The sequence below is a fragment of the Salvia miltiorrhiza genome, chromosome 2 (genome assembly GCF_028751815.1).
Source record: "Salvia miltiorrhiza cultivar Shanhuang (shh) chromosome 2, IMPLAD_Smil_shh, whole genome shotgun sequence".
Lineage (NCBI taxonomy): Eukaryota > Viridiplantae > Streptophyta > Magnoliopsida > Lamiales > Lamiaceae > Salvia > Salvia miltiorrhiza.
The window spans coordinates 17,388,998-17,460,821 of NC_080388.1; the positions used below are offsets into that span (position 1 = coordinate 17,388,998).

The window sequence follows — 71,824 nt, forward strand, 5'->3', positions numbered from 1 at the left end:
TAGGCTCCCAATGTCATCGTCCCCCTTTGCATATCTAGCTTTGCTCCACATGTGGCAAGGAAAGGTCTTCCTAACAGCAAAGGCATCTTTGGATCCTCCGGAATATCCAACACTACAAAGTCGACTGGGAAGAAAAAATCACTCACTTTCACAAGCACATCTTCCGCTACTCCTAGAGGTTTAGAGCAAGACTTATCAATAAGCTGAATTGTCTTGTTAGTTGGCTTCAAATCCCCCAGTTGCAACTTCCTATACACTTTGAGAGGCATGACATTTATGCTTGCTCCGGTGTCACACATCACTTTCTCAAACAATGACTTTCCAATCTTCACAGGAATATTGAAGCTGCCCGGATCTTCTCTCTTTGGAGCCAACTGATACTCCTTCACTGCGAGCACCTCCTCAAATTCATTGAATGCTCTCTTCTTTTCCATCACAGCCTTCACAATTTGCACCTCATTTGGCTTGTTTCTCAAGATCTCCACTGAAGGAATATTCACAGCCAACTTCTTAAATGTCTCCAAAAACTTCTCATCCATCTTCGGCTTTGCCAGGCTATTCGGGAAGGGTGCTACAGGCTTGTACTCTGGCCTGGGAAACGTAGGAGTAGGAATAGGCCCTTTAACAGAAGAAGAGCTCGAATCCTTCTTAGGGGGAGGCGTCTGTTTCGCTGCAAGCTCCTCCAAATCATCATCGTCTTCCTCCACTACTTTGCATTTTCCTTTGTCATTCTGCAGCTCTGGATGATCCCGCTGCTTTGGATGATTCCGCTGCTCTTCATCCTCAACTGAATTATCAACCACCCGGATGGAATGACATTGCTGATTTTGCTGAGGTTGTTGATATTGGCTCTTCGGATTGAACTGAGTGTTGCTAGGAAATTGGCCTGGCTTGTTCTGCGGAGCTGCTTGGTTGGCCATCTGACCGACTTGAGTCTCCAACATCTGCACTTGCTTGGAGAATGCTGAAAAATTATTTCCAATATGACCCACTTGAGACTCCAAATTGGTCATCCTTGAACTAACAGTTGTCTCCATCCCAGTCATCTTCATTAACATCTGCTACATCATATCCTCCATTGATACCTTCTTCGGCTCATTTATAACTCCTCCGCTAGACACAGAAAATCCAGGTGGAGGCTGCAAAGTATTGTTTGGATTACCGTAAGAAAGGTTAGGATGTGGTCGTGCTCCTGGCTGAAACTGCTGCTGACCCTGCTGAAATTGTTGACCTCTGCCATACATTCCTGGTTGTCCTCGTTAGAAATTCTCATAATTTCTGCCATTCACATTATTGACATCTTCCATTCCTGACGGATCTATCACAGCTTGCTCATGACGTCCAACATTCAACTCACCAATTTTTGTAGTCAGCTCTGCCAGCTGTGTAGCCATCGCTGCCTGTTGAGTAACCATTGCTGCCATAGGATCAGAACTTGACGCAGCTGCAACCTTCTTCAATTGTACTCGCTCAGATGGCCATTGGTAGCTTGTAGAAGCCATGTTATCAATAATGCTCCATGCTTCAGAACTGCTTTTCTGCAATAGAGAGCCACCTGCAGCTGTATCCATGTGCATCCTTGTACGCTCCCCGCAGGCATTGTAGAACATGATCACGAGCGTGCCTTCATCAAATCCATGGCTTGGGCACTTTCTGAGCTTCTCCTGATACCGCTCCCAAGTCTCCGCTAGCTTTTCTCCATCGTGCTGTTGAAACTGCACGATGTCCATCTTCAACTTCAACGTAAGGCCAGGCGGATGAAACTTGCGTAGGAATGCATGAGCCAAATCCTCCCACACGATATTCTCTCCCAGCTGCAGCGTATGATACCACGACTTCGCCTTATCCCGCAGTGAGAAGGGAAAAAGACGAAGACGGATAATGTCATCAGGGACACCATTCATCTTCACCGTGCTACACAGCTCCAGGAAATGCGCCAGATGCGCATTAGGGTCTTCAATCGCTTGTCCACCATATTGGCTCTGTTGGACCATCGTGATCAAACCCGTTTTCAGCTCAAAGTTGTTAACGTTCACTCGTGGGGGCTCCTGGTACACATACTGTGGTATGAACGCTTCATTGATGGCTGGTTGTTTCTGAGCCTCTCTCGTCTCCTGTGCATCAAGCAGCTTCTTCAACTGCTCTTGCAGAGCTCGAATTTGGATTTGCTCTGGAGTAGCCATCGTTTCTGTCTCAACTTGATCGTTGTACGCTTCTTTAGTTTGCGCAAGGTCTTATTGATTTCAGGGTCAAACTCAAAGAGAGGATTTCCGTGAGATCGTGTGTTCATATGCAACCTACAGAAACACAACTTTTAAAAGTTAAAAAAGAAAAATAAAAACAAATAAAACCTACACTACTATAAAGTCCTATCGAAAATATTAAAGCGAATTCTTAACAGTCCCCGGCAACGGCGCCAAAACGTTGATCACTATTTTTATAGCAACAAAAACTGCAACTAAACAGTGTAATTGTAGCACAGAAATAGCAAGCAGAGTATCGTATCCACAGAGACTATTATAACGAAATCACTCTATCTATTCCCTAAACAGACTCTCACAGTATGCAGGTAAACGATTATGAAGAAGATTTAATTAACTAAAACTAAAACGCAATAAATCTAAACACGTAAGAAATATCAAATAATAAAGACAACTGATCCTAGGGTAGTAAATTCATTAACTAAATCCACATAATAAATCTATTAATCCTATGTACCAGTTTAATCCAGTTATGATGAGAGATCACTTAATTAATCAATTACTCTCGCTAGAGCAGCAACGATCGTAGATTAGTAAATTATCTATCTCCGTTAGGTCTCAAGAAAATCTACTAACTCCCAATAGCTCCTAAAAATAGCTCCCTATGATCCACATATCTCCGCTAGGTCTCAAGGTTAAAATCATATCATACATTCCTGAATCCGCTAAACAGTTATCTCCGCTAGGTCTCAAACCGAATAGCTACACATGCAAACTATTGATCAGATAATTCACAAGAAAATAAGCACCAGGAATTATGAATCATAAACTGGAAGGCACAAAGGTATTAACAAATAAATCACATAAATTCAATCAACTATTTACAAACCCTAGAATCAGCTAAAGGGAACTAGCCAGACATAATAAAAGAAAGCATAAACATAATTAAAAAGAAAGCAATTGGAAAAACTGAATTATATAAAAACTGAATAAGAACGAATGTAGCAGCTTGAATCTTCAATCTTGTAGAAATCCAATCCAAACAGTAAAAACTGGAAAGCAATAAATTCTAAAGCTATGAAATTGAAAAATAAAAGTTTGGAACTGAAAAGGGAACCCAAAATAGGTCAAAAGAAGACCTATTTATAGTACCAGGGTAAAATACAGAGTTTGAGCTCGAAAAGGACTTGAAAAACGCATAAAAAACGCAAAAATACGGAGGCGCGGCGATCGGACGGCGCTCACCGCGCGGGCGCCGCTGGCGCCGAAAAGTCGGCGGGCTGCCCGGCGGTCGCCGCCCGGTCGCCGGATCCTTCCCAAAAATCCTTCTTGGGGCGGCGGTCGCAGCCCGGTCGCCGCGGGGTCGCCGCTGTTTCGCTGCTGCGTGCGACTTTCTTGTTTTGGTCATAAATTTCTCGTCCGAACTCCGATATATGATCCGTTTGTGCTCACGAACGCGTATCGAGACGATCTACAACTTCTATTTCATATAGGTTTTCCAAATTCGAACTCAATAAATCTGAAATTCCCTTCAAAGTTCGAGTAAGAATCATGTTTCAAAAGATAAAGCAAATTAAGCATAAAACAATCATCCAACACTCAGTTTCCTATAAAATTGACATCATATGAAAACTAAAACCATGGAAACATGAGTGTTATCAAGCTTCCATCAGCCCCTGTGAGAAAGTATGAAGTTAAATTACACACAATCAATGAATCACCAATATGATACTGTAAAGAATGCATCATACCTTCTGCATGTCAGACATGATTGTCACCTCATCTCCCTCACCTAATTCCAGCCCCTGCTTCAACCAATTCATGAACCATCTCCAATTATTTTTGTTTTCCTTGTTCACCACTGCCCATGCAATGGAACAATTCCCTTATTGCCTGAGAAATCACTCGCTGCTGCTTCCAACTTCGTCGTCTTCAATATCTTTCTGCCGCTCTTGAGTTTTGAATGTGGGAGACTCTTCGTTTCCATCGGTTATTAGATAAACCCGCGTAAACATTCTTGGTGGCCCCCGCATTTAATAAAAAAATATATATTTTTTGGACGGCGTCTAACGTCCGTCTGTGGGCTGGGGTTAGTTGTATACTTTCCGTCGAGTTTGGGGGGCAATTTGTACCAAATTGGAGAATGAGGGGTATACGTTCTAGGGGAGTGTATCTGTACCTTAACCCTTAATTATAAAAGAAAAGTCCGAGATGTTATTATGCTGTCTTTTATTTTGACCATAACTCCATAAAAAATTATGGTCGTTACCGTCTATTGACAACAATCTCCTAAAAAAATAGCACCACAAATTGACTTAGTGATCATTTTAGCCCAGAGTTTCATAAATTGACTTCTTCATTATTTCGACCCAAACTTCAAATACCATTAAGCCACTATTTGTTAGGTAAGATAATGTCTATATAGGATATACATTTGCTCTACTCCCAAGGCGAACTGAAGGAACACGGCGGTGTGTTCACCACCTACATGCAGCCGCCCAAGCTGGAGGACTTTTTCGCTGACAGGGGCTCCACAGAGACTCAAGACTCGTCCCTCACTCACATCTACGACCACCACCACACCACCACCTACTTAGCCAGCGCCGACCACCAAGATCTCAATGCTATTTCCGACTTTCAAACCTTCTTAGCCAACTCGGGCTCGAAGGTCGACGACCCGGCCTTGACTCAGTCCCCAGTTGAGTCGGCCAGCGAGTTGGTAGCCTATTCTTACTTTCTTAGCCCTCCATTACTACTACCAATGCCCTATATCTCTCCGAGTTAATGATAACAAGAACTCGGTTATTGACCGCGCTGACCTAGATACCTGCAAGAAAATCGCTGATACCTTCCATTTACAGAGGAGTCACAAGTTACAATTTTATTATTACTTTTATTAGTATTATTTTTTAGGAAAAGTGAATGTACTGTTGTTGAATATGCAGACATAGATAGACGAGTAGATAAGAAGCGCATTTATGGGATAACAGCTGCAGAAGAGAAGGGCAAGCGAGAAAAGGGCGTCAAGGTACACCTCCCATTTTATTCCATTCAGTCGAAGTAGTCGACGAAAATGTGGAGGGAAAAGATGTTCTTGATGGTGGGGACGAAGTATTGCTTGGCGAGGAGGTCGTTCATGGCGCCGTTGTCGACGCCGCAGACGATGATGGTGTAGCAGTGATTGATCTCGCCTGCGACGTGGGTTACCGTAATTTAGTGGTTGAAGGTGAAGGGTTCAATTACACCGAATTTGGTTGAAGTGGAGGGTTAATTTTCAATTTTTCTTCTCTTTATAACTACATCTTCCTCGTTCCTCTTCCTCACTTTCACTCCACAATTCTCCTTCTTCTTTCAATTTCTTTCATTCTTGTTTCTTCTTCAAGCACTTTCATCTTCTTTCTTCCGACAATGGCGGAATCCGACCACGATTCTTCGTCTGATTCATCTGACGGTGTAGCTCATGCGATCATGGAGGAGATAGAGTTGCAGAAACAACTGCTTGCTCACATCTATGGCCAGCCGGCGCCGGAGGCGGGACGTGTGAAACGTCACCGATCTTACGTCCACCGTGATAGAGAGGAAGCCCACCTACGTCTTATGCAAGACTACTTCAACGACAATCCGACGTACGGACCTACATTTTTCCGGCGGCGTTTTCGAATGCAGAAGGAGCTTTTCTTGCGCATCGTGGAGGCTGTTCAAGGTGTAGATACTTTCTTCCAGATGACCACTGATGCAATAGGTCGGAACTCTCTTTCCCCGTTGCAGAAATGCACGTCGGCTATCCGCCAGTTAGCCACCGGCCTCTGTGCGGATACTTTTGACGAGTATCTCAGAGTCGCCGACTCCACCGGGCGTGTATGCCTCAAGAAGTTCTGCAAGGCGGTCATCCGGGCTTTTGGAGCCCATTATCTGCGCCGTCCAACGCCGGAGGACATCACACGCCTTACCCAGATGCACGAGGTGCGACACGGATTTCCCGGGATGCTCGGGAGTCTTGATTGTATGCATTGGGGGTGGAAGAATTGCCCAAAGGCGTGGCACGGCGCCTACACACGCGGGGATCAGGGAGAGCCCACCTTGATATTGGAGGTCGTTGCATCCCACGATCTGTGGATTTGGCATGCCTTTTTTGGTGTCGCTGGTTCGAACAACGACATCAACGTTCTCAACCAGTCGCCTCTCTTCGCCGACGTGTTGGATGGAACTGCCCCGCCTGTGCTCGTTCAGGCGAACCATCGCTACTACCAGATGGGCTACTACTTGTGCGACGGCATATATCCAGAGTGGTGTTGCTTCGTCAAGAGTCCACCGATGGCGACAAATCAGAAGGAGGCAAGGTTCAAGAAGATGCAAGAATCGGCACGAAAAGCTGTCGAACATGCCTTTGGAGTCCTTCAAGCTCGGTGGGGAATAATTCGCAGTCCCGCGCGGAATTGGTACTTGGAGCACCTCCGGGACATCATACTGTGTTGCATCATTCTCCACAACATGATTGTGGAGCATGGAGGTGAAGGAGCAACCAATTGGAGAGATGACGACGCGGGACATGGGGCGTCTAGCAGTGACTCGACGGAGAGTGGTCGAGCAACCCCCGTTTCATTCGAGGAATATGTCCAAAGAGATGCCCTTCTCCGAGATAGACAGTTGCATGCCGCGCTCCAATATGATTTGATGGAGCATGTTTGGGCACGTTTCGGACCTCTAGGGCCGGAATAGTTATTTGTAGTATTTGTTTTTATTTTATTAAATTTTATGTAATTTTTAGGATTTCAAAATTAATGCAATTTAAATTTGAAGTAAATTGTGTAATTTAAATTTATGAAATTAAACTTAAATGAAAAATGAAAAAATCAAAACTAATTCTATCATGTAAGCTATCATGTAACCCCACTGCAGCATCTTTACACCATGTGGTCCCCCCATCATAAAGTAGGCTATCATGTAAGTTATCATGTAACCCCATTGCGGATGCTCTAAGCACAACAAATCAGTGAGATCTTCACACACTAACAGCAAAACCAACAATGAGACTACCGGAGCTATCGTCTATCTCAAGAGTAACAGACAATTACTCGATGTCTAGCTTCCCAACTAGTAGACCTTTTATTTTCCCCGTATCAATGAAGACCCTTTCAATTGGTTGATCAATTGCTTTGTTTTCTACTTTTTGCTCAATATTTTTTATTTTTTTATTTAATTTTGGATAATATTTGTCCTTTTCAAATTATCATAAAGTTATAATTGTAAATTTAATTTAAACATTAACCTAGGATACCAAACAACTAATTTATGATATCTACATTTCATATCTTAACTATCAAATACAAAGATACAATATCAATTACTTCCTCCGTCCCATTAATAATGACTCATTTTATCTAAGCACGAGAATTAAAGAAGTATTTAGAATGTACAATAAGTAAGAACCATTTGTAAAGATGAAGTGTAAAGTAATTTAATAATGTACTTCATCCGTCCTTATAAAAAATAAGCATTTGTAAATGGCATGGGCTTTAATAAAGTAGTTAAATCTGCTGTGAGTGGAATAAGAGTCTCACTTTATTGTGAGTGAAAAACTTACCAAAAATGAATTGGATATATTTTATGAAGATGGACGAAAATAGCAAATTAGATACTTTTTATGAGGACGGAAAAAGTATCTTTGTGTTTGATATCTACAAAAATGAAAGTGAATTATTATCAATGAAACTGGGGAAGTATCTCTTATCGACGATACATATCTTAACTTAAGATATCTTGTCATATCTAACATACCAACCAAACCCTAAGCCCAAGTTGATTTAGTTACAATTTTACCCCAAAAATAATTTTCTGTGCGCAAAATTGTGACTGGCAGCCAGAATTTACACCATTCCCTTCAATGTTCTCAACACTGCATTGTTGTGCTGAACATACAGGACTAAGCATACTGATTCAAGGATGCTACATTGCGCTCAATGAACAGCTGAACTCCACTTATCGTGATAATGCACAATGAAGCGCTCACAAATCGTTCAATTCGTACAAAGCTTAAAAACATCAGCAGTTAACTTGCAGCATAATATTTGTCACCAAGAACTTCATGTACATGTATTTCTATATCTTTGTGTTCATATATTATATGACTGCATCATACATAAGCAATCTTTACACGACCAAACACTGATTTATGTGTTGAATGACTAAACTCAGCTTTCACTAGTAAAACGCATGAAATCAACAATTTACTGACTACGAACCTGCCTTCTTTGTCTGGGCCGAAGAAGACATTACACGTAACCGACTAGCTATTTCAGTAAAGGAAGGTCTCAGGGATGGATTTGGGGCCCAACACTGCTCCATTAATCTTCTCCATTCTGAATCGCAGTGGCTTGGAATGGTAGGCCTCAGTGTGTTGTTCACAATGCCTCCTGCAAGCACCAAAAATGTTGTTAAATTTGAGAATATACAACCAATAAGCTACATCTCCTAAACACGAAGAAATCTTTTCCTAGATTATGCTTAAAATAGCTGAAGTCAGGATGTCAATTCCTATCATCCACAACTAAAACTTCACTAAGCTAATTAGATTGATGCATAAACTATCTGATTTCTTTATTCAGTATATTATTATCAGAAAAGAAATTCTAGGTTCCCGTACGGCCGTACTACAGGCAAGCTCATTTTACAAAGGACTGTCAGTTCTCAGATCTGCAGAAACATGCATGTACAAAATACAATTAAATTACAAGGGTTCAACCATCAAAGGTTACAGGTGATAATTCTTGTGAATTATGTCACCTGAATAAGTAAAATTACAAACCTATGATTGCACCATAATGCATGTTGGCATAAGGCTCTTCCCCAGTCAGTATCTCCCACAAGACAATACCAAAAGAAAAAACATCAACCTGTCAGAAGGTTAAATCAGTACTTTAATATCATAACTATAAAGAACAAAGATTATTAAACTGTTCTGGAAAATAAGAACATTGATGATTGCTGGCTTGGCTGTTAATATGTTGTTTCCATGGTTCTGAAAGCAAGTTTCACAGACCAAGGTTACTTTTGCAATCCATAGGAAAAAATCATAGAATCCAAAACATCTCCAAGCTCAAGTAATATTATCAATTCTCCATTCAGCATCAGTTTCTTTCTACTTATAAACTTGTAGTGAGGTCTGACCTTCTCAGATACTTTATTACTACTTCCATTAAGGAGCTCTGGAGCCATCCATGGAAGAGTTCCCCGCACTCCCCCAGACACCAAGGTGTTTCTCTTTATTTTGGATAAGCCAAAATCTCCCACCTGATAAATTGCATTGTAAAAAAAGAATTTGATCAGTGAAAGCATTAACCTCGCAATAAAGATTATTATGCTGTCACAAGTCATAATACTAGTAGGATGGCGTTGAAATCTTATATCTAAAAATTGATCATTTATCACATCTACATAGAAAGATAAGTTCCCAAGACAACCTTGCATATAGGTCTTGAAGGATCTTTCAAGTTAACAAGCAAATTATCACATTTCAGATCAAAGTGCACTATATTCTTTGAATGCAAATATTCCATTCCAAAAGCTGCATCCATGGCGATTATGAGCCTCTTGCGGCGATCAAGATGCCTGCAAATTTGTTATAACAAAAATAGAGGTAATTATGAAGGAAAAGAGTCCCAATACATAATAATTAATAAATAATGACAGGAAGCACTCTATGGTTTATACATAATACATCTATCTGTTTTCAATATAAATTCAATATTCTAGTCAAAGCCAAAGTGGAAAGCACATCAAAGCTACTTTCTCAGTTCCTTCTCATTAACAGGAAACACAAAGTTTGCCAACCACATGTATGAACTGTACCTATCCTTCCGAAGTAAAACATGTCTTAAAGAACCATCAACCATGTACTCTGTCACAGTAGCCAATGTCCCCCCTGGTCCATCTTGTACCACACCGTAAAAAGCAACCACATTTGGGTGGTGAAGCTTTGAGAGAATTTCAGCTTCCCTCCAAAACTCAAATGTCTGGAGTATAGAAAGTTGGAATAACGTTAATGGCCATTCAGAAAGAATCAAGGTGTGCATGTCAACAACATCAAGAAATAATAGAAGTTGAGCAAAATTCATTCAATTTCCTTGAATTTGCTTATCATGAAGTTCAAGGAGTATCGAGATTTCAAAGCATAAACAAGTTATTATACATAGCATATGACAGGAAGGTCCTAACAAAGAGAAATCATAGTATTCGTGTGGTAATTAATAACTACTTACTAGTCTCTCCTGCTCTGACTGGCGACCTGTGAAGCAACTTTTCTTTATCCGCTTGATTGCCACATCTGAGCCTCTCCATTTTCCATGATACACAGTCCCAAATGTCCCAGATCCAAGCTCCCTCAGCTCCTCAAGATCTTCATTTTTAATGATCTGCAAAGCAACCAAATAGTAGCAAGAGGATAGTTGGTGATTATATTTTATTTTATCATTCAAATCAATGTCAACTTAAACACCTGAGGTAGGTTAGAAAACAGTAGCAAAATGAAATTCCAACATAAATTCTGATAAACCTAAACTATATTTGAAAGTGGAAGAATTTGTATGGACCTGTAATGAGGTGATATCGAAATCAACCAAAGAATGATCTAGAGGAGGTAAGCCAATATTTCCAAATCCATCCTAGAATAAGAGTACGAGGTAAGGATTAAGTCTCATTTTGGGGAAAGCAATTGCGTGTGTGTGTGTGTGTTTGGGGGGGGGGGGGGGTGGTATTACCTCATATTCTGAGTCTCGAATTTTCATGTTATCTGTCAAATCATCATACAGCACATTTTCACTAACTTTCGCTTGAGAAACAGCTCCATTTCCCCCTGGAAGGCCATTCTGACCATCTTTGCCATGATTGTCCTGCATTTCCATGTGACTTGGAAGAACTCCATCTCTCTTCATTGGTACAAAGTCGTAAGCTAAAGGAGTCTCCTCGACAAGTTTTGCAAGTCCAGAGGAGAATGCTATATGATCTTGATCAATAAGGGAAACATCCCTTCTTGTAAACTCATCCCCTGCCAGCCTCTGGAAGAAGGACCACCGTTTAGGATCATGGTTCTCTATGTTCACACTCAAACCAGCACCATCTTTCTGTAGAGGACCAAAATCAGATGAAATATCTGAAAGAACAGCTTTCGAAAATATATCAGAAAGAATATCACAAGGGAATCGGTCACTGATATCAATGAGAATATCCCCTTGCTTGGTCCTTGGAACACTGCCAGGTTCTTCCACATCCCCTGGCAATGCCAAAGGCTGTGGATGCCCATGGACGTCATTGGCAACAGTCTGACTGCCAGTTCCATCAACCAAACCAACCATAGAATCTTCAGAATGCTCAACAGAATCTTCAGGGCCCACAACAGGAAGCTTTGACCTCTGTTCTGTTTCTGTCTTAACGACGTGACTTTCATGCATGGAACCTTGAGCATCAAGGGGGTTTGTATATGTCACCGTTTGAGTATTAGCAATCCCATTATCAGCAGTTTCATGTTCCTCAGGGAAAGGCCGTTCAGTAGAAGTTGACTGTTCAGTAGAAATGTTTGCATTCCGGTTTTCCAAGTTTTCAACAGATGGTGTATCTAAATTCTGCTGGGAAGTATCAGCTTGTGATTGATTAACCAGAAACTGAGAACTGCGTGAATCATCAGACTTAGATATTCTACCAAGCAACTCTAATTGCTCTCGAGGAATCCACTCAGATCGGAAGACCCTCGGAGGAGGATTAGAAGACCCAAAGTAACTCAAATCAGTAGAACCAGACACCGAGTTGATGAAATCGGGAACAGGAACATTACCAGAATTCAAATACTCATTGCTACCAGAAGTAGGAGGCTCAGGAGCGGAAGCACCAAGAGGCTTAGAGACCTGGACAGGCTCCTCTGGCTTCCCATTGCCCTTTGAAGTCTTTGAAGATAATTCCCTATCCAGTTTAGAGACCATAGATGACTCTTCAACCGGAAAACTAGATTTAGATTTATCACTGTGAACCAGTGAAGGAACGAAGTTCTCATTCGCAAACATGTCCTTATTATCACGCTCTGGTGGAATTATGCCATTAATTTTCTGTGTGGCGTCCATCTCTTGGGGTTCTGCACCTTGTGTCCCTAAGCTATCTAGCGACTTTTCTTCAAGACCTTTCTGATTAGAGACAGGCCCATAAGAAGATTTTGGCATAGAACTTTCAGAAGGATTGTAATATGAACTGGGAACATTATAGCCAAATTGTGAATGATGCTGGCTTTCTTGATTGTGATTGACTGTCTGACCATTATATGAGTGCAAATCAGTTTCATAAACTTTGGAGGAACTTGGTAAAATCGAATTAGAAGGTTCAGTTGCCCTTGAGGGGACAACAAAACCTAGCAGGCTATTGCAACTTGTATCTTTGTCTTGATTTAGTGCATCTAAGTCGTTCAAGTTATTTCCAGAAGAGTTTGCTAAACCACTTAAAGTAGAGCCTTTTCGAGATCCAATGTCCATTCCATTGACAGCAACCATAAATTTCATCTCAGAATCACATTCAGTGTTCGCCAAACTGAAATGAGCATCATCCAAATCCCCAAGAGAGAATAGAAACATCCGAAGCTTTTTGGAACCTTCTCCATCTTCAAGAACATTACACTCCTCCATCATGTTCAACAAATCCTCATCACTAGATACAGAAACTAAAGCATCAAGGTCCTCCCCAGGAAGCTGATATTTTATAGCACATGTTTCATCATAAATTGCAGTTGCCTTCTGCCATAATTCTTTCCAGGTAATGTCTTTATTTATTCGAACGATGCGTGTTTCCCCACCAACATATCTGAGCTTTCCATCACTTGGCCGAGGTAGGATTCTTCCACAAAAGCTGCAGAGAACCTTAAGCTTAGTTGATGAACTATGAGATGTTCCAGATGAAGTATACACAAGTATGCGCTGGCTGTTCTGGCCTGATGAAGAATGTGGCACTGATTGCATAGATTGAAAAGAACCACTATTAAACTTATCCCCTTGTAAAGATAAATTATTCCGTTCAAATTCTCTTGGATCTTTTTCTGCAGTTGCAATCATGGAGATAGCTGAGCCACTTTCAGAGCCAGTATGGCTAATCCCCAACATTCCTTTTAGCTCCAAGTAACTAGATGCATTACTGGAATCGCCGGGGATATTTGGAACATGTTTCTTGGGAATGACTCGGTCACGCATAAATTCAAGAGCAAATTCCTCACCAGTCTGTATAGAGTAATTATGTACCGGTTTAGCTTCTGGAAAATTAGTCTCTGCAGAATTCAGACTTGCATTTGCATGAGCCGAAGAATCTATCCTGGAAACTTGTAATTCAGGATGATGTTCTTGGTTTCCGGCTTCTGATGAACGGAGTTGCACCGGGTCTTGATTCTTTGATGTTTGCATCTCAAGATTAGAGAACATCTCTGCTATGGAGCAAAAATTCGAAAGGAACAACCACCAATTCCACAATCTTGATATATCTCACAAAATCCAGATAAGAGAACCACAATGCTCACCGCGAACCAAAAACTCTGCTTAGAAATGTGTACATTCGCATCTATATAATTCATAAAGTTAAACAACTTCTGACTCGAGTTGTGACAGGGGAAATGCCAATAATCTCAACAATAGACACTCTGTCAAAAGAGGAAATATTTTCGTATTAGACTTTGAACATGGGGAACAATATATGAAGTGACATTGCCAAAAAAGATTCACATTCCTGAGAAATCTAGTAATTTATTATATTTGAAGTGGCAGGAGGCATACCAAATTTACAAATTTCCAACTAGTATATAGAATTATTTGTGAAACAAGTGGTCATTCTACAAGATAATAAGATGTAGTTGGGCCAAGTTGACAGGAAATTGATGGAATTCTACTGCTCTATATCAGGTGGTTCGGTTGTTGAGAAATCACAAGTATGATGATCAAACTTTCTATGAGTTTTTCAAAATCAATGGAAGGAAGGAAAAAGGAGCTTCCATCAATTACTCAACCCAATAAATTCAAAATCGAAGTTACAGCCCTTCAAAACAATCAATACTCCAGCAGTTAGACCTACAAACCAAACGAAAACCCCTCCAAAAACCACTCCATGCAAAAGTCTAGCAAGAACAATTCGATTATCACAAGAATTCACACTTAAAAAACGTACACGTTACTCAAACTCGTCGGAAAGCGATAACCAACAAACAATCGCCATCCTACCAAGAACCCTAATTTCTAAGAAATCATAAAACATGGATAACACTGGAATCAGTCGCAAGAAAAATTCAAATTCACGCGCGTAGGTACAGAAGATTATAGACCAGAATGCGTTAGATCAGAGCGTCAGTAAATGTTCACCTGAAGAGAAGAATGCAGATAGAGACTAGAGAGCTCAAGCAGTTGACCAATGCCGCCATTTCCACAGTTTCATCTTCAGCGTGAATAAAACGAAATAAAAAGAAAAAATGAAAAAGAGTGTTCTGCTCGAGATTTTAGAGAGAAAAAAATAAATAAATAAATAAATAGTAGTAAATGTTTTTATTTGAAGGGGGAAAGAGTAATGGAATTCGAATTCGTTGTTTTCGAAGGCATTTTGAGCAGGCGCAAGAGAATGACGGCTTCTAGTTTCTCCTTCCCACAGAATCAAGGATTATTAAAACCATCATGAAAATTCGTAATGCCTAATATGACCTCCTGCTCCCTGTTTATTACTTGTATGCCATTTTCTTTAAATGACGGCGCATTCACGAATGTGTCCAAGTATACTTAGGGCGCGGGCCAGTTTGATTAGCTTAGATTAAGCCAGATTAGCAAATAGGGATGACAATCTACATGTGAGTAACGGATATCCGCGAAAATCCGAACTTATTAGGGTGGGTTTGGATACCATTTGATATCCACGGTAGTTTCGTGGTTGCAATTCACTATCCATTTAGTTCCTGGGTATGGGTTTGGATACTTACTATCCATACCCGTGAAAAATACCCGCCAATTACCCGTCAATTATCAGTGAATTACCCGTCAAATATCCATAAAAAATTTCATAAAATATGGGCTTTGAATATATATTTTAAGATTATGAGCTAGCATATTATATCATAAAATAGGCCCAAACAGAAACTGAACTAAGGCCCAAATTCTAATAGTCTAATTTAAATTTGAATTTTGTTGAGCAATTATAGAATTTTGTTGGATTTTATATTTTAGTTGATGAATTTGAATTTAAACATTGTTCTTTGTGGATTTCAACATATGGATTTGAACTATGTTATTTGTGTTGATTTTTTTTTCTATTAGATTTGTTGTAAATTTATATTTAAATTGTGTTTCGTGAGTATCCGGCGGATAGTAGGTGGCGGGTATCCGGCTAATAACGGGTGACGGATACCCGCCGGATAGCGGGTTCGTGGATACCCGACGGGTAGCGGGTATCCGCGGGTAGCGAGTTTGGATACCATTTGATATCCATGGATAGTTTCGTGGTTAAAAACCACTATCCATTTAGTTCGTGGGTATGGGTATGGATAGTCGCTATCTGTACCCGTCGTACCCGATTGCCATCCCTATTAGCAAAGGTATACTATCTTCGCATTTTCACAATAGTAAACTTAATCTAGATTTTAATCTTGGCTATCAAACACTTTGATATTATACCAATCTCTCACTTTATCTGTAATACATATCTTGATTTTAATCTATTTTAATTTATCCCAACATGCTTATCAAACAAGCATCTCCAATTGGAGGTGCTATAAGGGGTTCTATAAGAGCATCTGCAGTGTAGTGGGGTGTGCATTACTAGGGCTGGTAATCGGTTCGGTTCGATTATAACCGAACTGATTTATCGGTTAATTGAAATCGATCATCAGTCAAAGTGATAATCGAAAACCGAACCGATTTTCAGACCGGTTAATTCAATTGTTAAACCACCTCACTGACAATTGAACGATGCAAACTCTCAAATTCATTGAATACGTGTTTCCTACTTTTACTTGGTGCAAACTACAACAATTGAATGATGCAAACTGTTAATTCTAACATGTAACTACAACAAGTTGTACAATCCCAGGGCCCGATTACCCTTTTGATGCAAACACTTGGTTTTGCTACGACAAGTTGTACAATCCCAACAAATTGTGTGGGGCTTATAAATTTAATTCACAAACCTGATAATTATCTTGGCTTTTAGATTTAGCCTAGAGAGATAAATAGATCTGTGTGGGGCTTATCGCGGCACAGAGCAGAGCTTGCGGTGCTGGGAGAGGTGCTCAACAGCTCAAGCGCGGCGGGGACTCAAGAGGTGCTCAGCGGCTCTGGGACTCGCTGGACCGCCGAAAACGACTTAGGCGCTCAGCGGCTCAAGCGCGGACTGGGAGAGGCGGCTGCGATGCCGGTGGGAAGAAACGCCGGTGGCCAGTGGGAAGAGGCGCCGACGGCTAGGATGTGGGAGAGAGAGACAAGGCATGCGGTGAGCAAGGAACTGAGGAAGGCATATGCGCCTGATTTAGAAATCAGAATACCCTATTCCCTAAACTATTTTATGTTTTATGAGTATTTTTTAATTTGTTATATAATAAAGGGTTAAGTATCAGATTAGCCCCTAAGGTGGAGGCCCCTATGGCATTGGGCCCCTTATGGCAAGGGGTGTGTCAAATAAGCCCCTATGGTAATTAAAATCGAACAAAATCACCCTTAGCCCTAACGGTGAGTTAACAGCCGTTAACTATTTAAAAAAAAAATCTTTGTCTACCATGTGTTCGATGAAATGACTGAGACTCGTCAACTCGCCGCAGCTCAGCCTCCTTAATCCGGAGCCGCCGCCACCGCCACCACCGCTGCCGTCGTAGCCCCCGCTTCCTCCACCACCACTTCCACCACCAACGACGGCGTCGTCACCAACTCTATACATCGACGTGAGCACTCAACTCAGTTTCGGCGAAGAAAGCTGCTCCGGATCCCAACCTGATAACAACCTTGAGTTTCTCTCCAATGTCGTGATTCGGGACGTGAATGATGAAAGCGTGCTCAAATGCTCTCCTAATCTTCGCGAGCTCAAATGCAAATGCTTCCCCCTTGTGGCAGAGGAGACGGGGGAGCTCCGGTATCCGGATTTCGCCTTCTTTACGCAGCTGGAATCGCTGCACTTGGAAGGTGGCTTCGTCAACGCCATCGCGGATATTAGCCTCCCCTCGAATGTGAAGGAGCTCACGCTGTCCAGATTGTACTTGCCTTGGGAGAAGATCTCGGTGATTGGGAGACTGCAGAGGCTTCAGAAGCTCAAGCTTTTGTTCGGAGCCTTCGACGGCGAAGTGTGGGAGACGAGGGAGGGAGATTTCCAGGAGCTGAGGCTGCTGATGCTCAAGACAGTGTATGATCTGAGAGAGTGGGAGGTTGAGAGCTGGGAACATTTTCCGAGGCTGCGGTGGTTGGTCTTGGATGATTGCCAGCATCTGCAGAAGATTCCGGCGGCGGTCGGGGATATAGCGACGCTGGAGGTGGTTGAGATCAAAGGCTACTGCCAGGAGACATTGATGGAGTCTGCGCAGGAGATTGAGAAACAACAGAGAGAAGAGGGAAATGAGGAGCTGAAGTTCAATCTCCACAAAATTATTGGCTTGACATCTGAAACGGCTTCAAGCCTCTTTTGAGCTGGTGACGACGCCGTCGTTGGTGGAGGAAGCGGGGGCTACGACGGCAGCGGTGGTGGCGGTAACGGCGGCTCCGGATTAAGGAGGCTGAGCTGCGACGAGTTGACGAGTCTCAGTCATTTCGTCGAACACATGGTAGACAAAGAATCCGTATTTTTTTTAAATAGTTAACGGCTGTTAACTCACCGTTAGGGCTAAGGGTGATTTTGTTCGATTTTAATTACCATAGGGGCTTATTTGACACACCCCTTGCCATAAGGGGCCCAATGCCATAGAGGCCTCCACCTTAGGGGCTAATCTGATACTTAACCCTATAATAAAGGGGTAAGTCAATATTGATACTAATAAAGGGGTAAGTCAATAGTGAGATGTATTCTTCTATCTGACATATGTGAAGGATCAAGATCTCGGTGACTTAATAAGATCTTGATATTAATAAGGTTTCCAATATATATGTTGATTCGTGTATCACTTTGATTTACTATGGGTGAGAGTTATATATTAACTTGAGTACTCTGTATCTTGGGTGATAGCGGTTAATATATGATATTTTCTTATCTGTATTAGTATCCGTATCCGGTATAGGATAATGACATTCCCTTAAGGAGCTCAAATGGTTTATTGCGTTAAACCATGCAGGTTGATTAAGTTCAGACGCAATAATAAGGGTTGAGTGGTACTACTTAAGGATTACAAATAGATTAATTAATATAAGCTATCAGAGCTTTAATTAATTAATGGACGTCGGATATTTTAAATACGGAGGTCTAATAAGTCTAAATACAAGCCCGACTCATCATCAGTAATAAAGGGGTAAGTCAATATTGATTCTCTAGTGGAATGAATTAATATTTATGAATTAATTGTGATCTGGGCTGATCATAAGAATTAATTCATTTGAGGCCCATCTTTATTCCTTGTATCTGATCCCTGGACTGGCCCAAAGTCTCCTGAGCCCAGTAGGAGTTGCCTACTACAGTTATTAAGGCCCTAGGTCTGTGTTTTGTCTTTAAAATACATATACCTGCTTTCAGAATAAGACACACAAAAATTAGGGTTTTAGAGAGCAGAGCAATAAGGAGGCGCCAACTGTAGGGGTCGAATTATCTGGGAGTTCTCATAGTTCGTTGTCCATCCAACGTTGGGAACTGAGTGGGATATAGTTCAGAAAATCTTAGCTGGAGTCAGATTTTCGTAGGAAACCAAGTTCTGGCAGTCTCCGAAAAATAGCCATAACTTCCTCTACAGAACTCCGATTGAGGTGAAACAGGCGGCCACGGAAAGCTCTTTCGAAGACATATGAGTTGTATTTATGAAAAAAATACGATTAGAGGTCGTTTGAGGGGTCAAACGGAGCGTTGAAGTTGGCTAACCTGTTCAGTGACGAATTGGATCTGAACTGGAGTCTTTTGATTCAATCGTCAACAACCTCTACGTTCAATTCACAAGTAAGTGATTCTAACTTCAAGGTGCAGCACTTAAATTAATATGAGCATGCTAAGTTTAATCGATGTATGGTGAATTAAGATAATCCAAGAGACGATCCTCGGGCAAATCGAGTATTAATTAAATTTAATATTCCTTCAATAACCGCGCTATCATCTTACTCTCATAGAACATTAACTCGACTGTGCAGTATCACTTATACAACCTTCAGAATAATGACATTTCTCCCTTTGGAACAAACAATGGTGTTACTTCCGTCGCAAAGCGGCCCTTTTTAATAAGACAATGGTGTTACTTCCCCCGCAAAGCGGCCCTTTCATGAGAGAATGGTGTTACTTCCCCCGCAAAGCGCCCCATTCATGAGTGATGGGTGTGTTTTAGTTATTTATTTTCGTGTCGTTTGTTGTTGGTTTTGCTTTGATATTACCCAAATTGTTGGTATTTTGGCGCACGAATTGCATGGATGGTGATTAGAAGGTGGCGGATGCCGAGAGCTTGAGAAAAATGAGTTTTGATGAAGTTGGCGTTAATTTTGAAGAGGAATTAAAGAGATTGATGTTGATGGAGTCGAGAAGAATGAAGTAGAAGAGAAATAATTTCGGTGCAAATTTAGAAGATGACATGAGATGAAGTTGGTAACGAAGGAGCTTTATTTTGGGCAAGGAAGATTATTATTATTTGAATTGATGACTTATTGTAATTAATCCAAATTAATTTGCTAAACATTATTGGGCTAGATTTTAATTAGTTTTTTTCTCCTAAGCCCATTAGCTAATATGGACGACTAGGTATTAGAGATTAGGGAGCATTATATATTAGGATTTTTATTAAGGATTATAGACTTTTAGTTATTGATTTAAGGATTTCTTATGGTAATTAGGGTTCAGCATCCATTAATAAAATACGGACTTATGTGAATTTGATGATTACATACGTGATAATTTATTTTTATTTTTATTTCAACGGATGATGCACTCAAAATATATTTTGAGTCCATTAAGAGAATGATGGAGCTCAAAGATTTATTTTGAGTTTTCAAATCGAAAAAAAAAAATTATGTATTTATTTATTTTTACCGAGAAATTTAGGAATGATGAGTTATAAAAATTTTCCATCAATATTTTTCTCAAATTATTTTCCTATGATGTATTTATAAATTGAGAGAGTGCACTAATGTTAGTGCTATTTATTCTAATTTTGATCACAAGAGTTTTATGCTCTAGCATTTTATTAATTGATGATTAGTCTTACATATATTTTTTTTCTTACACATGGGTTATTACTACACCACATTTTTATATTTACTTAATGTAACACCCCATTATCCTCCACTAATATTTTCTTTTCCCTACCACTAATCTTTTTCCCTACCATCACTAATATTTTCTTTTCCCTACCACTAATCTTTTTCCCTACCACTACTCCTACCTCTCCACCACACTACTCCTTTTCCCCCACCACTACATTCTTTCTCCCACTCTCACAACTTTTCTCCCACCATTATCACACTCCATAGAAGCCTTTGAAGCCCCAAGAGAAGTAGCAAAGCAAGGGAGAGTGTGGGAAAACTATAGAGTGAAGGTTGTGCTTCGAGGGTGAGTTTTTCTTTGCTTTTTCTCAACTGAAAATGCTTTATGGCCATGGATTTTTACACATTTGTGTGCTATATTATGTGAGGATATGTTTTATGATTTTGGATGATTATTTTGGTAGAGTTTGTTGGGTGAAAAACCGTGCATGAGGTAAGGCAGCGAATCTGCCATAAGCACACTGCTCGGCAGTGTTTTGCAAGGCGATTCCAGCCATCCAAACGGTTCCCAAAAATTCCCAAATTAATTGTGTATCATCCTTCATATGTTTTCTATACTTTGGTAAAATTTCAGAAGGTTTGGAGCTCTTATGATTTATTTATGAATTTGTAAACATCACTGCCCATCTGGAATACATTTTTGGTAAACAATCTTTGGGAGGCCATAAGTAAAGTTTCAATCGGTGAAAACCTTTGAAACTTGAATATGTCACTCTATACTCCCGTATCTTTCTTTTTACATCGGTCTCACCATTTTTGAGTAAGGGAAACAACCGGTATAAATTCTTGAAATCTAGTTCTTATTCCTTGTACCATCCAGTAGATTTTACAAACCTACGACTTTGAGGTGGCAAAGGCCAACTTAAATCTTTGATTCTCAAGACTATCTTTCTACTGAATATTCACTGACATGTTGGGAACTTACTTGTTCAGTTTTAGAATTTTTGGTGAAGCCTAAAGTGGTTTTTCCGATTTATGTTCTAAATCTGCCAAACTTGAACTCTTTTTGTGCACTGAACTTTAGACAGTCATATCTTCTAAACCATGAATGTTCTTGGAGTAAATCCAACTGTAGAGTGTTATGATCTCTCCCTAGTTTCCAGATTGACCCTTGGGGTTCCCAGTGGAGTTTTGTAAAGGGAGATATGAATTTTTAAAGAAAGCCCACTGACTTGGTTGTAATCTGGAAATCTGAAATTTTCAGATTTTTGCTTGTTAAATACCCATCTTTGAGAGGGCATATCTTGCTCGTTTGAATTTTTTTTCATTCGATTCAAATTGGAGAATGATCCTTGAAATGTCTAGTTTCCAGAATGTCTTTTGGAGCCTCATTTGGAGATCCGAGGCAGATTTGATGTCTGTTGCAAAACAACCTCTTAAGAGCTCAAGTTGTTGAATTATTTTCTATGTATCAAAGTTTATTTTAAAGGATGTTTCATGAAAGATTTAGTATATGTGCGTAACGAGTTTGGGACTATTTATTTTAAATGAGGTCCGTTCTTTTATTTAAATTATGATGGACTTTTAATGAATATTTTTGGGATTAAACTCTTATTTCTTGATTTATATAAATTATTTTTTTTAAGGACTTATAAATATGAATTTCGTAGGCCTACTGACCTACTGTGATCGACGGTTTGTCGATGTCTAATAGCTTTGAAAATTTTATAGCAAGTCCCTACATGAGTCTTGAGTACCCTGGTAAAATTTCAAGCCATTCCAACTTCGTTTGATACTTCTTTAAAATGAAAAACCTAAACTGCACATTACTACCGAGAATTTCAGAGAACAGAGGAAAGAGTCATTCATTTCAGTAGCTTCCTGTGTGATCTAGATTTCCAAATTTTTATGTTATTAACCTTATTGTGTTATCTAGATATCCACCAAAGTTGAGCCCAGTTTGACAACGTTTACTATTTTTCAAAAATCCAAGTTTTCGATTGTTCAAAACTGCCGAACATGGTAGATCGTGGTAAAAACGTCATATCTCTCAAACCACTTGGAGTTTTCGACTCTACTTTTTTTTATATGAAACTAGACTCGAAGATCTTTCTTTCGGTATGAGTCTCGAGTCTAGGAGATGTCGGAGTCAGAACAGATTAAATTTTGAAGTTGAGTCAGTGTAAAAACAGAGCATGTTTTGATGATGTTTGATTGTGATTCTTATGTGCCTTATGTGTTTGTGTTGCCTATGTGTTTGAATGAGATTAGACGAGGTATGATTGATTTTTGACTGTCTTTAATGTAACGAATTATGGATGCTAGAACCCTAAAACATTAAAAGATACCCTAGGCACGTAGAATTAGACTTTGTCTTATGACAATTTCTTCACGAACTTATCGACTCTTCATCAATGAAGGTCCGGGCGACAGAAAGTGAAGCCGAAGAAGAAACGACTCCACGCCAGCTTTAAGAACAATTGAGGTGGGCATTATTTTATTATTACGTATATAGAGATCCCCTGCGTGACGTAGGCCTCATATGCGAATATATATGCATGATATGTTTTGACTATTTATTCAGTTCTTATGAAATGCTTATATGTTTAATGCCCTTTATGAAAATGAAAATGTTATGAAAATGAAATGTTTATGAAATGATTGACTGCCAAAATGTTTATGTTTTTATATGTATCCTATCTGTGTTGGTTCGCCAACTTTAAAGGAAATCCAATTGGGATCCTATGCTAGACAAAGGTCGCTAGCTAGGGTTAACGTGTACACTCATGGAGACCGCGAGTCGCTTGCGACCGGTCTTGGCGTCCGTGGTAAGGAGGCCTCCTTCCCGGCGCGTGACAGAAAGGACAGATATGGATCATATAGACTGAAAATGGGATGTGCATCCACCTTTATGAAAATGAATGAAATGTTTTAGTAAGCGCAGGTCATTCAAGAAAACCCCTGTGTGTTACTGTTGGCAGTTCAATTTATATATGTATGCATGTTGTATTTTCGGCTTATGTCACTGAGTATTTTTATACTCAGCCCTGCATGTATTTCTAAATGTGCAGGTTGAGCAGGCGATGGAATGGATCGGTGTTGAGCGGATTTCCCTTTTGATGTTTATGTAATGAAACCTTGAGTATGCATCTCCATATGCATAACTCACACGTTTTTTCGCTGCAAACACTCTGACTTATTTATCATTTCTACTTGAACTTATTACTACTTCATTTTAATTAACTTTCAGTTGGGGTCTAGTCGTTATGGCAGACTCATTTGTGAATTACCCAAGTGGTTATATATATATACCACTAGTTTGTTATTAATGTTGGTTACTTAGTAAATCCCCTTTAATTTCCGTTTCTTATTGTTCACCCCAAGTCATAACCCCGGTTAACCCGTCATTGGGATAGTGGGCTGTGACATGCGAAGTACCTGGATTGCCACTAGTTAGTGGGTTACCTCTGTTACTTTATGGCGTGTATCATAGTTGTTCAAGTGTTTTCCCAAAATATGTTTATCCTGGGCTGTAAGAATTCTCAAGTACCAATATCAGTAAAACATGAGAGCCCCTTTTAACAGGGCCATAAGATCATCATAGATAACATAGAAAATTTAGTTGCACTGTTCACTGAAGTATGCTTGGTAAAGTATTCATATCCCAATAAATCCATACTGTCACAATGAATAAACAAAATGGCAGTCAAACTCCCACATACTATGAATCACTGACAATAAAATTCGTCTTGCTAAACATGATGATATATGAATTGTCCCAAAATTAATCTAGCTTTGAGAATAAAGACAACCTATCCTAACATCAATTTTGACTTGACCTTACCCACGTATATCTCATAATAGTATGGATTAATACCCCCCAAAATTTAAGACATTTTCATGTAAAAAATAAAGCTCATGCACAAACAAGAATGGGAAAATATGTCGAGACTATTGATCAGACAATGTAAATACAATCTTTGTTTGGTGCTAAATTCACATTCTCTTTCCTGAGCAGGCGCGATGGTGGCTTTCTTATGTATCACCCGCTCTTCTTCCCTTGGTGTAATTGGCACGATGGGAGGGAGCGGTGTTCCCGCCAGCTGGCGGGTTGTGGCATAGTTAAGCATTGCTAACATCTGTTCAGTAATTGTGATGTTGAGAAGTCCCGGTGTGGAGGTGGGCATTACGCTGGCCTACGCTGACATTCTGATCAAATATTGCGCTGTCCCCGAAGTGATCATGGCGAGTCCCGGAGCTGGATTGTTGAAAGTAGTAAATCCCGGTGGAGTGAATTCAGATAAGTTAATCCCCTGAGTCGAAGGAACCCCAGCCTTCCCATTTCCTGAATCTCCCGCGACCATGTCGAAGTCCTTGGTTAGATCCCGATGAGGATCATCACTTCCCATTATCGGTGCCTGGAGTGTAAAAATGTTAGGACATGTAAATATAAGCAGTTATTACTGCGCAGAGATTCCTGTGCAGACGTCCTGCGCAGCCTTATTTCTTCGTCCCTTATGATTACTGACTGTGATAGTGGGACCCGTAAAACCCTAGGGAAACCCTGAAAGAATCCTTGAATTAAAAAATTCGTGGAGGCCCACGAACTTTAGCCCATAAGATAACTTAGGATCAAATGTACGGATTCATCAAAGAGAAAAGTTGCGTAGAAAACCCTCCCTCATGAATATTCATGAGGAATATCAAGTTTTTCTGGGAAATAAACCTAAAAAATCATCATCACATCTCAAAAATGAACAAAGGCCATTGTGAAGATAGGGAGCTCAGTAGTATAGTAATCATCACAAAAGAAAACAGACGTTAGTTATTAGTAATATCAGGAAGGAGAGAGTTTAAGCAATTAAATCAACCTCTAATCGCACACCAACAAAGAACTCGCAATGGTTGTATTACATAAACACCTCTTGACAAAAGCGTTTAACACATCAGCAGAGAACCCCCCCGCAAATTCATCACGCGAACATCACTTAGAAAAATGAGTGAACAAAGATTCACGAACAATATGTAAACACAACATAGGTTCATCAGATAATGAAAACTTCAACCCATCATGTAACAAAAATTTCACTCTGCCACCCCCAAGAAATTTCTCATGCAAAAATATGAAGGGAGCTCAGATTTGTGCGCATACCCAGAGATCTAGCTAGAAATATGTTCACCCACCACAGATCCATGTTGAGAAAAAAAACAACAGGAAGAACAGAACCCATAAATCAATTAAGCTCACGCCTTAACTTATTTGTTCCCACAGACGGCGCCAGTTGATAAAGATTGAAATCAACACCTAAACTATAAAGCAATAAACGAGACATTATTTACGTGGTTCGGTCATCAAGACCTACGTCCACGGGAGTTCTTCGGGTTTTTCACTATACTTTTTGAGTGTTTATGTTACAAGTGGAATATGAAAGAATAAGATAAGATGCCCCCTAACTCCTCCTAAGCTTCTATCTATAAGTAGGGAAATAAACCCTAAAGCCTTAAGGCCACCCCTTCGATATTTGGGCCTAAAGCCCCTTAGTGCCTTAGTACATTTAACTCTAACTTCTAACTTTGAGCCTTCAATGCCGAGAGCTTCGTTATCTTTAACTGCACAGGGGCTTCGGGTTCCTTTGGCTGCGCAGGAGCTTCGAGTATCTTTGACTGCGTAGGCCCATCGTATTTCTTTTATTATCCCAAGTCTTTAGTTAAACATGCGTTGGTTAGTTTACTTAATAATAATAACAATAACAATAATCTATATATTATATAAAACATCAGTTTTTAACGGTAAATTTTTTGCCCTAATTTTTTTAAGGAATTTAAAAAAACGTGATCTACTTGCGCTTGAGATAATTATGGATCCATAATCCATTAATCAGTTTTATTGATTAGTGGGTTAATTATATATTTATCTTCTTCAGAAAACCTTACCTATTTTCCAATAAATTTAGTAACTGCAACTCTATGAAAAGTAACCCAGTCGCTTCTCACCACTTCTCCAACAAGCATCAACCGCTACCATCTTCCACCTCTCCTCTCGTCTCCGTTACTCACTGTGTTTCCAACAAGCGACAACAGCTACCATCTTCTGCCTCGCCTTTCGCCTCCGTTACTCTATGCTTTTCCAACAAGCGACAACCGCTACCATCTTTCGCCAATCCTTTTGCCTCTGTTACCTTTCATCCACAGTAGGAACGCCATCATTGTGAGCTCTGCTTTTCCATCTATAATTTACCGTTAAAAACTGATGTTTTATATAATATATAGATTTCATCAGGCCAAATCATTGAATCGTGACTTCGCCGGCAAAAAAACCACCACTCCCTCGCCAAGTCAACCGATAGATAAACTACTATCATCCTTTCTTATTTCTTTTATAATTTATTTTTCTATGTCACTTTCTTTAAATTTTTAATTAATTTCTTAATTTTGTTAAATACAGGGTTTTGATGTGTGTTTATAGGTGAAGTTTGAAAGTTATACGAAAGTTCATGAATTTTGGTGGAATTTTGAGGTTTTCAATATTCCAATTTTCTTTACGTTGTAGATTTTAGATAATTTCTTTGTATCTCAGGTTAATTGATGATTTTTTTATCTCATATTAGTTGATGATTTTGAATTTATTTTCAGGTTGAAAGTGTTGATAGAGAATGACGAAATTTTTTGAAGGCATGGACAATTATTGGTTGCTTGAATTGTAAATGTAATTAATATCTAACAAATAGTAATAAATTGTATCTGTATCTCGACATCATGAAATCATATTGTTGTATCTAGCTTCTTCTGCACTTGGTGGCTATGGGATCCTCCAAGTCTTTGACTCTGTTGGGGAGATGATGATTGAATCTGAACATGGGAGATGGCGAGTGGATGCGTGACTCTTAAGACTACCCACAGTCGTAACACTCACCCAACCCAACCTTACTTCACTTTTTAATAAAATATTCATTTCTCTCTCATCCACCTACACAACCCACAACCTAACATAATTTTTACTCCCAATGGTGACACCAACCCAACCTACATATTCTTTCTTTTCACTTTATTTTTAAATTATCTTAATATCTAAAATAAAATATAAATTAAAATTAAAAATTTATTTATTATATTTAATAAATAAAATAAATATTTTTTATTTTAAAATTGTAATTATATTATAATTAAACATTGTCATATATTATAATTGATATTTAACTCAATCACAAATGAAGATTACAAGAATTAAACACACAACTGGAATTAAATATATCAAAGTACAATACGTGAAATTTTAAAATACAATTAGAAAATACAAATTACATATTTAATTGTCAGTGCCAAATTTTTCCCATATGTGCTCAATCAAATCACCTCGAAGAGTCCTATGAGCTTCTCTATTGCGAAGTTGATCTCTATTAGTCATATAAGTAGACAAGCTCGCAATACGTTTAGTAGAATAGCGAAAATGTTCGTCATCTTCTGTTTGTACTCTTGTAGGTGTATCCATAAAAAATTCTGTTGGATCATAATAATTTTAGTAGGTATCTCGTTCATCCTCGACTATCATATTATGCATGATGATACAAGCCATCATAATTTTTCCCATCAAAACTTTATCCCAAACAAGACATGGGCGTCGTAAAAATGCAAATCGAGCTTGTAGGACTCCAAATGCTCGCTCAACATCTTTTCGGACAGACTCTTGGTGTTGAGCGAACAACTTGTGTTTGCGGATCTGTGGGGAAGTATTTGACTTGACAAATACAGCCCATGAAGGGTATATACCATCAGTTAAATAATATGCCATATCATAATGACGGCCATTCACTACGTAATTAACCTTTGGTGCTCGATCTTCTAAGACATCATTAAAAACAGGAGATTGATGGAGTACATTAATATCATTACACGAACCTGGTGTTCCAAAGAACGCATGCCATATCCACAAGTCGTAGAGGCAACAGCTTCCAAAATGATCGTTGGTTTTCCACTTCTCCCAGTATATTGGCCGGCCCATGCATTAGGACAATTTTTCCACTCCCAATGCATGCAATCAATACTGCCAATCATGCCTGGGAAACCACGTTGTTCTCCAACATAGAGCAGCCTTGCCAAATCTTATTCATTAGGCCTTCTGAGATACGTACCACCGAAGCAAGATATAACACCTTCCACAAAATGGACTAAAGCATCTCTTGTAGAAGATGAACTCATTCGCAGATACTCATCGACAACATCGGAAGATGTCCCATACGCCAACACCCTCATGGCTCCAGTACATTTCTGCAATGATGAAAGACCTACTCTGCCGGTGGCATCTCGTCTCTGTTGAAAAAACTCATCATTAGCAGTAACAACTTCCACTATTCGAATGAATAACGATTTCTGCATGCGAAATCTCCGCCGAAAGATTTCTGGAGTATACGTTGGGCTGTCACTGAAGTAGTCGTTGATCAAACGCTCTGCACCAAACTCGCGTTCCCTATGACAATATCTCCTGTTGGCTATTGGAATTTGATTTCCTACAATCAGATTATGATTGTTTATGATCATATTTTGGATGATGCTATCAAGTTGACGATTTTGTTGATAAACTCGTTCTTTCCATTCATCAAGTTCATTGGAATGGGAAACATCAGAACTTGAGTCTGAATCAACCGAAGAGTTTTCATTCACAGACATATTTGTATGAGAAATGGAAAATAATAGGGTGGAGGTATACTCGAGCAAAGATTGAGATGTGTTTGTGTTTTATTGAGATGTGTTTCATCTGGCATTTATAGACTAATATTGAAAAGTGGGATAACAAGTGCATGTGACTGCACTTCAAGCTTTGTCATTTGGGAACCTAACGGATCCAATGCTTACATGAAATGACAAGTGCATGTGGATAGGAAAAAATGACAAGTGCATGTGACTGCACTTAAAGCTTTGTCAGAATTGGTCTTTGTCATTTGGGAACCTAACGGATCCAATGCTTACATGAAATGACAAGTGCATGTGGATAGGAAAAAATGACAAGTGCATGTGACTGCACTTAAAGCTTTGTCAGAATTGGTCAAATGCTTTGGGAACCTAACGGATCCAATGCTATGCAAGTTTACATGAAATATACTTTTTCATTAATTAAACATAAAACAAGTACATTTGCGAAAACTAAAATCAGACAAATAGAAAGCATACAAATTAAAAGCACACAAATAAAAAGTACATAAACTAAAATTAGATAGAAAACACATGATTAAAATACATTCACTCTCCAAACACAATTTTAGTTAGTTGACGTTTCATCTCTTCGTCTTCTGGAGATAAGTGATCTTTCGCCAACAATTGAAGCAACATTTTTTCTTTCATCTTCATTGCGTTTCTTTGCAACTTCTCGCGCTCCAGTTCGATTCGAGTCTTTATTAACTCAGCTTCGGCATCTCTAATGAGTCTCATTGCATGAAGTTCTGCAGCAACAGCAGATTCATGAGTAGATTCAGATTGTGAGACCTTACCTTTTCCTTTCCTTTTTGCCTTATCTCTTCCAATGGGACGAGTCGCAGTTGACTGTTCAGATGTTGGAGTTTCTAGATTAGAAGGGATAGAAAATCCCCCATCTTCCGAAGTCTTTGATCTTTTCGAACTGCCACCACTTTCCTGGTCATCAGCATCTTCACTTTGACGACGAAAAATATGGGTGGTTCCACTTGGGATGTTTACTCATAACTTCATTAAATACAACCAAATCTAGAAACTTATTTCCACCTGCTTCGTAAATGGAATGAGCTTCTTTCTCAACATCGTTGTCGCTCATGCCACTCCTTCTTCGAGCATTTGCTTCCCTGCAAGCAGCAACCCATTTGTTTCCATTTTCGTTAAGACGTTTCCAGCGACCTTTCATCGATTCAATGTTTCGTTCGTTGAGCTCATTTGGATTTTCTGCTTGGGTGTTGTGATACAATTTATGAACACGTGCCCAAAGCGATTCCCCTCTTTGATTTTTTCCTCGAATGTTATCTTCGCTAGCATAGATCCAAGATGACATAAGGGCAACATCTTCCTTTACACACCAAGCTACATTTTTTGCCCCTTTATGATTTTTGTTTGGGCGTTGTTGAACACCCATAAATAAATTACGGGAGACATTTTCTGGTGTGGAAATTCTTTGAGATGTAGGAATCTGACTTAGATTTGGAGAAAATTGAGATTCATAAAATTGATAATTTGGTTGATTTTCGAAATTTGGAAAAAAATGAGGAGTCGGATAAGATGAAAAATTTGCAGAATCTTGAGGATTAGGATAATCTTGGGAGTTTTGATGATTTTGAGAATTTGGATAATAATAATTGGGATAATTTGGATCCATAATGAAAATATAGTGAATTGAAGAAAGAGAGAGTTTTTGTTTGGGTGTAAAAATATAGTGAAGTTAGGCTCTATTTATAGAGCAAAAAATAAGAAAAATTTTAATATATTTTTTATAAAGAAAAAACATTATAAAATTTTGTTTATTCAAATATTTAATCTACCACTTAAAATTTGACAAGTGGCATGGAAAGAGAAAAGTGGGAGGGCGTGACTCTGGGGCGGCAGATCCCCCAGGTCATCAATTTTTGATGACTTTCTATTTAATTTAATCAATCTCCCCACTTTGTCGTTTCTGGTGACCCCGCCTCGGGGTCACCGTTGTGGCTGGAAGTGTCTTCCCTACACCGTGGGCAATGCCCATTGCTGCTAGGATTGTGACACATGGCTACTTTCCAATCCCCTCTTTCCATTAATCACAAATCAACCCCTTATAATTTTTCAAAATACCAAAAAGCCCCACTATAGTTTTAATTCAGACAGAGCAACCCTTCAATTATAAAACATGCAATTTAAACAAAATATAACCCAACATGCTTCCGTAACACTTCAAAATAAATCTTAAACATAAATCAACATTATACCTTTCGTCGACTGGTCTTCTTCAGGAGTCAGTTCTCGTCGCGTTTTACGGACCGTCTGCCCTCCAGGCTTCGTCCAACCACGCACTCGCAAGAGATGGTTGCAACCTTCCTCATTCACTAAGTGCCGACGTCAAATATTTTTGTTGAAAAATGAAAGATAATTTTTACTAAACCGGAAAATTGGGCAAAACAAAGCGTTTATAGAGGAATTATAAAATACTTAATTTATTTCATAAAATTCTCCCTCAGGGAGGAGACTAACTTGTTTAGCTACTCCTTAGTAGCTAATTCTTGTATACATAAAATAAAAAGAAACTAAAACTAAAATTGAAAAACTTTGAAAACAGAAAATTAAAAAAATACAAAGATAATTTTCTAGAGAGAGAGTGTAGTGTGTGAAAGTGTTGTGAAATTTTCGATGTCTTCTTCTCTCCAGAGCTCGGGTTTATATAGAGGTTTGATCCCCTCTATAATTGCTGGGTAGTTGGCCTTGGATTCCTTCTTTGTGGCCAGCTAACTTAGATGGTGACGGCCACCTTCTTTTGTCTGACATGATTGCCGACATTAGTTAGTGCCTTCACATGGAGTTGAACCTTCCTTTATCCTTTTGTGATAATGGTTGGTGAGGTCCATCTGCTTTTTCCTCCACTCAGCCTTGTCTTCTGCTTTCGGTGAGTAGTGCTTTTCTGGTCCCATACTCCATTATTCAACTGATAATGCTGTGAGGGGCCAGCAACTTTTCCACCATCCTTTGTCTTCTTTTGATGAGTGGAACTCCTGTAGAATTACCCACTTTGGTCAGTGGGAGTTGGCCTGCATTATTATCCACCCACTTTCGTCGTTTTTCTTTTAGTGGGTGGTCCTCCTGTTCTGAGTCACATGACTCCCTTTTCTTTATCGGACCTTTTAATTTTTTGGTGCCCGAGGTGCTCGTCCACGTGGAGTCTTGTACTCCTCATACTCGTCTGTTAGGTCCGGGGGGTCTCGAATAGGTGTATGGGGGGGGGGAATACACCTATAGGCTATTTTTATGACTATCTACTGACCTCAATCAGAGGGATCTCAGTCAGAGATTAAAAGGAAACTTTACACGCAAACAAAGACTCCTGTTTTACTGAAATCAGTTTTGAACAACAGGGTTGACGACTGATACTGAAAGCTCTTCAGTAATGAGTTATCAGTTAAGTTACTGGAACTTAACTGATTCAAATAAGAGCTTCAATCGTGTTTGCAAAGATAGAGATGATATCGCTCTTCCTTACTATCAGAGGATAGTTCAGTCAGATTGATATCATACGCAGCGGAAATTAAACTTAGTTTCGCAATAGCCTCGGTGGAGCAAGTTGTTGGATTAAGGTTTCTCTTTGCTGTTAGTCAGTGTTCAGTTTTATCAATTGAAATAGCACAAGTATGAATGTAAAACTGAAAGCTGTAAATAACACAGAGACTTTTACGTGGTTCAGAAAAACCCTTTCCTACATCCACGGCTGGTTGATCAGACCAACAATCCACTCCGCAAGTGCTTGCCTGGTGCACTGCAAACCGTACCCGTGTGCTTGCCTGGTGCACACAACCGTAAACTGAAGATAACCCCTCTTCAGCACCCACACACCTCGCGTAGGATTTCCCTGCTAAGCACACCTCGTGCTCAGACTTTTCACTCAGAGTTCAGAGTACCTTCCTGAACTCCGAACCACTCAAACACTCTTATGGGGGAGAGGTTTAAACGAGTGCCAACTATACTTACAAAGAACAAGTTCTTTGAAGCAAGTTTGACCTTTGGCTTCTGGGTAAACAGATATATGCCTAGAGTCTAAGAGAATGTATGTAATCAGCAGTGACTGATTTTGGCTTTGGAATTTTCTTCTTCAATTCAAGCTTTGGGCGGTTAAGCTTTAGGCTGAGTAGCAATTTCGGCAGAGCTTCAGCTTATGTCGTTGAATCGGTGAAGATTGAAGTGATCCTCGATCGCTATTTGTAGGAGAACTTTTGAATAGATCCGTTGGCGTAAATCGTCCTCAAGATTTCTTCCGTTGGAGAGCAATTCGAATTTGGGCTGAGGCTTCAATCTTCGAGGTTCCTTGTCTGTGTGGAAACGGCTCTCTTTAATGGACAGGAGATGTGACATCTCTGAAAAGTAACCACCAGATAGGAATGACCTCTACAGAGATAAGATATTGAGATCTCTGCATTTAATGCGGCTGTACTTGTGCGTACGTGGATTCCTCTGAACGTTGGAAGATCAGTCCTAGGAGGAATGTTCAACTGATACTTGACTTTAGTATCAGTCCATTGCGCGCATTAAATAATCAGTCTTCAACTGATTCTTCAACTGATACTTCAGTTGGTATCTGCAGTCTTCAATCTTCAGTCTTCGTTCTTCAGTCTTCGACACCGCAACTAAACTAGAAACGAACTCTAACACTTGAGTTCAAAACGATTCTAGTCTATTACAAATAAGTCCTATGAATTTTGGTATCATCAAAATAAGGGTTAGGATATTCCACAAGGTTCCCAACATCGTCGGACCGAAATTTCTTCTTGTTAGGCTTTGGAAAGAAGCCTTTGCCGAACTCCGATTCTTTCTGCGTAGGACACTCCGTGCAGATATGATTTGTCCAATGGCCTAAATGAGCCATGTTGCAGAACTTGTGACAGGTTTCTTTGCTTCCCGACACCTTGTTTCGCCAGAGAGTCTGCCTTTTTTCTTCGAAGGCCTTCTCCGTGAAGCTTGTAGTTTTTCCTGTCATGGAATTTAACAAGAAAGATCCAAGTCCTGAGTTATGAGAGAACTTGAATTGGTACTTTACTTTGTCCATCTCTGTGAGACAGACCCATAGTCCCCATGCACGTCTTGTGGAGATTTGATCCTCCGTAAATGTTGTGACAATGGAAACTTCATGATTGGGTGCCTTAATTCGGTTTAAGGCCTCCGTATCAGGTCTCCAAAGCTTAATGAAATGGAAAGCTTCATGATTCCCTTTGCCTACTGGTTCTGGAGCTGCACTGAGAAAATATAACTCCAGGACGTCTCCCCGGTTAAGGGATTGGTTGTTAGCCCACGCATCATAGACTATTTCTTGGATCCACCTTGGTAGACCCTTGATTTCGCTAAATGCTGGGGATGTAGTATAAACTGAGGCTAACGCCCCGAATTCATACCATTTCTTGACCTCCTGAGGATTGGCTCCGGTGGTCATCCAGATTCGAGGATATTTTTCTCCGACCTCAACCCGGCAATAGCCCAGATTGAGTCCCTTTCTGGTGTTGAGTTTCTCCCACCTGGACTGGTATATCTGCCACACAGGAGAAATTTCAATAATGTTAATATCAATCTTAGATTTGCCAGTCAATGGCCTAAGACTGATCTCTCCCTCTTTTACCCCAGAGGTGGAGGGTTGACATGTTGGTTCGGGCGGTGAAGCCTTAGCAACAACTTTTTCTTGAGGATCCGGTTTTGACACCTTAGCCTCAGAACTTGTGCTAGGGGTACTTGAATCCCCTGCTACCGGTAATCCGGCCGGTACGGTAATGCCTGCTTCGATCATGGGGGCCATGATCCCGCGCAGGAGCGGCTTGTGGGTTGCCTCATTAAGACTTAACATCTTCTTGAGACATTCTCGTATATGGTTGGACACTTTAGATTCATCATATGTTTGTATCCTTCTCGCTTGTTTGGCATGGAGTAAGCACTCTTGCCATTCTTGTTGTAGCATTTCCAGGTTGTCCAGGAGCTGCCTCTGGTTATCCATGATGGTGTCAACCTTAGTTGGTTCCATCCCTTGTTAAGAAATCTGCAAGAATATTTTCATCAGATTTCAGAATGACAATATCAAAATCATAATATTGGCATTCAGCTTGCCATCTAAGTAATCTAGCCTTTTCAGGTTTAGATTCTATTTTCTTGGTTAAGAAAGCCTTATCATTAGTGTTATCAACTTTCAAAATAAATTTCTTTGCCAGTAGAAACAGCGGCCATTTTTTAAACGCCTTTCTAATAGCATAGAACTCTTTCTCGTTGATGTGCCATCGCACAGCTTCACTGTCGGTAAAGAGACCACTACAGTATCTGCATGGTTCTTCTCCATAAGGGGTGATTTTTGTGAGCACGGTTGCCCACCAGGAATCACTTGCGTCTGTATAGAGGACCAGGTCATCCTCATCTTGTGGTATTGAAAGTTTTGGGAGTTTTTTGCAAATCTCCTTCAACTTCTTCATACCCTCCCGATGCTCCTCCTTCCATATGAATGGAACATCTTTCTTTAGTAGTGGACTGAAGACTTTTCTGTGTTCTGCAAGGTTTTTGATGAACATCCCTGCAAAATTGACAACTCCGAGAAAGCTTTGGAGTTGCTTCTTCTCCTTGAGATCCTCCGGAAAATTCTGGACCTTTTCTACAATATGGTCTTGCAGAATTATTCCAGATTCATCGATCTCAATCCCCAGAAACTCCATCTTCTGGGTAGCAATGACTGCCTTCTTTTCAGACAGCACAAGTCCTTCTTGTTGACAAACATCCGCAAAGATCTCCAGATGCCTGACATGTTCATGAGTGTTCCCATCGGCATGACATTCCAGACGTAATGTCCTTGTGGAGTTGAGAAGGCTGTGAACTTCTTACTCCCTTCCTCCATGCGAATCTGGTAGAATCCTGATTTGCAATCGAACTTTGAGAATATCTTTGCACTTCTGATGCAGTTGATAAGGTGTTCTCTGCTTGGGATGAAATATCCGTCAAACTCAAGAATGTCATTAATCCATTTATAATTAATGACCAATCTTGGTTTTCCTCGCTTGATCTCCCCATGATTTCTCACCAGAAATCCCGGACTGCTGTAGGGCGATCTTCCTTGTTCGATCAGCTTCAAATCAAGGTGTTCCTTGATTATACTCTGCATATCCTGTTGATTTTGAATGTTCATCAGGATAGATCTGAACCTTACAAACTCATGCTCCTTTCCAGTTTTAACTTTCAAGGAAGCTTCGAGCTGGTTCTTGTCCCACCATGCTAAAGGATTCTTATGGTAACACTTCTGGATCCTCCTTTTGACATCGGCTATGGATATCTGTTCTTCTTCCTTAATATCTTTGTGTAATATTAAGGATACTTTGAGGATTTGTGTTTCCTTTTTGGAGAGATCTGGGAATCCCTCGATTCTGCATTTGAGCAGAACATCTCTGAATCTCCTTTGATCCATCATTTGTGGTCTCCGAAGTCTGCCATCATCACCACGCTTGCTACGGAATTTTAATGGCATTGATCGATTAAAAGCTCCTTCGAGTCTTTGTACAATGATCTTGTGATCACAATTGGTTGTGAACACCAGCCTCCTAGCCTCATTGTCTTGTGTGTACCGTTTGAAGATTTGCAGAAAATTATTGCCGAATAATATATCTGCTCCGGTATTGTGGAAATATATCGGTGGAGTCTTGACCTTGTACCAAGGTGTCTGTCCTGCGCCGCCGATCAATATTTCCGTCTGTTTCACTCCATTTGATAGGAGCAAAATCTTTTTGGAGAAATCCCTTCCTGCAATTCGAGGTAGTTCTTCTTCAACTTCTGCTGGAAAGACTCCTCGTTTTGCTGTACAGATTCCTGCTCCTGAATCCATATAAGCAGCAAAATATTCTGCTTTGAATTTCTCGTATAACATCCCCACCAAGATGTATATTGAGAATGGACTTGTCATCCGATCAGCAATCTCTTGTTTCCGATTATGATCTCCATTCCACTTGCTTTCCATGACCATGGCTGATATTTGTCAAGGAAATCGCATCCTAAGGTCAGGACATCAGCTTCTTGTCCGGCTTAGCCTTCGACTTGGATTTCAAAGTCTCCGACCTTCAAAATTCCGATATATCGGTTGCTTTCTGGATTTGCCAAATAATACAACGTGTTGCAAGGAAACTTGTTTTCCCTTTTTGTTGTATCAAATCTTGTGGAAACCATTCTCCATCCTTCGGGACATTTGAGTTTTATCCTCATGTTTGGAGCTGGTGCTTCTTGGATTGCTCGTCTCTCATAGGAATGAGAGAAACTCCTTACTAAATGTCTTGAAGTCAGCCTTTCTCCTTGGAATGATAGCCTTGGTGCTCCCAATCTAAGACTTTGATTGTGGTTTAGCACCTGCTTGTCTCCTACTTCGATATCAATTTCCCTGATCTGGGGAATTTCCACTCGATTAGGATTGACCGCCTTGGCTACTTCTTTGAATATTTCTGGAACCTCAATAAATTCTTTTCCCAGAAATAATTCTGTGTGGTGGGAATTCGATAGGGCATACGATACTTGATAAGTCAACGAGTATGGCATATTTCCTCCCGTCATAAGGTCCTTCCTTTTATAGTCCTGATAGAGTGTCAGGGCTCGGCTGAAGGATGAATCTTGTAGATTATAAGCGATTTGTGGGTAAAGTTCGGTTATAATCTTCTTGGCATAGAGATTGCCTGAGAAAGCTCCAAGAACTGAATCTTTGGCATCCCTAATTCTCTTGTCGCAGAGTGCAACATCAATTGGTTGGTCTGTCCTAGGTGAGAGGGCAGATTTGATTACCAACTGAATTGCTCCAATATGAATCCATTTCATCGTACTGGCGACTTCTAGCTTCATTCTTTTGAGATCCCGACGGATGTCTTCGGCTGGAACAAGTTGGATCTCCACCTGGTTGCTTGTTATCTCAATTGGAAGCGCCAATTCTCGGCTAGTAACGCCGAAATACACATGATGCCTCCTTTTGAATGGACTCAAGCTGTGTAAAACTTGATTCATTATTCCACTGGAAAACCCTTGGTATGTTTGTACCTCCTCGGTTTCCTTCTTGAGTTTTTTCACGAGCTTCTTTACCACCTCTTCTTGTGGAATCAGAAAATGGCTGGTAAATCCTTTCTGATCCTCCGTCTGAGTGTGGAAAACCTCGTTCTCTTCTTTAGTCTAACTCGTCTCCGGTTGATCCATCGGTCAAATCCGAATCTTCAGAGCTAAAGACTTCTTCCTGTTCGTATATATTCTCGTCAGAGGATATATCTTCGAACTGATATACGGGTATCAATTCCTGGTGGTAGAGGGCGTCTTCGATATCCGGTGTAGATTCGAATTTCCTTATCCCTCTTTGCTCGTTGTCTGGGCAATTTGTAGAAATATGCCCCTTTGCACCACATGTCCAGCAGTTGCAATCTTTGAAACTTTCATTTGTTTTGGCTTGGGTACGCCTGAAAGTTTTTCTTGCCGGGATTCGCTTTTGGGATGAAAATCGGCTCCTTGATGGTCCGCTCCGTTGGCCTGATTTGTAGGAGCGTGCCTTCTGTCTGGTCCACATAGTTCTTGGCTTCCAAGAACTCCTCTTTGATATTTTTTCATAAGGTTGGTACCTATGTTTCTTTTTGCTTCTCCTTTGATACAACAACTCAGCTCCAATCTCTGTTGGAAGATCAATGTTGTCGCACATCAATGGAGATTTTTTGTTGAGTCTTCTCAATTTCTTGAGATTTCTCTGGTCTGCTGCCTTCTGACACCATTCGGACAACTTCCTGTGGACATATGACATCCTTCTTGATGCACTATCAAGAGGATAATCTCCTGGTGACACGTACTCGTTGATGAGCATCTCCCTCCATGGACTCGGGAACTTTGTGAAAAAGAGGTCTTTGGCGGTTTGATCATCAACTACCCCCATATGGACATATAGGGTGTACAGGCGCAGAAATTCATCGAGAGCTTTTGGCTCTAGCACCACCAATCTTAAATTGTAAAGTGCCTGTCGATATTTTTTGCACTTTTCCTGTGCTGATCCTTCGAAAAAACCCATTCCAAGAAAATGGATTTTAATCTGATGGGTAGCCTCTTCAAGGATTTCTGAAACTGATGTTTTGGTAAACAGCTCATTTTTCTCCTTGGTTGCCGCTTTATCCCAGAATTGTTTTGCCATGCCTGCAAAACTTGCCTCGAAGATCTTGACAAATTCCTCTTTGTCATATTCTATCGTGGCAATCACGATCTTCATTGCTGAAGCCCATTCGTCGATGAGTCCTTCCCAATCTTTGAAACTGGCTTCACCGAGGTTGAGAATCAATCCGTATGGATGGATTGGTTCAAGTGTGGCCTTTCCTACAGGAGTATCCTGCATTTGAGGCCTGCGTCGTCTGGTTCGTTGATAGTGGCTCGAATCTTCTTGAGCCCCATCTCGTTTTGACGACTCTGCTTGTTGACGCTTAGCTTTGGGCACCTCTCCTGCTTGGTTCATCTTTAGATCAACCATATTGAGATTAGCAAAAGATTCTGCTAACTCTTGTAAATCTTCTAATCCGACTCGATCAAGGTTATTCATGTTGTTTCCCTTTCACGAGTCGAATTATATCCTCCGGCTTCAATTCCTTGGGCGCCGTATTGAGTGGTAGTGGATACGTCGGGTCTTTGGACCATTTATTCCGAATTTTCCCGGAACATGGTTTTCGCCGTTCGATGTCCTCCACCTTCTTCTTGATATCACACAAGAGGTTTAGTATTTCCTCTTGTTTGAGTGATATTTTGCTCATTTCCATCGGTAGTTCATATAGCTTGATGCCATAATATTCCACCGTTCTTTGAATCTCCCGCAAGTTGACGTTGTCGGAAGAGCTTGGCTCGATCTTTTGGTAGCTTGGATAAGCTACTCCTGCTTTGTCCTTCTGTTCCATCAAATGTGTAATTGATGGAGGTTGGCTCTGGCTCGTCGGTTTGCCGATTTGGCCTCGACATTCTCCAATAGGGCATCAAGATATCCCTGGATGTTCGTGATAATCTCACGAACAGTCTCCTCGTCCTCGGTAATGTTGATCATAAGGGATCGCCAATACCATCGTAATTCGCCTAGTAGGCGACTGTCTTCTCTTTCCAAATATTGGAAAGATATCCTGTATACCAGACATCTCGGACATTCATCCGGATCCATTCCAATTCTTATGGAGTCTCCTCCCATTTAGGTTAATTCCCAAAGGTAAATTATAAAATAAATTAAACATAAAATAATTCCTCTATAAAAACCCGCTCTGATACCATTTTAGGCGAAGCGCGGGTATGCATGAATTTTTTGGAGTTATTCTGATTTTTGTGCAAAATAAGTGGGGTTTTTAAGCAATAAAACATTTTTAAGAGGTCAAACTAATATTGTTTGGAGTTTGAAAAAGTAACCAATTAAAATCACCCATTTGTCATGATCCGAATGTAGAAGTGTATTGCCCAAAGTGTAGGTCAGATATTTCCGTTGTAGCTAGTCTAAGTTTGGAAAAGTCACACTTGATTGCCCAACATTGTGGACTGGTGAAAAGTTTTCATAGGCTGACAGTGCTAAAGAGTTTCTGGAGCTTTTGCCCTGACATGTTCATCCTCTTCATCCAGGATCAAGTTGAGACTCATCTTTAGGTAATACGTGGTATGTTTCTTTGTTCTTTATTATAGTATAATCTTATTTGATTGTGTAGATAAATGCAATGTGTTTTATTTTGTAGTTGTCTAATGTTAAGTAATTGATTCTCCACTCAATATGATTAGTGCTCTGTTTTGTTATATTTCAAGTACGTAATTTATGTTACAAAATCGAGACCGTGTTCCTTCAAGTATTACATAGTTGAAAATTTCATTCTTCCCATTCCCATGTATACTCGATAACAACCCTTTTTGAAACATATACCAACACTCAAATTTCGTTGGCCATTTGGATATTGTTTTTTACTCCCTCCGTCCCGCGAGTCTTGACACGTTTGGGTTCGACACGAGAATTAAGAAATTGTAGATTAGTGTTTTAAGTGTGTAATTAATAAAGTATAAAATTGATAAAGTATGAGAGAGAAGGTAATAAAAGTGATAAAGTAGGAGAGAGAATATGATAAAGGTGATAAAGTAGGAGAGATAAGGTAATAATTATTACCCAAAAAGGAAACGTGTCAAGATTCGTGGGATGACCCAAAAAGAAAAACGTGTCAAGATTCGTGAGACGGAGGGAGTATTAATAGGGTATATGAATTATTATGTTTTGTTCTTGCTTGTGTCTAAACGAGAAGCAAACTATGAAAATCATGATCTAGAGAAACCTTTACATTTGTATTAGACTTGAAAATGCATGGTGTGATAGAAATAAACTAGTGTATAACCCGTCGAATTTCGACGGGTATCATTTGATGTTATAATTTATATAAAAAAATATAAAAATTATTTCTTAATATATTTATAAATTATGAAGATTATTCACTAAAAAGACTGTTAATACACATCAAACTACCATTGGAAGTCGGGGCAGATGGATTCATTGGAAGCTGGAATTGATTTTCGACGGTTGGATCCAGAAACAGGCAAAGACTAAGAAACAAAGAAAGTCCTATATCAATGAACAATGATTCGGATTAAAATACAAAGCATGAAAATCTAGGGTTTAAGTTTCCTTTGATAAAATTCTTTCCAAAAAAATTTCTTTCTAAAGTTAATAAACATTCTATATTTACATAATTTGCAGCAACCGAAAATTAATTAACATAAAAATCTAGGGTTTAAGTTTCCATTGTTAAAAAATCATTTCAAAATTTGTTCTTTCTAAAATAATAATCATTCTTATTTAAAATAGTCAAACATTTAATACTTACCATATGGGGGAAGTGAGGTGGCAAATCGATTTCTGTGGTGGGAGGGGCAGATCGGCGGTGAGGATTTTGGGATCTAGGGGCGTGGCGATTCGCGGTGGGTGCCGGCGAGGCGAATCCATGGTTGACTAACGCATTCAATTTGTTTCCTGCGGCAATTCACAACTAAATTTATTTCCAAAATTTCATTATTCTAAAACGCATTCAATTTGTTTCCTAAAATAATACTTACCATGGCTGATGGCGGCGGGGAGGGAAAGGTCAGAGAATCGATGAGGGGGGAGGAGAAGGTCATAGAATCGATGAGGGTGCTTTCAAATCGCCGCAGCAGGGGAAGGAGAGAGTCACTTGAGCCTGGACGACGAATTGCGGTGGGGGGAAGGAAGAACTGGCGAAGCAGATCATGGCGGTGGGAGGGGCAGGGCGCGGTGGGGCAGATCGCTGCGGGGGCCAGGCACGGTGGGTAGAGGGAAGGAGACGGCGAGGCAGATCGCGGTGTTGGGCGGGGCTGGGGCACGGTTGGGCAGATTACGGCGGTGGGTGGAGGGTTGGAGACGGGAGAAAAGAGGATGGGTGCCGGCGCGGCGAATCGCGGAGGGGGTCATAGGCAGCTCGCAACGGTGGGTGGAGGGATGGAGACGGGAGAGAAGAGGTGGAGCCGTGGAGGGATGGAGACGACGGGCACGGTGGGGCAGATTCGCCGCGGTGGGTGGAGGGGTTGGAGACGGGAGAGAAGAGGTTTTAGAGATTTAGATAGCTCGTTAGAATGGAGATGGAGGTGGTGTAGAATCTTAAATGTACAATTTAAAATTATTTTTATAATATACTATTACATGTGGAATTATATTGCCACGTCAGCGATAGAGAATTGAGCTAGAGGCTCTAGAATTGCAGGGATTTTAAATCTTGAATTCTTAGATAGGCCACGTAGGACCCCGGATTAAGGAGAGCGCAGGAATCCTTAATCGTATTATATATTGATGGACAAGCTAAGAGCTTTTCAAAAAATAAAAATACTACTAATAATAAGAATTTTTTTCTTACGCATGACAAATTAATTGATGATATCCTTTTCGTATGAACAAACGGATTTTATTATTTTTATATTTTCATATGGATTATAGTAATCTAATTGACTTGAGAACTGAAAGTTTTCTTGCTTCATTAATATTTGCATGAAAATATTTAATGTGAAAATTGACTTAAGAAATGATAGGTACATGAAAATATATGAAATAACAATAATCGAATATTTTTTTTAAAAGGTAAATATTTTTTTATGTAAATAATGATATTAAGGAAGTTTTACATAATTTAAAAATAAAAAATTATAAAATATATGCACGGAAGGATGTACTAGTAATTAGGTAAAATACACTTGTATTGCTAAGCACAGCGCTGATGAGTATTCTCGTCCTCATCAGATATGAAGAAATGTAATGTTTTAAAATTATTACATTTTTCGATCATAATTGTTTTTTTTTTATTTACGAGAATTTATATTTTTAATTATTTGGTCAAGTAATTATTGTTTTAAGAAAAGGTAATCATTTATATGAAGAAATGTAATGGTTTACAAATATTACATTTGTTCATGACAATAGTTATTTTTATGAGTTAATATATAAAACTATCCACTTTCATATTGTAAAGATAAAAATTGTCCACTAAGATAAAAATAATAAAAATTGTCTACTTTTTGATTGAAAAGACAGAAATATCCTCCTTTATATATGTACTCTCTCTTTTGTTGGATTTGTATACTGAAAGCAAGAACTTTATGCATGTATACAATGATTCCTGTTATTCACTATTCTTATCTCCTATCTGATTGTGTTCATGATTGCATATGTATGTTCTTTATCTCTGTATAAGTAGATTATATGGTGTGTTGTAGATCACAGAAGACCATATAATTGGAATAACCTTAAGAGATATAATATGATCACAGCCGAAATAACTCTAGGACAAGTTATTGGTTTAGGCTGCAGTATAGATGGAAGTAGTTTGTCTTGGCTACTTGTCTATACTGGTACGTCATTACGTATTGATAGGACCACAGTTTGAGATGTATTCTTCTATCTGACTTAAGTGAAGAATCAAGATCTCGGTGACTTATAAATCTTAATACTAATAAGTATTCAGATATATATGTTAACTCGTATATCACTTTGACTTACTATGGGTGAAAGTTATATACTAACTCGAGTACTCTGTATCTTGGGTGATAGCGGTTAATATATGATATTTGATTATCTGTATTAGTACCCGTATCCGGTATAGGATAATGACATCCCCTTAAGGAGCTCAATAAGGTTTATTACGCTAAACCCTGCAGGTTGATTAAGTTCAGGCGTAATAATAAAGATTGAGTGGTACTGCTTAAGGAATTATTAAGAGATTAATTAATTTAAGCTGTCAGAGCTCTAATTAATTAATGGATGTCGGATATTTTAAATACGGAGATTTAATAAGTCTAAATACAAGCCCCGACTCATCACCGGCAATAAAGGGATAAGTCAGTATCGGTTCTCTAGTGGAATGAACTGATATTTATAAATTAATTATGGTCTGGGCTGACCATAGATAAATTAATTTATTTGAGGCCCATCTTTATTCCTTGTATCTGGTCCCTGGGCTGGCCCAATGTCTCCTAGCCCAAGTAGGGCAGAAATCGCCTATCACAAAGAAAGAAGCGCCCCATACGTATTTAATTCTCTATTAAATACAGCTGTCAGCTCTCAGGAAAATACACTGATAAAATTAGGGTTTTTGAGAGCAGAGGAGGCGCAGAAAAACGTGAGAAGCTTTTCTGTCTTGGGAATTTCCATAGCTCGTTGTCCATCCAACGTTGGGAATTGAGCGGGATACAGTCGAGAAGATCAGAGCTGGAGTCTGAATCATTCGACACGATCATCAATCATCTGTGCATCCGTTTCTCAAGTAAGTTTTCCCAACACCTGTGTGCAGCTGTTAAATTCATAGGAGCATGTTAGGAATTAATCGTTGTTTGATGAATTAATAATAATCCAAGAAACGATCATCGGGCAATCGAGTATTAATTCAATTTAATATTCCTTCATCTTTCTCATTCTCTTCTCTCTCTCTCCACTCTCTTTCTCTCTCTTTTTCTCTCACTCGTCTGCCTTCCCTGCGCGCCGCCCGTCCGCCGTGCTGTCGCCACTCAATCTCCGGCAACCGCAGCGGCAACGCCGCACAACCACCACCACCGCGACGCCTCTTTCTATCTCTCTCTCTCTCTATTCCGACTTGGAGTTGTCGGATTCAACTTGTGGAAAGCGCATCCGCAGTTGCAGTGGTAGATCTCCGGCAATCGCAGCGACAGCGCCGCACAGCCACCATCGATCGTCGTCGATCGCCGTCTCCGTTGGGGCTGAGCAAGTTCCGGCTGAGGGGAATGGATGTGGTGCATGCTGTGCTGTCGCCGGTGGTGTTCGCGGCGGTGCCGTTGAGGGATAAGAATGTGGTGGGCTGCTTCTATCCGATGCTGCGGAATAAGGAGCAGAAGGTTCTAGATGTTGCTCCGGTGACAGCTGGGTTCATTTGTAGTTTGTTGTTTGTGGTTTTTCCAAGAATTCGTGATTTCGAATTCATTTTGTTGGTTGCAAATTGTGTTTTTTGATTTTTTTTTTTGTTGTTTTTAATTAGTTAGGTTGATTGTGTGTGCGTTGTATGTCACTTCAAAAAATAAAGGAAATGTGATATTTTGTTATTTTATTTTATTTTCATTTCTTTTGATTTTGTTTAGTGATGATTTATAATTTTTTTTGAGAGATTAAAAGAGAAAAATATATTTTTGATAATTGATCATTAATGATCTTGAATTTACAGCCAGATCTATAAATTCACAGTTTAATGTTCTTAAATTCACAACCAGATCTATAAATTCACAACTTAATATTCTTGAATTTACAACCCGATTCTTGAATTCACAACTTAATGTTCTTGAATTCACGACCACATCTATGAATTCACAACTTAATATTATTGAATTCACAACTTTATATTTTTAAATTCAAAACTATATCTATGAATTCACAACCAGCTCGATGAACTCACAACTTAATGTTCTTGAATTCACAACTAGCTCGATGAACTCATAACTTAATATTCTTGAATTTACAACCAAATCTATAAATTGACAACCAAAATAAATTATAGTTTTAATTGTGAATTCAAGTTTTAAAAACTTAAATTTACAACTACTTGAATTCACAAACAAAATAAATTCTGGTTGTGAATTCGACTGATTGTGAATTCACAACCAACATAAATCTGGTTGTGAATTTAATTTTGATTGTGAATTCGACTGGTTGTGAATTCACAACCAAAAAATTTTGGCTGTGAATTAAATTTAGGTTGTGAATTCACAACCAAAAACTTTTGGTTGTGAATTCACACTGGTTGTGAATTACGGGATTTTTTAAAGGGTTGATGTAAAGTGGACATTTTTTTAATTTTTAATGTGAAGGGTATTTTGGTAACAATGGACATTTTTTATGTTTTTTATTTTAGTGGACATTTTTTATCTTTACAATATGAAAGTGGCCATTTTAAAAATCCACTCTATTTTTATTTATGACAATTTATACTTTTAATTATTTGGTCAAGTAATCATTATCGTAATAAAAAGTAATTACTAATATAAAGAAATATAATATTATAAATTATTACTTTTTTCATGATAATTGTTATTTTTACTTATGAAAATTTGTACTTTTAATTATTTAGTCAAGTATTGTACTTTAGGTATTGAAAAAAATTGCAGAAACAAAACAAAATACAAATTAAGCAAAAAAAAAATGAAAATAAAAAAACAACTCTGAAATAGAAACAAAACAGAAATAGAAAATGCAAATACAGATTAAGAAAAATGAAAGAATAAAATATATGAAGAAAACAGAAAAATTTAGCCTATAGGATTCCTCAAAAAAAATAGCCTATAGGATAAAAACATAAAAATTTATCCAATTTTTTCGCAAAAAGACTAAAATGCCCCTCCTTCAAAATTTGTAAATTCTCGCTCTCTCTCTCTCTGAACGCACGATCTCTCTCTCTCCCCTCTCTCTCTCTCTCCCTCACAGGTGCCTCTCTTTCTTTCTCTCTCTCTCTTTTGCGATCCTTCTCTTTCTCTCTCTCTTTCCTGCTTTGCGTTACATGAAGATTTCAAATTCCTTGTGAAATAAACACACTTTTTCGTGTGTTGAAGATAGAGAAGTTAGTATTGCAATTGAAAACGAATTTGGTATTATTTTTAAAAAAAATTGTCGATCTGGTTGTTGCGTGTTTGAGTTAGTATAAGAGAGAGATGATAACTTTTTTTGAGAGAGAGACATGATAACTTTTAGCAATGATAACTTCGCATTTTTGCGTGTCTGAGTCGGTAAATTATAAGTCTCTTCAAATTTAGCAATGATAACTTCAACTTTTTCCATGCGTATAAGAGTAGAGATATTTAGGACTATTTCAATAAATTATTTAGTTTAGCAATGATAATTATTATTATTTCTTCAAATCCATCGAAAATTTGAAAGGAATGTGTTTTGTGAGATTTTGATTTTGATTGTGAAATTGGAACATTTTAATTTATGTTCTTGAATTCACGATTAAATCTATGAATTCACAATTTAATGTTTTTGAATTCACAATCAAATTTATGAATTTACAATTTAATGTTCTTGAATTCACAATCAGATCTTTGAATTTACAACTAAAACTAGAATTCAGAACCAGCTAGATGAATTCACAACTGCATCATTAGTGTTGGTTGTGAATTCGAGTTTTAAAGCTCGAATTCACAACTAGTTGTTTTGGTTGTGAATTCGAGTTTTAAAATTAAAATTCACAACCAGTTTGATGAATTCACGACTGAATTGCTAGTGTTAGTTGTGAATTCGAGTTTTATAATCTCGAATTTCGCAACCAACTCTATTGTTAGTTGTGAATTCAAGTAGTCGTTAATTTGAGTTTTAAAGCTTGAATTCACGACTAACAATATTCCTAGTTGTGAATTTAAGCTTTAAAACTTGAATTCACGACTAACACTATTTTTAGTTGTGAATTTAAATTTTAAAACTCAAATTCACGACTACTTTAATTCACAATCAAATAAGAAACTGATACGAGTACGAAGGTGTGGAAGATCCCTATTCCAAACAAAGTCAAGCTTACCGCATGGAGAATTTTGAAGAACAGAATTCCGACGTGTGACAACCTCTTGAGAAGAAATGTGATGTTGTGTGAAGTCGAGGTGGGATGTAACGCCTGTTTCCATCGGCAGGAATCCACGAACCACGTGTTGATCCACTGTCCAAAGACCTCAAAGGTATGGGAAGCAATCTTTCAATGGCTCGGTGTTAGCATGGCGCAGCCATATGACGTGCCCTCGCACTTCCAGTTCTTTACTAGTTTGAGTGGCCGGAAAAGAAATAAGAAGCTCTTGATGGCTCTTTGGTGTTGTACTACTTGGCTTATTTGGAAAATGCGGAATGAGAGTAGATTTGAGAACAAAAGATGGGAGAGTGCAAACTTGTTTGGAGAAATCAAAGCTAGAGTGTGGAGTTGGGGTAGAATTTTTGGTTTTGTTAATGATGGAGTTGGGTTTCATAGGTGGATGTCGAATGATGAATCCCCGATGATTTTGTAATCTTCTTGGTACTACTGGTGCCTTATCGTTCTATAATATTTACTTTCCTTATCAAAAAAAAAAATTAAATTTCGATTGTGAATTCGATTGGGTATGAAATGCGCGGATTTTTTAAAGAGTAATTTTAAATTTTTATATGTAAGGGTAAAATGATAAGCATGACTAATTTTTTAAATTTTTATCTTAGTGGACAATTTTTAAATTTACTATTCTGGTTATTTTCAAAATCTACTTAAAAAAAACGCTAAATGATAAAAGCCAAAAAAAATGCATCAATCGCCGAGGTGGGTTTCAAACCCAATAATATATCATTGGGTTGAAAGTGGGAAGCCCTTATCCACTGGAAGCGTCTTTGCTGAACAGTGTTCACGTGAACACTGTTATTAGGATCATGACACGTGTCCCCTTATGCGAAACCACTAAGCTTTTATTTTTAGAAACTCAGACCGGTTTTTCATGTAAAAATACCGTCGGTTCTTATCTATCCTGTATGTGGTTTGACTCTCATAATTCAAAATTGTTTTAACCTTTTTTTATACATGTCTCGAAATTTTTGCTGCCTCCGTTTTTAACTTTCTCAAAATGTGTAATTGGTATTAGTTCTAGTTTTGAAAGCATTCTTTCTGTAATACTATGTTCATATTGAGTTCTATATATATATATAGAACAATTTTTAAAATAATATTTTTGGTGCTAAAATTATGTCTCGTCTCATTTATTCCATTATCTTTATTCTATTTTAAGTCTATTAAAAAGATAATAAATTTAATTCATAAAAAGTAATATGCATTTTAATTATACCACTACGTCAACATCTAATTTTGACAATTTTATATTATCAACTTATTCTATTTAAGTATTTATCTGCTTTCAAGGGACCCACGAACTGCACTCGGTCTTACGCAAGACTGACCCAATTCCAAATCTTTCGACCTATAATAGGGTTCCCATTTTTTCTGAAATATGGATGAAAGCAAATCAATAAGGGGAAAGAAAATAACTATAGAACGTAAAAATGTAAGGAACTTGCGAATTGGCAATATAACTGGGTATAGAAAAATTCATTAAGTAGCAAGCCGTTCAAGGAACTTTGCAGCTGCAGCAATGCCACTAGATATTGCACCTTCAACACTCGGCCTCACACAGAAGTCGCCGCAAATTGCTAACTTCCGCTTTTCTACCCACAAGCATTTCTCCTCTCTAGCAATACTGACAGCTGGGAAGGCACTCCCCCTGAAGACATTCACATTGCAAAATAAATAATTCTCAACTACACCAAAAGTTTTGCCTGTGCCAGAGATTGTGTAGGCATTTAGCAATGCTCACAGCTGGGAAGGCACTCCCCCTAAATGGCTATATCACAATAACGAAGGCATAGAAGTTATGAATATAAAAGCATCATTCCAATCTTAATATCTAGAGTAGAAAGTAGCACTGGCTAGCCTATACCTGAGAATGGAACAAGTATTCAACCTTATATCTCAACTTCTAATCACCCCTAGTCTACCGGTCCACGATCCATTTGGGCAAGTCATTCATAGAGAAGACGTATATAGGCTAAATATTTGTTTTCCTTTAGCTTCATTTGTATTGGGAACAAGCATGTAAACATTGAATCTCTTGTTTCCTAGAACCAAAAAGTTGTTAGATAATTAAAGCATATGAATGATACGAACCATCTATGAGCTTTCTTGAAAAAAGGTTGTGGGATGTCAATGCCAGTTCTTAGGAATTCTTGAAATAGTTCCTCAGCGACTTTTGTCAATAATGCAGGGGAAGGCTTCTGGAATCCTGACTGAGAGATGACGAGCTCCGCATATTTGGCAGTAGAATGCAGCACCCAGCGCTCACTACACATAAAGGCAGCAAACTCATTTTACTTCAAGGGGGAAAGAGAAAAAACAAATAAGCAAAAAGGAATCTAAGTCTATTACAGGTCCTACTAACCTAGTAGTTGCACGTCCCGGCTTGCTGCTGTCACAATGAGCCCAGCTTAGAATTTCTGAGTTCTTGAAAGAAAAACCTCCCTTCATGGGTATCTATCCAAAAGATGAAGAAATTGTCAACAGTTGGTGATGTAGTATCTCTGCATTGACTCGGATTTTACTGTCACAATACTGGTAGTTTGGTAACAGCAGCAGGGCCATATTGAAGTATAGAAGAAGGAACTCAATTAGATACGGAACTTTGCAGCGTTCTTTCCTATATTACAGGGTGCGTGTACACACTTACAGAGGAAAGTGGCTCTGCAAATGCCAGCATAAGAGCAAAGCAAGGAAAAGCTGGAATTTCTTTAATCTGAAAGCCGACTTCTGAATCTGAATTCAGATCTACATAAAATAAGCAACTCGATTAATGGGAAGTATACCACATTGGCTGACATCCAATGTGGAGTTACAGGAATAACAGATACACATAAACTGGTTGATGGAATGGAATAACATATGCCAGACTTGACTAGTAATAATTAGTAGACAGAAGACAAGAATGAAGATATATATAACACATGTCAATTCACTCATTGAACTCCCTTTGAACAACTTCACAAGAGTGAGAATCATTGGTTAATATATATTGATAAAATAAAAAGGAATCTGATAGATGCAAGGATATTTACTATAAATTAAAGAAGAAATTTTAATTCGAAATAACCAAGGAAGCTTCCAATTTTAAGCCATTTATTGACTCTAAAACTGCACATGCTAACCAAGATAACTACTTCCTGATATATACTAACAGACTCTTAATCCTAACAGCCCCATCAACAAAACTGTAACCATAAACAACTGAAACCAATAACTAATAAACGAATAAGCAACCACCCCATCTCACACCCTCTACTACTGCCCACTCCCCCACCTTTGCTCCTTACCTAACAACTCTATTTTGCCGATTGTTATCAGAATGCATTGGCTAATGCAATAATAGATTAAAGATTATGAATAACCAACACATTCTAGTATTTACATCTGATAAACAACAGCACAACCAGATATGTAAACTGAACACAGTACAGATCACTGTATAAGTCTGTCCGAAGTTTCAATTATACCAATAGGTGGCTGTTTTCCAGTGACATCTGTAAACCTAGACAAAAAAGTGTTCTTGTCTGTAGCTACCACTCCCATAAAATGGCCAACATCTTGTCCATCCATGTTCGTCAAGGACCATGTGTTATGATCCATCAACCAATCCGACCTTCCAATACCGTGTCCAAACCTGGTTTCCACCCCTAATTGAATAGAAAATAGAGGAAGATTAATAAACAGTTGAAGCGGAGTGCACAACGAACAGAATTAATGAACTTAAATTCTATACCGGGCTCTTGGCATAATGCTTTGCAGACAGAGTTCATTCCAGGTACGCCAACATATCTCATGTTCACTTCCTGAATCAATCTAAGCATCAGGAAGGAAGGCATTCTCTTGGAATTTAGAAAAGTCATCAGTGCATGAATGCAGCTCATCCAGATTGTGAGACATATAACACAAATACCCAAGGTGAAAAGCAAAATGCATCAATACCTAGAACACACACACACACAATAACTGTTGGGGCTTGCTTATTTTTGCATTATTATTATGTACTTATTTGGAATTGCCATAGCAGATTACCAGTATGCAAAGTATTGAAGGTTTTCTTACTGACTAGCCTTAAAAGAGTTTGCAGACTTGTTTACTAAATAGATGCACAAGAGAGAATAAATAGCACCTCTACAGAGAACCTAATTACAATAAACATAATTGTGACACTTTCCACACATCCTGATAAGCAAAGCAGCAGAACAAGTTTTCTATAATCCTACTAAGACGACCTTCAAAAAAAAATCTACTAAGATGTTTATATCAGTCGTGTAAATTTGCCAATATCCAACAGAAGATCTAATTTCTAACAATGAAACAAGCCAAAAATGTGAATAAACACATACTATTTTTTTCTCAAGAACTCAAGCATGATCGTGCATTATAGAAACCAAAAGAGAGACGTAACATACGGATAAGTGTGTGCTTGATTATCTTAGTACCGAAAATCTGAGCTAACCTCATCAACGTTGACAAAACTTTTGGAACTATAATCAAAAGAGCCGAATTTCTCTTTCCACTGAGCCACTAGACCTCTTGATTCCCAGCTATTAACTAGACTTTGCAGTTCCAAATTGTTGGCGTTCAAAGTAAAGTACGGCGCACCATGGTCGAACAATAGCTCTCTCCCGTCCTCACAATGTTCTCTAACAATCCAACCCCAAATAATTATGAATAAATACATAAAAATATTCTTCTGCAGCACAACAAACTTAAGGAGAGTAGAGACCAAAAAAAATTAAAAAAAACCTTCGCTGCGACATGCGGCCGCCGGGACCTCTAGCTGACTCAAAAATGGTGACTGAAATACCGTTCTTAGCCAGAATCGACGCGCAAACTGCTCCTGAAACTGAGAAATTGCGATGCATCAAGTGCGTGATCGCCGGTCAATTGGTTTGATATTAGTTAACTTAAACAAAATTGACTATGAGAAGAAGGGTGATGCTGCTCACTGCCGCTGCCGATGACGGCGACCTTGGATGCCATGTTGGTGTCGGCGATTACTCCTTTTTGAGATCAAATTCAAATAATGCCAAACACTATTGATGAATGGCAATCGCTTAAATGCAAAGGCTACACTTTGAGTTCTCGATTCCATGATCGAATCCATGGGTGTTTGTTACGTGGAGTGATTGGAGCCCCTTATTGTGTCAAACCTTCAAACTAACGTTAAGAGCAAATGGGCACATGATTTCAATCGTTTTAAATACCCACCAACTTGAGATTAACGGGTACCTCCAAAAAAGAAAAAAAAAAAAAAAAAAAAAAACTGAACTTGAGATTGACAGGATCCTGTACACCCATGTGTACAGTTCAATTATCCTAATTCATTTTTTGTTAGCCCACGTTTGGTTGGGTGTTTTTAGAGGTTGGAAAGGGAATCAAATAATTGAATCCATTAATTGTTGTTTGGTTTGGGTAATGAGATAATCATTACCCTTACTTAAGGGTAACCCAATCACCCAATTTGTTACCCCTCAAAATAGAGGGGAAACAAAAGAAAGGGATTCCCTTACTAATGATTCATTTCCATTGTTAAACCAAACACTCAATAAAAATAATGGTTATTGTTATCATTCCACTCCTTTATTTGATTCTATTCCCTTTCCATTCCTCTACTTGAACCAAACGAGCACTTAAAATGAAATAGTAACACGAAATGACACTAACACAAACTTGTAATCAGGGACGGAGCCAGGAATTAAGTTCGGGGGGACTGAAATTGTAGAATTTTTTTTGGGCATTCTGTATATTTAAGGTATTTTTTAATTAAAATACGAGCATAATACTAATAATAACGAACAATATTTTCATAGATTATATGGTTTCAATATATCACAAAACTTTTTTTGGACATTCCGTATATTTAAGACATTTTTTATTAAAAGGCAAGCATAATAATAATAATAACAAACAACATGTTCATAGATTATATATTTTCTATATATTATAAATTAGTTTCAATACATTATAATTTTTTTTAGCATTTCATACATATTAGGCATTTTTTATTAAAAGACAAGTATAATAGTAATAATAACAAACAATATTTCATAGATTATATAGTTTTAAATAACAGAATTATCCTTAAATTAAGTATATATATGAGAGAATATAATAACCAAATACTCTTTTATAAAACAAAATTATTTTATAATAGATATAAACATATATCTATATATATTTAAAAATTATATTAAAAAAAAACTCAAAATTTGGGAGGGGGCTCTAGCCCCCCTGGCTCCATCCCTGCTTGTAATGATACTAGCACTATTTTGTTTTACAAATGACACTATTCGAAAATAACACTAACACTATATGTAAATGACACTAACACTTGACATTCGGATATGATAGTCTAATTGAATTAGATCTGGGTCAGAATTCGGGTCGAGTACGACCCAGATGTATCGGAGATTTTTTGATTTAATTATAAAATAAATTTTCGATTTTGTTCCATTGTATCAACGTTCTAAACAAAATATCACATTTTGACATTATACAAAATTCACCATATCAAAGTTTAATTATTTATGCATCAAAAACAAATTTGACACCTAAATATTGAATATTAACATGAAACGCCAAAGATTCATGCAAGCAACTTCTGTGACATTTTTCATTTAAAGAAAAATTACACATCTTCGTTCCGTAAGAATGTATCACATTTTCTATTTTTGTTGGTCTCATAAGAATGTATCACTTTTATTTTAGAACATGACCCCACTTTTTTTTTTAACTATAACCATTCATTTTTACATAACCCCACAATCACTTCAACCACAACCACTCATTTCTACTCAACACATTAACTATCAACTTTTTTTAAAACTCGTGTCGTCTCATATGTGATACACTCTTACGGGACGAAAGTAGTATTTCAAAATATATAAAAGTAAAAATAGAATACCTTATAATATCTAGTAATCAAAACGATTTACACCTACCTCTTACAAATATGAGTTGGTTGCCGCTAGGGATGGCAATTGATCCTAGATAAGATTCAGATTCGTGGATCTAGATCCTTTTTCTAGGATCTGGGTCTTGTAAGAAATGGACCCGATGGATCCGGACCGGATCTGGATTACTCCTAAGATTTATGGATCTGGATCTGGAGCAATAGTTTTGAGACCCAAATTCGGTCCAGATCCGACCCGCGGATCCAGTTATATATAAAAAAAATATAAATTTATTTTATTTTTATCGAATTCTACCTTAAAGATCTATTACTAATCTATACATCGCTTTTCATAAATAATATATAATTCTATTAAATATAATATTTAGTAGTAGTAGTTGTTGTTATTGTTATTATTATTATTTTATCTTTTATTTGTATTGATAATATTTTTTTTTCAATATAAAAATGGATGACACATTGGTCCACTATTACTGAATATTGTGATGAAGATACAAATAAAATTGATTTTAATGAGGCCGTGTTTGACAGCACTTATTAGGTGAGATGGACAATTATTCTCGCCATATCACTATACATCTCCCCCACCCCTGATCGGGTTTCTCGCTTTGAACAGTGTTTTAGATTAGGTTTTTTTTATTCCAATTTTATCCCTAAAAATACTTCAAAAACTCGGTAGTGGTGTCCAAATACCGTCCATTTGTTGCGCATCTTTCACACAGCAGAGAGAGGTTATTCAGTCGACGAGCAGGATTTAACGTCGGATCTCCGAGAAGGGTATTGTACTGTGAATTTTATAATTTGTTCCTTTTTAGATTAGGTTTTTTTATTCCAATTTTATCCCTGAAAATACTTCAAAAAATCGGTAGGGGTGTCCAAATACCGCCCATTTGTTGCGCATCTTTCATACAACAGAGAGAGGTTCTTCAGTCAACGAGCAGGATTTAGCGTCGGATCTCCGAGAAGGGTATTGTACTGTGAATTTTATAATTTGTTCCTTTTTTAAATCAATTCATGCGATTCGTCGTTGCCATCGAAAATTTTAGATTGATGCAAGTTTCAGTAGGGTTTTTTTTTCTTTTTATCTACTGGTTTACAAGATCTGTATTTGGGCACCCAATTTTTTTTGCTTGTTGTGCATTCTCTTAGATTGAGTGATTGTTTGAGTTCGATGTATATTCTAGATTGAATTTTGATAAAGTTTGGGTAAGCTTTCGGGTGGAGATTTCCATTATTTCTCTTTTTCATAGGTTCTTCAGTTTTTAAACTAATCTGACATGCTCTGTGGATTTCAACCTCTGTTATTCCTAAAAACTTCGATTTTTTTTGTGAAGTAGTACCAAATCTGGTGTTTCATCGACGAGTGCGGCTGGAGTTCACTGACATCAATCGAGGTACATCGTTCTAGAATTTTACCAAATGTTGAAGAAGCTTAAATGCATTGTTGACTAAAACGGGTGAAGCTGAGATTTGTTTGGCAAATTGATATTTATCTGTGAAATGCTCCATATTTTGTCTGAATCCATGTATTTCTTTTATCTGGTTTGTTGTTCTCTGAATTACATAAAGCATGGCCTCAGTTGTCTTTGTTGCAATGTCAACCTATGATAGTTTGAAAATTGCTATAACACTTCAGTGAGCGAATTTGTAACACTTCAGTTTGAAAATTTGTAACACTTCAGTTTTCTTTGTTGCAATGTCAACCTCTGATAGTTTGAAAATTTGTTGTGTTCACAGTGAGCGAATTTGTAACACTTCAGTTTGATTCTTGGTGGTTTTATGTAATGCTGAAATGCTTAATGTTTTCTCTCACTAGTTAATTTGCTTGATGTACGCAACTACTTTAATGACCCCTTCATGATTTTGATTTCGTTGAGTATATGCTGCTTGGTTTTGGAGAGTTTGTTGAGTATAATCATCATTTGTATTGTTCTTGGGTATATGCTGCTTGGTCTTGTGTGCAGCCTTGGAAGTAATAGTAGTTTATCACATTCTATAAAACACATGTTATTTGTTTGCAGACTTGTATTTGCTTTTGTTGGTTGACATTCAAAATTCCCCGAGTCGATGATGATATTGTACTATGCATATATCTGTTGATGGAAGAACAAATTCTCCATCAACATTTAATTTTCCTACTTCTAGCTTATCAAATCTTGGTTGGAATGTCATCATGTAAGCGAAAAAGGGGTTCTAACACATTTGGCATAATCGAACGAATCCCTGATCAAGTAAGGCATATGAATAAGCTTGTCGGTGTTAACGATGTAGATTGTATTGCAAATCTACACATGGATCGCGATACATTCGGCAGTCTATGCATTTTGTTGCGCGATTTAGGTGGATTATCAAACAGGAGGCATATTATGGTAGAAGAACAAGTTGCAATTTTTTTGTCCGTTCTATCCCACCACAAGAAAAATAGGGTCCTTAGGTTCGATTTCTGGCGGTCTGGTGAGACTATTTCTAGATTTGTGCACCTGGTCCTAAAGGCAATTCGGAATTTGCACGTTGTTTTGCTCGTCAAACTCGTTCCCGTTCCAGCCGACTGTACGGATAAAAGGTAGAAATGGTTCAAGGTAATGCATTTTCATTTTTATTGAAGTTTCAAGGTGGTTAGTCTTCAACTAATCTGCCTAAGTAAATCAAGAAGCTCTAATAATTAGCATGTTATGCCTATCTTTCATAGTTATTAACTGAACATATTAGTACTCGGTGTAGGGTTGTTTGGGTGCTCTCGATGGCACGTATATAAACATGATTGTGAGCAACGGTGACAAGCTGAGGTACCGGACTCGAAAGGGACATATATCAACCAACACTCTCGCGGTTTGTGATCGGAATATGAATTTCGTTTATATGCTGCCTGGTTGGAAGGATCCGCAACGGATTCGCGAATATTGCGTGATGCCTTGACACGAGCGAACGGGCTGAGGGTACCTAAAGGTAGTTCACTGGAATAGATCATCAATTTATGTAAGGTGTATAGTTTTTTGATTCATTTTTGTACTAGTAGCTGATGCTCGTCCAAGGGTTTTATGTTGCAGGAAGTTATTATCTATGCGACAACGGATACGCCAATAGCGAGGGATTCCTTACTCCGTATAAGGGGATTCGCTATCACCTAAAGGAATAGGGACCGAACACAGCCCGCCCCCAAAATGCAAAGGAACTGTTCAATCTGCGACACGCGAAGGCTCGAAACGTTATTGAACGTGCTTTCGGAGTCATGAAGATGCGTTGGGGGATTCTGAGAAGTGCCACCTTTTATCCTATTAAAACCCAAAACCGTCTAATCATGTCGTGTTTTATTTTGCATAATTTCATCCGTCGGGAGATGCCTAACGATCCGTCGGAGCAAGAATTTGACAATGCTGCTGCGAACGATGATTACGATGTCGAAGGAGATAGTGAATTTATTGATGGGATAGAGGCTTATCCTCTTTGGAATGCCGAGAGAGACACAATTGCCCAAGCGATGTGGCTTAATTATATGAACAATACTTGAATCGGTTTGTGTCAGTGATGTGTTTAGACGGTTATACTTGATATATTCTGTGTATATTGCTGCTGTTTTTGGATGTGAAAACTAGTTCGACTGTATTGATATCTAATTAAGTTTGTTGTGTAGATGATATCTAGTTAAATTGATGGACAGTGGGCTGTCCAGAATCTTGTTTGTAAACTGATTGTGGTTGGTGGATTGTTGTATTTGTCGATTGCTTTCAATTTATACTTGATCTCGCACGATGTCTGAAATCTAGTGGAACCAAATTGATTGCTTGTTATAAATTCTTGTTGCATAATTGATAGCTAATAGATGCATGTTGGTTGGAATGTGACACTTATATCTAATATACTTCTTAGGTCATGGAAGAGAGACTTGCCCCATATCTATATATATATGAAACACCCGTTTTTGTTCCCGCCAATTTTTCTCTTTCCTTCCACTATGTATTTTTTCCACATTTTCTCTCTCCTCTCTCTATCACACGTTTTGTTTTTTTCACTATTTTTTTCATACAATTTCTCTCTCTTCTACTCTCTCTTTCATACTTGAGTGATTTTCTTTTAAAAAAAATGATATATGAAAAGATATTCTATATGTATCTTAAATTAAAGATAATGACAAGATTTTTAATTTTGTATAAAAATCATAAAATATGAATTTGAAACAAATAAGTTATTATAATTAAATAATTTATGATAATTATGTTTCTTTCTCTTCTTTCTTTTTCTCTATTCTTTTATATTTTTATCTCTTCCTTTTTTGCACTATTATTATTGTTGTTATTATATCATAATTGTTTTATTGTAATTTAATAATTGTTGTTATTATTATTATTTTCTCTCTCCCTCTTTACTACAAAAATTCTTTTATCTTTCCTCTTTTGATAAAAAATTAATTTAGAATGAATAAGTTATGATTATTTAAAGTTTTAAAATATAGTATTTTGTTCTTTCCTCTCTATTTTAATGAGTGTTAATTTTCTCTTTAATGACATGTTTACTTTTTTCTATTATATTAATTTAATTATTTTTCTTTTTTTCCTTTTTGTATTTTTAGATAAAAATAAGTAAATATCATGTGTTTGTTTTTACATATATTTTTTAAATTATAATAGTTTAAATGTAATAGAGGTGGAGGAATATATATTGGTTCATTTTATAACTCTTTTTTAAAAATAATTTTTTGTATTAATGTTAATATAACTTTGTAGATGAAATTAGTATATATATTAAAAAATATAATTTCAAATATTTTTTTATATTTTTGAATTATTTATTTATTATGATGCATCATACTTTATAATTATAATAAAGTATAATGCTAATTTTCATTATCAAATAATTATTAATTATTAATAACTATAATTGTCATTACACTTTATACGTTGAAAATTTACGTTTTCAATCCATAATTTTATTGAGTAATTGATGTCGTTTAATTTCGATACTCGCCGTGCATCGCACGAGAGATCGTTCTAGTTGTCCATTATGTCGTGGAAGGATGTTGTTAATGTGTGCCGACCCGAAAGCCCAGCATCCGGGGAGATGGTATTACACATGTCCTACACCAAGAGGTCATCCTGGAGGATTTGTTTGGTATGACGAGTACCATAGTTCGTGGCGTGATCTTATGCCGAATACAACTGCATGCCCTGCCCAGAGCTACCAGCCCCAATCCTCTGAGCACGCTGCAAGCTCACAAATTGTGGATTCTCCGGCTATGACTGACAACAATCAAGGTCGATCCCTTCGTGAAAATGAAGTCCCAGTGCCTCTTCTCCTTCTGTTGGTCATCACGGTGATGATTGGAATCACCATTGGGAAGCTATTTTAATTATGCCAATGATCAAGATATTGAAAATATGTAACTCTTGTTAGTATTTGTAATCTGAAACATGTAGGACTCGATATGGTTTGTTCAGTGCATTTTGCTATCATGCCATGAATAGCTGCCAAGATGGATTGTCTAATGTGATTTGGTTGCCCCAAAAATATTAAAGTCTTAAAATTTGATGTTTAGCTTCAGAGATGAGGATGCACATAACAAAACTGCTGAACTATTAGAAATATTTGTGAAATAATCAGCTGCCTTTCGTTTTGCAATTTTCATTTTTAGTCGTATATATCTATTCATTGCAAGATGCTTGGGGGAAAAATTACTAAGAGGTGCTTTGGAATGTGCTCAACATTTATTGTGTGTAATGATTAACTGTTTCATGTCAAATTTAAATCCAACTTGCATGGTTCAATCTCATGTATTTGGCTGCGCAAGGATCTGATTTTATATATAAAAAATGTGTCTACTCAATTTAGCACTTACTTAACCCCCCAACCACCACGTTTACTTGTTGCAATTAATTTTAACCAGTCACCACATCTGAAAAATGCCTCAACACTCCAAAATATATACCCCTGTCTCTACATGCAAACATGATACTCACCAACACTTAGAAAATTTCCAAAAAATCAGCCATGAAAAGCGGTGACCCGAAACAAGATTGGTTCCTATAAAATGGGATATGGAACATTGCGCTGGACTCGTATTTGATCAGACGTTTGGTCGAGCACGAAGAGGAATGCAAGCCAATTCCACCCGCAGATTCGCCCCATGCACTTATTTGTGCCATGGAATCTTTGATCAAGGAAGTAGGAGCAGCTGTCACATACAGTGACGTACTAGATCGCGTGAATCTCCTTAGAAAGCGTTATCATTGCTTCAAGAAGCTTGCTAGTCGTGTGGAGACAGTTTGGGATGTCTCAAACAATCGAATAACGGCGGATGAGAAAGTTGGAAGAAAATCTTCGAGGTAAAAATCTTTGCATCTCTATCTGAAAATTTGATGTTTAGCTTTTATAATATTTGATGTTTAGCTTTCATAGTAACTGATACTATCCATCATATGCTACTTGAATGTGTGGTTTCTGGTGTTTTCCTTATATACTACAACAGGAGGATCATTTCACTAAAGCCTACTACGAGCAAGGAGATACACTATGGGACAAGCTATGTAGGCTTTTTGGCTACAACTCCATCAAGAAGGAGGCATCGCCAACGGTGATCGTAATAAGTGACTCACCTCATGGTGTAGTGGCTCCGTTTACCAATATCTGCATCTCATCTTCCGAAGATGAAGTGACGTCTCCGGTGACCCACCGCACGGAAGCTGAGTTTCGAAGATGACGCCAAGTCAAGCATTGGACCTCCGCTAGCCACGACCTCTCATGTGTACCATGTGTGGCCGCCGATCGAGCGGCGCCTAGCCTTTCCCCCGGCCAATGCGTTTCCTGTTAAGCCAAAAGAAGTAGATGGGAAAGAAGAAGGCATCGAACGTAACTCGTGTGCTTCGTCTAGCCCGCATATGTAGGAGGCTAGGAAGAAGCTCGATTGTGTCGTCGGTGAACTCGGGTAAATACTTTTGTCTATTGGGATTACAATTAGGTTGCTACTGTGTTTATATATATCTTTTTATTGTGTATCTTTTTGTGGGCTTCTCCTCTTTGTCAAGAATGGTTGAATATAGTGTCGTTTTCTTTTCATGAAAATTGAAGGAGGATTATCTTTTGTAATATGTAGATTTTGAGCAGCTGTGCTAAAATGATATAAAACCCTTTGGTTTATTAAATGTTGTTGTGCTTAATGTCTAACAATGTTTAGATATCATCATATCTACTGATTTGTAAAGACTACAACATATGGCTATTGTCCGAACTTCTTCTGGCAAACGATGCAAACTCAGCCTAGTTTAATACTTAACAGCAAATATACACCCCAAAATATAAAACATCAAGCAAAATACAAATGCCAAGGTATTGGATACACATTGCAACCTGTATATATATAGAGAGAAACCATACTTCAAAAGATATAAATATCAACACAAAAGATGGCTAGGCAAACATAGAGCTGCCCCCCTAAGTTTTCATCAGAAAATATGAGTTTCCTTATGAAATACAAACTATGGATGTACCCTATTTCTAAGCCATACATGACCACACCAAAAATAGATGGCTAGAAATCTTAACAAACCTATAACTTCTTAGACAGCACAATGCGCAACACGTAGTGTGGTTTTGCATCATTCGGGAGTCCCATAAACAACTCAAGACCTTGTCTGTCGCCCGCCAAGGATTCATAGGCATCGAACTTGTCAGCCATAGTCAAAGTAGGCATACTATTCAGCTGATCAAAGACTTCTTTTCTTGCCTTAGCCAAGTCTTGTTTATATCCAATTCGTGAAGTTATCTTGTCCATTCTTTGGTTAGCGTCCTGACTTATGTCTCCCCACATCTGGCAAAGGCCATCAAATACTTCATTAGCTTTACGTTTTCTGCCCGTTGCTCGTGCAGAGGTTCCTGCCTTTGCAGGCTGACTCACACGATCATCGGGGACATCGTTCTCAGCCTCCGTTTCAAAGTGAGGATGGTAATTATCCCGCACTCCTTCGGTGTCAGTGTTCTCCACATGGTTCATGTCATTAACCGCATCAGCAACGTCTTCCTCTTCAATACCATTCGCACGGTCCTTTCCAAAAATCTCTGTCCAAGCTTCTAAGTAGGGCCAACTCTTAGTTTTCATCAAACGTGCGTTTGAGTCACACTACACAGAATGAAACAGCAAATGACAGTAAACAATAAGCAATTTATGCAAACATACTATACTCGAAAATATATAAAATAACAAAATATGTCAACCTTCATGATTTCTTCCCACAACTCGATATCACAATCTATCATGTATTTGCCATCAACGTTGAACCCAACTCCGGTCTTCCCCAGCATAGTCACCAGTGAATTGTAGTTCTTTTTCCATATTGAGATTTTTGAATGAATATGGGGCATTCCCTTGAGATCCGTCCCTGGAAATGTATTCTTTAACGCTTCTTCTAACTTGGCAAGATACCCAGCCCTGAATCCATTATCCGACTTCCAACCCTGCACGACAATTTCTTTCAACGCAGCGAGAAGCACTTTCTCTTCCCTCAATGACCAACTACGTCGTGTTTTATCCGACTTGTTAGTCTTGCAACGCCCGAATTCGTTGCTAATTGAATCTGGGAATGAGTAAACTTATTCATGAATCCAAACATAGCTAACACAATCGCAAAAATTGAAAGCCTGCTAGCATCAATTCATTGTTCGAAGCCACAACATAAGTTCAAATAACACACATCATTTTTAGTATAAACCCAAACATCGAGCAAAAGCTGACCATATAGTACTCAAGAAAGCTTATGGATATAAATTCAAGAAGCTTGTACAAGTTCTTGCGTTTATACAATTTAACGATTCACACAAAATGATTGACAACAATCAAAACCCAAAAAAAAAACACCGACAGCAGGGTGATACCCGTGAAAATAAAAAAATGACTTTCAAACCTCAATGACTACCAATAAAATTACATAGGAAGGAGTCGGAATGGAGACTCAAATCGAAGCAAGTATTGCCCGAAAAATCATAAAAAAAAGACTCACCTTGACGAAGGGTACTCATGGTGTCAATAATGTGTGTGCGTCGAAACGATGACACACAAAAACGGGGCCTAAAAATTTTCTCAACGACACAGGGGTCGAGTGCTCCGTCAATATTCAAAACTCATTTGGCTCAAGCTACAGAGGTATAGAAGTGAATATGAGGATGTTCAGAGGAATTTGGAGGGGCTGAGCTAAATATTGGCGCCTTAAGCGTAGAAAATGGAGGTAATATCTATAGATTTTCTCCCAAATGCTTGAAGGGTATTTTCAATAATGTCATATCTAAGTTGATGGTAATAACGTAATTTCATCAGATAATGTATCTCCAAAATTATTCTATCAAACATGAGGGAATTAGATATGTATTTTAATAGAGCCTGTCAAACACCTAAAACATGTTATACATACATTAATTAAATGTCATCAAACATGAATTTAATTAATTAATCTCACAAAATTTAGATTACATATCTCTATTTAATCAATAGCTTCTAATCTACCCCATTCTGTCAAACACGGCCTGATATGATAATTAATTTTCATCCCTTTTGTACATATACAATTAAAATAAATGTATACCTCATTATTCTACTACTAATATACTCCCTCCGTCCCACTTCAATATGCTCATTTTCCTTTTTGGGATGTCCCACTCAAATAGGCTCATTTTCGTTTTTGGGTAAAAAAGTTGTACTTAATTGGTGTGGACCACACCACTATACTACCACTTTCCTACTAAAAAGTAAATTTTCTTAATCTCCGTGTCCAAAAGAAGTGAGCCTATTGGAGTTGGACAGAGTGAATATTATTTAGTACTTAATTATTATATTCTTACTTATTATGAATTTTTATAGTAATATTTTTTTTTATAGATTATGGTTTAATTATTATTTTTGAATAATTGTTGAAACTCTAGACAACATGATTTTATTTTTAGTTAATTTAAAATTTATAAATATTTTGAAAGAGAAAAGAAATATATGGATCTGGGACCCGAGACCCCGTGGATCTTAAGGATCTGAACCTGGATCTTATTATTTTTGGATCCAATTGATCTGGACCGGATCCGGACCTAAATAAGAAAATCCGAAACTGGATCTAGACCAAGCAGGATCCGATCCAGATCCGACCCATTGCCATCATTAGTTGCAGCCACCACCGCCCCCTTTGGTCGAGTGTGCCCACGCCCCACCTCGCTGTCTTGGAGCTTTCATTCTAGCGTTGTACGCCGGAGATAGTAACAGTGCGTGATTCCATCGCACTTCCGCCCTCGCTCAGCCTTTCTTGTCGTGCTCGCCTAATCAGGGGCGGGTCTTCATTGGGGTTCCGCTAGCTCCAACCCAGTGTAAGCCCCAAATTTTATCCTATATATATATATATATATATATATATTAAAAATATTTAAGCTATTGTTTACATAGTTGAGCTCATAGCCTAGTCCAATATTTCAGAAAAAGATAAAAAAAAAAATCTTTTAATATAATAATAAAAATTAGTTTATTTTTGTAGAAGATAGATTAATTTTTTAAATATATAAAAGTAGATTTTTATGCGCTTTCAGCCTTTCAATGTTTCTGTTATTGAATTAATAGAAAGAGAACAATTATTTATTATAGGGTGAGACATTCAGTTCACGAACCGAAAACCTATCTCCACAACAAACCCCCCAATTTGACCTAGTCCGTCACGCTTTGGATATCACCACTGGAATCGTTGAGAAAGACTCTTCGACTAAGACATTGCCTTTCTATTTCATTTGTTGACTGTTCACATTTCACTGGCCAGGTTCGAGACTCTCTTCCCTTCGCCCCATCATGCGAGATAGAGGAGATTAGGAAAATGCAAATTTGCGGAAGCCCATCTTTATCAATAAAGAAGAGAGGGCGCGGCGGGAAGAGCTAAACATCGAACGAACAATCTCCTTCGGACCTCAACTCTTCAACTATAAGAGGGAGTATATGTATATGAGTTTGTGATTATTTGATTTATTTCTTTTAATTGGTGCTTAATATATGTGGTAAATATTGTTGTGGGAATATTATATTTCATTTGTAACTTTAAATGCTTTGTGAGTTGGCTGAAAATGACCACACGAAGGAATGTTAGTTATTTGTTTATAATTATTTTTTTATTTATTTAAGGGTTAAGGTGAAAATGCACCCCTGAAGTAGAGGTCCGTAGATCGTATATCCCTCCATACTCGACTTTGGATCAAATACCCCCCAAAGTCAAAAAATGAAACAATTAAACTCAAACCTTTAATGGTCGTTTAACGTCCGTTTCCTTTTAATTTTTTGTTTAATTTCGAGAATGGGGCCCACCTCCAACCATTTACGCGGGTTTCCCTAACAACCTAAGAATACGAAGAGTTTCCCTACCATTTGAAAACTCACAATCTGCAGAAAAAAATCGAAGGAAAAGAAGGGAATCTGAGGCGAAATTCTTCATAGAAGTAGTAGTTCAACAACGGAGGATGCTAAACCAATGCGCGAAATAAGGTAAGTATTCATTAAACTTGAAGCATGAATGGCTGTTTATACAGAGCATTCAAAGGTGTTTCGATTTTCTTTTTCTTTTTTTTTTTTTTTTTTTTTTTTTTTTTTTTTGCGATGAAGCATGAATAAAATGTTGAAATTGTTTCTTTTCGTCTGTTTTGTTGTGCATCATGTCGCGTGTCTTAAGTTTTAATTTCCCTTGTATAAAAATTGTCTACTCTTTCATATTGCCCGAAGGCTATAACTTTTTGTCTCTTAGCCCGAAGGCTATTACTTTCTGTCTCATATAGCCCGTAGGCTATAGCTTTCTGTCTCATATAGCCCAGAGGCTATAACTTTCTGTCTCTTAGCTCGAAGGCTATAACTTTCTGTATCTTATAGCCTGTAGGCTATAACTTTTTGTCTTTGCCTGTATCTCACACATATAATTTGAGTAAAACGTATAATAAGGATTAATGTTAAATGCAACGTTATAACCCCACCTTAACCTTTCTTGAATAAATCTTGCAATTAAATAATTAAGTCTCGCGCGCCGTTCCTAAAATGAATTATGAAATCATAATTAAAATATGCTTAAACAATGAATGCACATGAAGATGGATCTATAAATGTAAATAAAATCTTTTTCTATTATTTCTAAAAAATAATTTTAAATACTAAAACATATACAACAATTACAATATGTATTTGGTAGAATAAAATCACAACTCACTAACATAAATAACGAGGAAGACTTATATATCTATATAGTTATTATTACTTAAATAAATAAATAAGGACTACGTATGCATCATCTTGTAATAGGAAAACATTAAATAATATATATGTACATATATTTATGACTATTATATATATATATATATATATATATATATATATATATATATATATATATATATAGGGAGAGGTTCAAATAAGAACCATTAATAAAATAAGAACGGAGAACCATTTTAAGCCATTCGATCATCAAGATCTACGGTGGATGCATCATCTTGGTGGATGGATGCAGGTGCTGGGTTCGAATCCTGAAGGGAGCAAAAAAATTATTTTTTTCGGATGCATTAAATTTAATAGCGGATGCATTAATTTGTATAGCAGATGCAGTAATTTTATTGGTTCTTATGTTCTCACGATAATTGTGGTTCTCACTATAACCGCACCCTATATATATATATATATATATATATATATATATATATATATATATATATGGAGTAAAATTTTGAAGTAGTCAAAATGAAGCATAAAACACAATTTATGGTCACACATTGAAAAAATATAAAATTTGGTCATTTTTATTGATTTGGGCGTTTTTACACTTAATGAGGCGGACCGGGTAGGATCAGGCACGCGGCTCGCGTGCCAGGTCGGGTTAGGCACTATTAGTGCCATAAGTGCCAAGATTTTACTTTGGTTTTATTTTGGATTTCCGTTGGCACTTACGATACTATTATTTTGGATTTCCGTTGGCACTTATGACACTAATGCCATAAGTGCCAACGGAAATCCAAAATAAAACCAAGTAAAATGGTCCTTTTGGCACTTATGGCACTAATACCATAAGTGCCATACGTGCAACAGAAACAACAATAATAGAATCGAGAAATCATAAATGGATAATCTAAACCCTAAATGGATAATCTAAACTCTAAATCGAACATCTAAACCCTAAATGGATGATCTAAATCCTAAATGGATGATCTAAAACCTAAATGGAACATCTAAACCCTAAATGGAACATCTAAACTCTACGGAGAAGTGTTTAAAATGGTCCTTTTGGCACTTATGGCACTAATAGTGCCATAAGTGCCAATGGAAATCCAAAATAAAACCAAGTAATAAAATGATGCGTATGGCACTTATGGCACTAAATAGTGCTATAAGTGCCATACGCGCAACGGGCGCTGGCTTTTCCCCGCGAGCGCGCAACTCACCCATAAGCTTCCAGCAGCCGCGCAATCATCCGAGCGGCCGAGCAATCACCCCAGTGGCCTAGTAAAAAGGACAAATTAGGCATATCACCTAATTAATGGCCATATTTTAATGTTTTAAGATTAGGGGCCAAAAATTGATTTTCAATCTTCATTATGGCCATTTGACTACATTGTTTCTATATATATATATATATATGTATATTTATCTAAAATGAAAGATACATAATTAATACACATGTTAAACTTCAACAAAAAAATGTTAAAATAAATAAACATGTATTATACATAATAAAATACCTAACAAATCATACACATGTATTTGGATATATCAATGCATATATTAAATAGACAAGTGTTTAGTTTGTAAACATAAAAGAATAGATTTTGCCATAGCTTGCCACACGTCCACTATATAGGTGTAATTATATATATATATATATATATATATATATATATATATATATATATATATATAGGGAGAGGTTCAAGAAAGAACCATAAATAAAAGAAGACCGGAGAACCATTTTTAGCCATTCGATCATCAAGATCTACGGTGGATGCATCATCTTGTTGGATGAATGCAGATCCTGGGTTCGAATCCTGAAGGGAGCATTTTTTTAAAAAAAATTTAGTGCATTAATTTTAACAGCGAATGCATTAATTTTTACCGTGGATGCATTAGATTTGATGGTTCTCCCGTTCTCACAAATAATGTAGTTCTCTCTAGAACCACACCCTATATATATATAGTTTCTATGTCTCCGCCGCCGCCGCCTAATTCTCCGCTAGACACCGTCGCTGCCAGATTTTCTGAATTTTTTTATTATATTTTCTGTATTTTTTTCTACATCTCCAGATTTCTGCAACTAGCTCATCTTAATATTCCCACCGACTCCTCACTTCGCTCCGCCTTCGTCGCCGACTTTCGTGCCGCCCGCTTTTGTGACCCCGCCTGTATTTCCTTCTCCCACTACCTTCTCAATTACAAGGGTTTCCTCGGTTGCCAGGTATCGATACTTTCCATATAACCAATTTATCCTGTTTGATTGTTGTCTTGCCCTAAATTGACTGTTGATAGCAACTTCCAGCTGATAGGAATTGTCTTATTTGATTTCTTTGCTTAAAGATATTGAGTTGTGAGATTTGGAAGTTTGGTTTTTTTGGTTAGTTACTGGATAATTTGTGGTGCTTTTGCAATGCATTAATGTTTACTATTTGTTGATTTTTTTCCCTTTTTCCCTAATTTATCTGAAGCTTATTATTTCTTTGGCGTGGAAGTGATTCCCCACTAACCTGAATCTTGTACTTTTCTTCTCATACATTCTTGTATAAGCAGTCACTTAATACTGAATCACATCAATTTCACAAAACCAATGCTTCTGAGGTACTATTTCCATTACGTTATAATAATGTAGGAAACAATATAATGGCACTTTAGCGGAAATGCAAGTGATTGCAGGTTTCTTGTGTCTTTAGCAGAAATTCTCCATTGCAATTCCAAGCTCTACTGGAATGGTAATACAGTAACTTTTTTTACTAATTGCTTATCAAAGCTTATTTGTGCCTGTTATGATATGCATGGCTGTGTTTTTGGAAAGTTTAAAGATATCTTCCTTTATGAGTAACAGTCATTTGCACTTTAGCTAGAAATGACTTCTTTCTAATTGCATGATTCCTGTACTAAAATTCACATGAAAACTATGCTCCAAATTATACAAGTCGCTAAAAGATTTAGCTGTTGTGGAACATGTTTTTACTGTGTTTTTGCTAGCTGCTAGCGGGAAACAATACTGAAATGCAAGAGTTTGTCTCTGCTGTTTGCATAATTGGAGAAGTCAGGTGAATTATGTGTAAAGCTCTTACATTCATTATAGTAGGTGGTTGAATATTTGCATACAGAGGTATACATTTGAAATTGTGTAGAAATCTAACATCTGAGTTAATAAGCAAGTGGACAAACTAAATATCTGTATGGGTCGAACAGTGTTGTTTGTCTTTCATGCTATTTCTATATTTATTTATATCCTCATCTACGCGGCCCTTAACTATCTTCTGTTAGTTATAAGATCAAAGAAAGATAAATTTTCAAAATTAAGTTTTGGATCAGAGTCTTAGACTAATAGTCTAGTAGGCTTTAAAGTTAACTCCTTTTAGTTCTCTGAATTTTTAGTGACAAGACTAGAAATTGCTACTTTAATTTTTGCTTTGGTTTATGGTGCTGCAGATTACATCTTTAAGGCAAACCCAGGTGATGGGTGTCATGAAACAGGAGCAACCAGAGAGATACTTACGGCTTGAGCATCTACTGGTTCGGACTTACTTTGACCCAAATGAGGTATATGCGATAGCTCCTTGTTATCAAGGCTTTCTTACCTTTGAATTTGGCCTTCGTGTTCACCTAAGCATGCATACCTATGAGAATTTGAAGTATACATATGGACATATTTCCACCCAAGAATTGTGTATATAGTTACTTTTACAACTCTGAGGATAACTTCTTCAGGATAGGTGTCTTCTTGCAAGTGGATCATTTCAATTTGTGTTTCCAATTATTTAAATTAGTTTTTAGTCTTTTATTAGATATTTAGCTACTTTTTTGAATTACCTGCTTTCTAATTTCTAGTGAAAAGTGATGTTTGCCTTTTCTCATAGGTTTTCTTTTTCATTTTCACATAATTTTTTAAAGTAATACCTGTTACATACTCACAGGTGTATCAAGACTCTACAAAGGAGAAAAGACGTGCTCAAATAGCCCAAGGTTTTATTCTGATTTTTTTTTAGTTTAGTTTTGTTTCATCATATTCGTTTTATATGCTGTGCCACCCACGATGAAGTTTGTTTGTTTTTTATTTGCTCCTTTCTTATGCTATAACCTAAAAGATCATCTTACAGAGTTACTGATCAGGTATACTCAAACTAGTTGCTGAGTAATTGGTTGGGAGATTTAAGTGTGTTTGATGTCTAATTATCTACATTGAGCTCTTGGCATTAAACTTGTAATTAGAAAGATGTGCTGCCTTTGAACATACATTAAAGTCAAACTTCAAACTAGTCGGGCTTAGTTCTCCTACGGTCTCTGCAACTGAATACCTAATACTTCCAAGGACACTTTTATTTGGCAATGGAAGCCGAAACAATGTAATATCGCTACATTGATTGAAC

The 71,824-nt window shown here is 37.9% G+C and overlaps 4 protein-coding genes, 3 long non-coding RNA genes and 1 pseudogene across 12 annotated transcripts in view; 3 read left to right on the plus strand and 5 right to left on the minus strand.

Annotated features, from left to right (window-relative positions):
• Positions 1-8,234: 8,234 nt before the first annotated feature.
• Positions 8,235-14,893, minus strand: LOC131011416 (uncharacterized). The gene is made up of 9 exons (XM_057939225.1): positions 14,573-14,893; positions 10,958-13,860; positions 10,790-10,861; positions 10,460-10,612; positions 10,050-10,213; positions 9,662-9,809; positions 9,369-9,491; positions 9,007-9,094; positions 8,235-8,614 (listed from the first exon to the last, which is right to left on the minus strand). Exons 2-9 carry the CDS (start codon positions 13,643-13,645, stop codon positions 8,436-8,438), a joined length of 3,615 nt encoding a protein of 1,204 aa, XP_057795208.1. The 5' UTR covers positions 13,646-13,860; positions 14,573-14,893; the 3' UTR covers positions 8,235-8,435.
• Positions 14,894-20,486: 5,593 nt separating this feature from the next.
• On the plus strand, positions 20,487-23,886 carry LOC131011417 (uncharacterized). Its single transcript, XR_009096912.1, has 3 exons — positions 20,487-20,903; positions 22,978-23,042; positions 23,629-23,886. It is a non-coding gene; the product is annotated as an uncharacterized LOC131011417 (long non-coding RNA).
• A 3,895-nt stretch (positions 23,887-27,781) lies between these two features.
• LOC131008075 (uncharacterized) lies at positions 27,782-29,221 on the minus strand (annotated as a pseudogene).
• A 570-nt stretch (positions 29,222-29,791) lies between these two features.
• On the minus strand, positions 29,792-30,425 carry LOC131008076 (uncharacterized). Its single transcript, XM_057934976.1, has 2 exons — positions 30,267-30,425; positions 29,792-30,181 (listed from the first exon to the last, which is right to left on the minus strand). The coding sequence occupies exons 1-2, from the start codon at positions 30,423-30,425 to the stop codon at positions 29,792-29,794; spliced, it is 549 nt and encodes a 182-aa protein (XP_057790959.1).
• Positions 30,426-41,724: 11,299 nt separating this feature from the next.
• Positions 41,725-42,823, minus strand: LOC131011418 (uncharacterized). Its single transcript, XR_009096913.1, has 3 exons — positions 42,314-42,823; positions 42,085-42,230; positions 41,725-41,822 (listed from the first exon to the last, which is right to left on the minus strand). It is a non-coding gene; the product is annotated as an uncharacterized LOC131011418 (long non-coding RNA).
• Positions 42,824-49,730: 6,907 nt separating this feature from the next.
• Positions 49,731-53,514, minus strand: LOC131011419 (uncharacterized). 4 transcript variants are annotated; one of them, XM_057939226.1, is made up of 9 exons: positions 53,283-53,514; positions 53,080-53,179; positions 52,790-52,976; positions 52,067-52,136; positions 51,801-51,980; positions 50,981-51,078; positions 50,696-50,787; positions 50,425-50,598; positions 49,731-49,981 (listed from the first exon to the last, which is right to left on the minus strand). In XM_057939226.1, the coding sequence occupies exons 1-9, from the start codon at positions 53,314-53,316 to the stop codon at positions 49,813-49,815; spliced, it is 1,104 nt and encodes a 367-aa protein (XP_057795209.1). In that variant the 5' UTR covers positions 53,317-53,514; the 3' UTR covers positions 49,731-49,812. The 4 variants fall into 4 exon arrangements, with proteins under 4 accessions (XP_057795209.1, XP_057795210.1, XP_057795212.1 ...); XM_057939227.1 differs by having other exon boundaries at positions 50,981-51,066; positions 53,283-53,502; XM_057939229.1 differs by lacking the exon at positions 49,731-49,981 and adding an exon at positions 49,991-50,093 and having other exon boundaries at positions 50,981-51,066; positions 53,283-53,502.
• A 2,331-nt stretch (positions 53,515-55,845) lies between these two features.
• Positions 55,846-58,887, plus strand: LOC131011421 (uncharacterized). Its single transcript, XR_009096914.1, has 5 exons — positions 55,846-56,026; positions 56,119-56,216; positions 56,584-57,828; positions 57,971-58,195; positions 58,297-58,887. It is a non-coding gene; the product is annotated as an uncharacterized LOC131011421 (long non-coding RNA).
• A 10,720-nt stretch (positions 58,888-69,607) lies between these two features.
• Positions 69,608-71,824, plus strand: part of LOC131011422 (suppressor of mec-8 and unc-52 protein homolog 1-like) — a 3,619-nt gene continuing 1,402 nt past the window's right edge. The window contains exons 1-3 of one of the 3 annotated variants that reach the window (XR_009096915.1): positions 69,608-70,177; positions 70,887-70,997; positions 71,372-71,420. Coding sequence is in view for 2 of the 3 variants with exons in the window: in XM_057939230.1 (XP_057795213.1) it covers positions 70,175-70,177; positions 70,887-70,997; positions 71,372-71,420 (163 nt within the window). In the remaining variant the exon portion in view is untranslated. The remainder of the gene's footprint in view (positions 70,178-70,886; positions 70,998-71,371; positions 71,421-71,824) is intronic. The other 2 variants (XM_057939230.1, XM_057939231.1) reach the window with 2 other exon arrangements.

What these genes read in the sequence shown, in the direction of transcription:
- LOC131011416 (XM_057939225.1), bottom strand. Translation starts at nt 13,645, where the DNA reads ATGTTCTCTAATCTTGAGATGCAAACATCAAAGAATCAAGACCCGGTG. An exon ending in TCGATATCACCTCATTACAG is followed by an intron (nt 10,613 to 10,789) that starts GTCCATACAAAT and finishes GTTGCTTTGCAG; the next exon opens with ATCATTAAAAATGAAGATCT. An exon ending in AGTCAGAGCAGGAGAGACTA is followed by an intron (nt 10,214 to 10,459) that starts GTAAGTAGTTAT and finishes TCTATACTCCAG; the next exon opens with ACATTTGAGTTTTGGAGGGA.
- LOC131008076 (XM_057934976.1), bottom strand. Translation starts at nt 30,425, where the DNA reads ATGAAAGGTCGCTGGAAACGTCTTAACGAAAATGGAAACAAATGGGTT. An exon ending in GAAATAAGTTTCTAGATTTG is followed by an intron (nt 30,182 to 30,266) that starts GTTGTATTTAAT and finishes GCTGATGACCAG; the next exon opens with GAAAGTGGTGGCAGTTCGAA.
- LOC131011419 (XM_057939226.1), bottom strand. Translation starts at nt 53,316, where the DNA reads ATGGCATCCAAGGTCGCCGTCATCGGCAGCGGCA. An exon ending in CGCCGTCATCGGCAGCGGCA is followed by an intron (nt 53,180 to 53,282) that starts GTGAGCAGCATC and finishes GCAATTTCTCAG; the next exon opens with TTTCAGGAGCAGTTTGCGCG. An exon ending in AGCATTATGCCAAGAGCCCG is followed by an intron (nt 51,981 to 52,066) that starts GTATAGAATTTA and finishes CTATTCAATTAG; the next exon opens with GGGTGGAAACCAGGTTTGGA.